Genomic DNA, 72,089 nt, shown 5'->3' with positions numbered 1-72,089 from the left:
CTAATTTAATGATTTATTTCTTCATCCCTTAATTTATGTGTTCATTATTTATTCTATTTTCTACATCCTTTTATTCACTTATCAATTATGCATTCAATGGTCTTTATGTAACTCATATTATAGTAGGCATGTGAGTATACAAACGATGAGTAACATTTACATCTCTTCCTCAGTGGTTGTTTTAAATACATATCAAAATGGTTAACACAGAGTTTGAAATAGAAGACCCTCCTCTGTCAATGGTCACGGTGTTTTATGGCTCTAAGGTAGTAGTGTGACATTGAACGGTGAGCTCTAAATATGGCTATGTCTCTGATTAGCATATACTTGTGACCTTAAACCAAAAGACATACTTCAGATGAGATGTTTAAACACAAGTCAAAGGGTTAAAAGACTCATAACATTTTTAAAACTGCACTATTGCATTACATGTGGTAAATATTGGTCTAGGAATACTGACTCCAAAAGTGCAATCAAACAAAGACCATGCAGGATTAAATAGAATCAAACCTACACATTTTCTGTAATTTGAATCAATTAGAATTATTTTATTTTTAAGCATTTTATTTTGTTCTTGATTTTGTATTATGTGGGGGGGGGGGGGTTCATGTGTATGAACACATGTGTGCAGGTGCTCAAGAATTTTAGAAAACAGTCCCCAGGTCTTTTGGAGCTGCAGTTACAGGCAATTGTGAGCTGCATGACACAGGTGCTTGCAACTGGACTCAGATCCTCTGCAAGAGCAGCAAGCACTCTTAACCACCGAGCCCTTTCTCTAGCTCACAAGATGATCCGAGATACTTTGAATCTAACTGGCCCATTTTCTGTACTTTGAATCGATCAGCATTATTTGAAAACATGTTTCCCATTATCTGCAGGTAGAAATTGCTGCTGTGTACGCAGGGAAATGGGAAATACTTCTGATACTGTATTCCAGTTCTGAAGGAAGAAATTGGGAAAAGGGCAAATGATGTGTGGGTAGAAGGGACTGTGAAGTGAGAAAAAACTGAAAGGACAAATGCAAATTCGTCTCTAAATTTGACAAGAAGAATGTGAGGAAAGGGGTAATTTGGTAGCAGGTAAATTGCCTGAGTCAAAAGTGCCAAAACCCTTTATGGCAAGAAATCATGTAGACTAATCTATTTTGTCAGCAGGAAGAGGAAATTGTAACTCAATGCATGTTAGAAAAAGAAATGTTTATTCTTGGTCATAAGGAGAGCACCACCAGTTTCTTAAACCTTAGTATACATATTTTTCCTGTTTGCTGTGATATTTTTTTTTTCTGGTTTAGTGCCTAAACATTTAAGATTTCTTTTAATTGTTTGCTTTCGGCAATGTGTTGATATTGAGTAACATAGGCAGAGATTGATTATTCTGAAAATTTAGAGAAGAAACGTTGATTCCATTTGCTTAGGTATTCTATTAGTGACTTTTCTGTTGTGGTGATAAAACATGACTAAAGGCAACTTAAGGAAGAGAGAGATTTTTTCTTGGCTTACCATTTCTGAGAGTCATTGTAGGGGCAGCCTGACAGCACTGTGTCAGCAGGTGGCTGGAGCAGGTAGCTGAGGGGTCACATTTTTAACTGCAAACTTGAAGCAAAGATAGAAAACTGGTAGTGGGATCAGGTTCTGAACTCTCAAAGCCCACCTGCTGTGACCATTTCCTTCAGTCAGGCTGCAGCACCTCTGCCAAGAATGCTACCAACTGCAAATCACATGTTTGAATGTCTAAGCCTATGGATGACATTTCTCATTCAAAGCACCACAGATATGTATTAAAACACAGCTACTCAAAGCATATCTAAAAGAATATATTAGATATCTATTGACATGCCTTAATAAGAATATATTGTTCCACTTGCAGGTATAATTTTATTTTATGCATACAGATACATTCAATGTAGGTGTCAAATTTCCTGCTCTATAATTACCGTTACCTACAGCTTACAGAACACTCAAATTTGATATGCATGTGATGATTACAGTGCACACAAAAGAAATGCAGTGCATCACAAAGAAAACACATACACTGCAGCTAAGTAATTTATACGTCATGCTCAGTGACTTGGCAGTTGAAATGTGAGTTTTTAAAAATTTGTTCATGGTAATTAAGGGCAAGTTGTGGACACTGACATAAGATATTCAAGTACTTCTTAATAATTTAGAGTTATTTTTAAATCAGGCCATGTCTTGGCCTGCAAAATGGTAATATTCTTGTTTATCATTCTGCCTGAGTAACCCTCCAGTACAGGGAATCAGTTTTTTCGTTCCAAAAGCTGCAGCTCAGTAAATCCTGTTTTTCTCAGCATTTAAAGAAACAGTTTGTTGAATAGGTAAACAAGGATTAGGTGGGTCTCCTAATTTCAAGTGTTTCATTTACATGGCTTGGAGAATCCAAGCTTGCTTTTTTTTTTTTTTTCCCATACAGCAAACACTAAGCGGGAAGCTCAAGGTATAAATTTGCCATGTAGTTTATGTTTTCATGTTTGCAGTCAAAAGCATCCTATCATTCAAAGCTAGTGTGGCATAAGTTTAACCAACATATTTTCAAGAAAATTTTACTTTTAGTACCAGCAAAACAGAAGTGACAATTATATTAGGGCTTAATATTGAGGATGTGTCTAATGAATAGCAAAAGACACACACACATAATATATATACATATATATAATATGTGTGATACATGTATCCAAAAGAATAGTTTGCTATTATTATATACAAATATTTATTATCATTATATAAGAATGTTTGTTACAGTTATATAAAAATAATCTTACCTGATTCTTCATATCTTACTTAATTCAAGCCATACAACAGAAAATTTCTAGTTGTAATAAGTTCCTTTTTCCTATTTTGCATATGGCAAAACAAAATGTCAACTGGAAGATTTGACTCCTTTGATATTAGGCACTAGTCTGATGTTATGCCTCCCTATTCATGCATATGCTAGCCATTTGCAGATACCTGTACCAACGCTAGCCCTGCAAATTTCTTTGTGTGTGTTTCACAGGTGATGTTGGCATTTACAAAATTAGTAATAAAATCTTAGCTACTTACTGGCATTATAGAGATAACATGAGATGAGAAATCTGAAAAGGCAATCATTATATAACTAGGAAGGATTGCTTATTATCATCTCCAAAACTTTCTGGCATTATAGTGATAATGCAATTCACAGTAGATGAGAATGTTTTCAAAAATGGTTATCTTATATTATTATTGCAAATAAATATTCCTAATTCTATTGCCTCAGTTATAACCTGCAGAATGCTTTGCCCTTAGATATTTAAAAATATTGTCTTGTCATTGTTTGAGGTCAAAGAAACATACTCTCATTAAATTTGAGATTTCCTAGTTCAAATTATTTTAAACAGATACAACTTTCTAGTTATTATCAGTAATACAGAGCTATCATGTGTCATAAGTAGCAGAGCAAGGGCCAGCAAAGATGATTCAGTTTTTAAAACCCTTGTCATGCATGCCTGCCAATCAGAGTTCAATCCCTGGGATTCACATAAAGGTAGAAGAGAAAAGCAACTTCAAAAAGTTGTCAAGTGCACCATTGCCTGTCAATGCACATGTAAGTAAAATTTTAAAAATAAAATAAATAAATATCACATTCATATCACAGGTTGTTGAGATATATTGGATATTGTTAATTCATTGGATAGGAAAACTAAAACATATTATACCTAATGTTGCTTTGTATATTATATGAGGTGAATTAAATTGACTTACAGTTCTTAGTTTCTGTTTTCTGAATACATACATATAAATATGTGTATATATATATATATATATATATATATATATATATATAATTTTTATATGAGACACTTGAATTTTCTTTAAAAGGTGTTTTTGTTAATCTAGTAAATCTACTATAATTATTTGTCATATGCCGTTGTCGTTTCTTAACTGTCAACTCATATCTGGAACCATTATCTTCCATGTCCAAAGTCTCTTTGACTCTTTGTCCAAAACATCTCTAAAGATTACAGCATTTGTTTCCATCTTTATCTCTATCCCTATCGTTCAAATCATCTTATGTCAGATAATACTATTTGGAACCAAGCCTCAAGCCTTTTGCTGCCTTTTCTTGGATTATATTGGAAGATTATGAGGCCCAGGAAACATACTTATGCTTGTGACAGACATCGATAGGAATCATGGTCAGCAAAACCAGCAAAGACTTCTCTGATTTGACCTTCATAGCTTCTTAATTACTATCTCTTACCTTCCTTTGCTTTCTTCATAATGTACATCTCAACTTGTGAACATTTATTTCAATACTTTTGGATTTTGTCTTTATAATATGCACCAAGTTTTGATTAATAAACATGTTTCTAGTGCAAAGAACTATAAAATATATCTTATTTATAAATTCTTACTTCTATATTAACTAATCTTTATTCTACGTGGTGCATTTAAAGCTAAATTTTGCTTTCAACTGTTTTAATAATATTATTCGTGCCTTGTTTTGGCAGTTTTCTAATATCATATTGCCTATTATTTGATTTTTCATCTTTCTATTGTTACTTTAATTTAAAAAATGTTTCTTGTTACAGATATATTAGGCTGTTAAACAAACACACAAACAAAACATTATAATCTACAATCTGCAGTCTTTAAATAGTACAAGTCATCTCCATAAGATGATTGACATACTTGACTTATTTAAAATTACCTTTATTTAAAATTTTCATTTTATGCTTCACTGTTTTTATTGATTTCAATTTTGCTATTTGAGAGAAAAAAATAAATATATATATGGGGGTTTTCAATAATTTTCTTTACTTAAAAAGCTACAGACAGATATGAGGTAGTAAGAATAGATCCATGAGTTATGAGATTGAAGAGCTAGCCTTTGAGTTTTTTGGTATTTAAAGCTCATAAAGATTACAAGGAACCAGTCAAGAAGTCCCACAAGATTAAGTAAACTATGTTATTATGTGAAAGTGATTAATTATGACAAATGCTTTAAATAGACCAAAGGAGATTAGTACTAAAAATTTGGTTTAATAGTATGGAAACAATTGTTGAGTTTGGCAAATTTTGATGGCATTGTGTAGTAAAATGTTAATTACAATTATTCAACTGAATGTGAAACTTTTAGCTTTATCTGCCTAGGAATGATGTGCTAGTTGTATTCGTTTTTGATAAAGCACATGACAAAGCAGCCACTGGGAGGAAGGAAGAAGTTATTGTGGCTCACAGTTCTAGAGTTCAGTCCATTCTGGCAAAGTATTCATGACACAATTTCAAATCACATCTGCAGCCTGGAAGCAGAGAGCAGTAATAATTCGTATGCATCTCCTTTCTCTACCTTTAATTCAGACAGCCCATAGAACTGCACCACCACATGTCTTGCGACTTTAATCGAATCTAGATGGTGTTTTGTAGCCAAATCCAAAGAGCAGCCTAATCTAGAGAATTCCCCACCTCACAGGCATGCCCAGAGAATTTTCTTCTGTATGATTCTAGATCCTATCAAGTTGGCAATCAATATCATCACACTAAGTTTAAACAAATGAAAGAAATTCATGTGTTTTCTCAGGAATACTTTTTTCTCCTTAGATTGCTGTTCCAGTAGTAGTAAGCAACACTATCCAGAAATCAAATGGGAAGATTCCAGAAATAACGCAGTGTGATAGGATGAAAGGTATAACTTTTCCACGTACCTTTGGTTTAATAGAAAATGGCAGGTCTATAAAAGGTTTTAGAAATCCCAGTCACAAATAAAATCCGAAGGAGACTTGAGCAAAGAATGGCAACATGGTGTCTGGGGACACCAGCACATTTGCAGAGCTTTATTGTCCTTTTTTCTTGTGCCAAACCTTAGGGTTAGAAACAGTACTGCTAATTTAGATGAATTCAATGTAATGGGTTTAACTGGGCCCCAAACTAGCAGGCACCAAGGGGCAGCACTGAATCACCAAAGACAAGGTGATCACAACTATGGTACTAGGCAGCACAGACAAAACAATGTCCACAGTGGCCTGACCTGTAATGGTCAGCACAGGCAAAGTATATTTTGTGGTGGCATGACTCATATGGACCTTTGGTATAGTCTAATCAATCATGGTCTTTCCAGACATGAAATAGATAAAAAGCCTATTGCATTGACATATATTAGTGGATTTTTTTTTTTCAAATAAATGAAAGAAATCCTTCATTGGATCATGGCAAAAGGCAATCTCTGCTATGAACCAATTTCCAGACTTGAGTCAGTTGTCAGACCCAGAACCCCTCATGTGAAGGGATTGTCAAATCCCCCTGAGAAAGGATCTTGCTAAAATACCTGAGAGTTTTAGTGTTAACTCTTCTCCACTCTTTCGCCAGAGGGACCTATGGCCTTTTTCAAAGGTTACTGTACACTTGGGAAAGGAAACAAACAGAATTTCTAGGATATACTGGATAATAGTTCTGAACTTATGCTGGTTCTGAGAGACTGCAAGTAATCTTGTGGCCCTGGTTAAAATAGGTACTTATGGAGGTCAAGTGATTAATGGAATTTTGGCTGAAGACTGGCTGATTTTTTTTTCCTCCAGATCCCTTAGGCATGTTTCTCTGGCAGTGTACTGACTAGACACATATCAGCTAAGTAATTTTTCACAAAACAGGATGCCCTGTTTTTTGATTATATATATTATTTTATTATATATATTATTATTTATTATATATATTATATATAATATATTATTATATATAATAATATAATATTATTGTCTGATTGCTTCAACCTTACTAATTTCTTTGGAGGCAGATGAAGAAAGGGAGGGGGTTGAAATTTTGAAACAATTATACGTTTGATGACATCATTCCAGAGAGAGGTGAACTAACTTGACAAGAAAATATGATAAAACTCCTGGGAAGCAGTGAGGACTCACTCAGGGTTGCTGCTCGTAATCGTAAGTAAAATTTGTTAACATGGCCTTGTCCTCATTTCTGTCTGTATTCAATTTTACAAATATAAGCAGAAAGTTGACTATAAGAATTATATAGGATTGCGGTGTTCCCCAGAGGTTGTTTCAAAGTAAGAAAGGGACAAAAGATTTGACTATATCAACTCCTCAATATATATACATAATACTTACACACACACACACACACACACACACACACACACACACACACACACATATATATATAACTTCCTAATGCTTTCAGGAGTGAATGACATCGCTTAACCAGTATTTGCTGAATAAGTAGAAACTCTTTAGACATTTTATCCTAGATAGATCTTTTTTAGTAAATTCTGGCTAGAAATTGGTGATTTCTTTCAGTCTGTGGGATTTGGCTATTTCCTCAGATCTGGGAATTTTTCCTCTACTATCTGTGTATTGGTTCTCTTCTTTCTGCTCTTGACATCTTTTAAAAACACATTATTTGCATATGCTTCTCCTGGGCGTGTCCTCTAAGGCTCTTATCCACATCCCTTCCTCCATGATTTATATCACTTCATATTTCTGCTTTTTTTAAAAGTAGGTACTCGCTCTTTTTTTACCATGTACTTTTCTCACTTTAGGTCTCAATAGATACTATCCTCTATTTAAATGTATCTATAAAGTAGTTCACCAGTGAAATTCCCCAATTTTTTCTTCAGATGGATGGGTATTTGTGATCGTTTGTATATGCTTGTTTCAGGAAGTGGCACTATTATGAGGTGTAGCAGTGTTAGAGAAGGTGTGTCATTGTGAGTGTGGGCTTTAAGACCCTCATTCCAGTTGTCTGGAAGTCAGTATTCTGCTAGTTGCCTTCTGATGAAGATGTAGAACTCTCACTTCTGCCTGTAGCATGTCTACCTGGATTCTGTCATGTTCCTGCCTTGATGATAATAGACTGAACTTCTAAACCTATAAGCCAGCCTCATGGTGTCTGTTCACAGCAGTAAAACCCTAACTAAGACAGGACTCTCCTCCTGTTCCTAATGTTCTTTTTTTTTCTTTTGTTGCTAGATGCTACACTCCTTATTTGCTTGTTTGTTATTAGAGTCAGCATTTCACTGTGTATTCAACACTGGCCTCAAGCTTGATATTTGCCTGCATCAGCCTCTTGAATTCTGGGATTGCACATGTTTTCTACTATACCTGAGCTCATTAGATGTTTTTGACTTATTGTTTTCCTTGTCATTCACTCACAGTTCATTAGAGACAAGGCACTTAACATGTATATATGCTACATGTGCAGATGGACATAAGTGTAATACAGACAGGATTTTATTATTATATATTGCTGGACTCAAGAGATTGGAAGAGTCAGCTACTAAGCTTCTTCCTGACCTATTGTGTACCAGAGGAAACTTTTGCATTCATACCAGGGGAAAACATTTTCCTTTTTTATCTGGAGTAACTAGGAGGCTCAGAAATCTTTCTAGGCCAAGCTCTATATAGAGTCGTGAAGTTGCTTGACCTTCTTATTTCTTATATTTTATGCTACCATATCTTAAGTATTATTTTACTCTCAGATCCATTTTACTGAGCTGTAGAAAAATCCTATATTTTAAAAGCTCATTGGAGTATCTTCTTCTGCTTTAGAATATGACATTATGTCTTCTGAGTATCTAGGCATCACCTTTTAAATTAATTCTTATATCTCACATGAAGTTTAACCACTTTGTGAAAACACATATAAATGTGACAGGTAAGTTGAGGAGTACTATTTTGCTTTGTCAAAATTCTCCACGCAGTATTGCTCTGGCATGGGAAAATGGAGTGGGTAAAATGCTTTGAGCACAATTGTGGGGACCTGGGGTTCAATCCCCATCATCTACATAAAAGCTGGCTACAGTGGTATGTGTGTGTATCGCCAGCACTGGGAATGTGGAGGCAAGCAGGTCCAAAGGGCTCACTGGTCAGCCAGGCAGCCTACTCAGAGCAGTGAGTTCCAGGTTCAATGAGATAATCTGATTCAAAAGCAAGGATAAAGAGTGATGGGGTAGGCACTCAATGCAGACCTCTGATTTTAATGTGTGTACACATGAGTGAGTGCATATACAAATATACATGCATGTTCTTATATGTACAGAAAGAGAGAGAGAGAGAGAGAGAGAGAAGAAAGAAAAAGAGGCAGACAGATAGAGAAACAGGAAGTGTGAGAGAAAAATGAGAGTTTAGCTTTAATCAAGTTACTGTCTCTTTGCTAAAAGTAATTTACTTTGAAAGAGTTTAATTTATGTATAAATTTTCAGGAACACATCATTTGTTGAACGTCAGGCATTTCAGAATAATTTTGCACCTGTTAATGCATTTTCTAATTACTCTTAAGCCAGAGAATTAAAACATGTTATATCTCTACACCATTAACTGTTAAGAGTAAAACCTGTACCAGTTGCTATTAATCCTATCTAACAATGCCTAGGACTAGGTTTCGTGCACTTAATATTTCAATAAATGGACCGTGGTTAAACCTAAATTGTACTAATTATCTGGACAACAGGATATCAAACATAATGCACATTATATCTTGTAGCATTGAAGTATAATGCTCACAAAAAGTCTCCCTTCTTTTAAGACATCTGCTGTGATTAAAAGTTTAATGCTGGAGGTAAGGAAAAGCTTAAAGATAATCTTGGAGACTTCTGGAACTATACTGCATTACTCACTGTTCTTACCTATTTCTTTTGTCTATATCTTTTTTCTTCAATGTTTATTTTCTCCATATATTTTCTTATGACTTTTGCCTGAAATTTTTCTGAAATGCAAGCAACCATATTCGTTTTCATTATCAAATGATAAAACAGATCATTTTTTTTTACAAAAACTGTGTATTCTTCAAACTGAAAGATTATTTGCAGTAAGTCCCTACAAGGAATATATACATCCTCTTTTATTCCACTGTGCTCTCTATTCTTTCTTTAACGGTTAAAAAAAAAAAAAAATCTGGCCACCACACGCTCGCAAGAAAAAGGAGGAGTTGTAGGGTAGTGGGCTGTGAGAAGCAGCTTGGGTGCCTGATCGAGAACGAGCTTGGAACCCCGGACCATTATTGGATGGTAGGAGTTTCCTCTACTCCCAAGCCCTGGTTCTTTTCACTTAGCTTCAGCCCTGCAACAACCCCTCCCACAGAGAGGTTGCTGACCATCAGTCACAAGACCAGTGCCTCAGGCTCTCCCACATGCAGATGAGGTATCTCTAAGCTCTCAGATGGAGCCAATATACGTTATCTGCTGCCAGACCCTAACCCACCCCAAAACTGTATATAAAGGCTCTATTTAGGGGAAGTAAAGAGCACTCAAGAATCAAAAAAAAAAAAAAAAAAAAAAAAAAAAAAAAAAAAAATCGGGCCAAATACACCCAAACCTCTTTAATTAGGGATGATATCTATTTTCACTTTATATAAGAAATGATCACATTTAATAACTTAGAGAAAAACATGTTGAATTTTATTGTTCCTGAATGGAAAATTGTCAGTCCCAAAGTAAAGTCATATGCAGAATCTAAATATTTTACGTGTACTGTGTTTTCGGGAGAGTAAGAGATTAATCTATATTAAGAAGAAAATATTATCATATGCTGAGATATAGGAGAACCTTGAGCATATTATGCTAATTGAAATAAGATGGTCATAGATGAACAGATGCTGCTGGATTCTACTTTAGATGAGCAATCTGAAGTAGTCATAGTCATAGAAACACATAGAAAAATGGGCATCATCAGGGGCAATAGGTTGCAGAAAAGCAGGAGATGTTCAGTAAGTGTAGAGGTTCAGTCATGCAAAATGCAGAGTTCTGAGCATCTGCTGAACAACATTATGCCTATAGTTAACCATAATTTACTGAACACATAAACATTGAAAATAGAAAATTTCATCTCTTTTAAACCAGAATTGTAAAAGCTGAAATTAATTTTAACCCCTTTCTCCTTTCATGACCTTTCATTTAAAAACCTAAATTTGGCATCAACAACATGTTCTAAGGCAGTTGGATAGTGCAAGAATTATACTTCCTCTGTTTAATTATAGCAATGGAAATAAAATTTGAAAGTAGCTGCTGAGTTTCCACATAATATTTGGAGATCAAAAGTTTATTGAAAGCAGTGTTTATAATTCCATGGCCTTTTACTGTTTCCAAGAGGTAGAAGCAAACCCCAAGCAGCCAATTTGTTTCTAATGGTATTTGCCTCATTACAGTCGGGTTTGGGGATGGTTTATTTTCCATATTCTTCCCAAGCATGTTTCATTGAGATTGGAATGGCTTTAAAAATGTGAAACAGCTGTTAGGTATCCCATTGTCCTTCATGATAAAAGATAATATTGCTGACATGGTTTCTTCCTGCATTGTGTATTACTGGGAAGAATATTATTATACAAAGTCTGTCTCTCCTCTCTTATTGATGTCTCCCTGTGTCCTTTGCTTAATGCATATAGTTGCATTAAGGACTTCACTGATCACAGTAAAAGTTATACTAAGGGCACTTGACCTTCTAGATGTAGTCTGAGGCTCACAGCCTCTGGTTTTTGTAGCCCTGTGTTTTCTTACTCTTTTGCCTGGTACATTAGAAGTTGATAACCCCTAATGCAGTACATCTCATAATGTGCTTTCTTGAGTCTCAGATATTGTATCAGGGTACAAGGAAATGATTAAATACTCCCTAACAGCGAGTGACCCACTCTTCAGTAAATGGAGCTAGTTCTCTTTCATTTTTTTCTATTCTTACTGTTGTTTGCTCAGATTCATTTTTTTCTCCTTTGGAAAATACAGCAAGGTCACAGAACTGGACAATTTTCTGTCCTTTCTTACATGTTGTATTTTGGTCAGAATGCTTTTATATTATTCATTAGCTGAGTTTGCATTTATATTCCCCAGGAGAACAATCAGTTTGTGGAGCTATGTGTATGTCAAGTTGCCCAGATGAAAGGGAATGTCATTGGCCCAGAAAGCTTACTGATTTTTTTTTGTCAGATAGCATCAGAAGCATGTTTATTTCCACAGACTTACCTTCCTGGACTAAATGTACTATCAAGAGCTTAATTCAACAGCCAAGACATATAAGTTCATGGAAATCTTTGAAATAAGACTTTTTTCTTTTCTCTGAAAGCAAAATACACATCTTATTGTCTTCTACTGAATACCAAATATTACTAAACATAGATGACTTTAACTCCAAAAAGCAAACAAAACATCTACAAAACCCACGTATCCCTTCCTCTGTGAGAAAGTGCTACAAAACCAGATATGTATTATAATCCTAGAATATGAATAAATACTGCTAAGGCCAAATAAATTATATTAAAAAGGACATAAAATTATGCCCATAAAATGATGATATAACAACTAGGTGAACATAGTGTAACAAACCATAAAGTACAAATACACAAACAATTGTGTTTAAGTACTTGAAACAGGCTTAACAGCACCCTTTGTATTTAGTCATCTTGTTAAAGAACTTGGGAGGAAAAAAAAGAACTTGGGAGTTACATCCTGTGCCCTCAATGTAGCTATAAGGGAAAGCTCAGTAAAACCACTGAAGTGGACTATTCCATAGATAGAAACAATTATTGTGGTAAAAAACTGCCACTCCTCTTAGAATAAGGGACAGCAACTTGCTAAGAAACGAAGTGGATTGTATATGATAGTCAGAAGGATAGGTGCTGATGACCTGATATAGGCTGTTCAGATTAACCCAGAACTAGATGCCTTTGCCATGTGAGTTGACCCTTGGGGCAGATAATGAAGGTAATAGGTTTCCTAGTAAATAGAAACTTGCTTGATGAGATTCTTGAGGAATGCTGAGTTTACAATTCTGTTTACACAATAACAACCCTTCTATTGACCTTGTCCTTTTGGTTAGGACATTGTCCCTGACATTTTAGGGGCCCTGCTTTGGACCTAACAGTGGTCAGAAGGGGAAGAGAGACAAAGAGATTCAACAATCCTTTGTCTCACCTAGTCAATCTTTAAGGAACCAAAGTTTTAAATAGCAGATCAAGGACATGCACATCTAAGCAATCACAAGCATGGTAGTGAGCTGCCCAACACTAGCGCCATCATTGTCTGGGCTTCACTCCCATCATGTAAAGTGATCTGTAAGTAGTTAAAGTTGTGTGGAATCTCTGGAAATAAGTTCCTACCCTGGTTCTTTTTCTGTCTCCCAAGATGAGATAACCGGGTAGCTTTCCATTTCTTTGGAGTTCATTGTTTCAATAGTATGTCATAGCAAGAAACACAAATGTCCTTTTAGAATATCTTCATTTCTACCCAGCTAGTTACAATCTCCTTTGCAAATTAAATATATTGGGATGCTTAGAAATCTGGAATGAATTCAGGTCTTTTTGATGATTACTTTGAATTATAAACTGTTTATATTTTTAGAAAAAACAAAAGATTAAATATGTGTAAGCCAAATTCCTTTATATTGTGTTTAAAGTTATTGTGCCCTTTTGTGAGCTTAACATATGTGTCACCTATAATGATAATCATAATTATTATTTTTAAAATAATTAATATTCACAATGGCTTTATGAGATTTATTATTATCATGACTTACAAAAGAAAGCTAATACCAAGTAGTGCTGATACCAGGAAACTAGTGAAGGGCGATGGATGTTAGCATCTGCAAGCCAGATTACCTGTAAGGCACCATGGTTAGGTACTTCCTTGGGTGCTTTTCCAGCTCCTTCTTTACCTCAACATAATCTTTCCTTTTAAAGTAAGGTAAGAAGTATTCAGATTCATATTAACTGTCTGTGTAGTAATGAATGCATTGCTATTCAAGCAGAGTGGAAGTGTCAGGCTTTTATTGCATTCTGGAGGCAAAATAAAGAAGGGGTATATATGTGAAGGGTAGGTGGTAAAGATGTGCTAATCAAGTTTCATGAGTGACCTAATTCAAGAATAGGCCACCTAGGTGAAACCAGGCTATCAGGTGATTGCCTCTATTGGTAATACTCACAGAGATGTGAAATCTCAGGGTGAACAAGTTATTTAGAGTCGAAAGAAAGAAAGAAAGAAAGAAAGAAAGAAAGAAAGAAAGAAAGAAAGAGAAGAGAAGAAAAGAAAGAAAGAAAGAAAGAAAGAAAGAAAGAAAGAAAGAGAAAAAGAAAAACACCTTTTCCCCAAGAAACAAAAATGAACAAAAAAAAAAGGTCATTAAACTGCAGCAGTTAATCCCTAGCAATAGATGGGGATTGAAATATAGAATCTTAGTAATAGCTATAGCAGTAAGAAGTTCTTGATGTGGGAACAACATTTTGCTTTACATCTGGAATTTTCCAAAACTTCCTGTTAAAGTAGACACCACTGACTCTAGCTAATCTAGAAATGCAAATGAAGAGATCTATCATTTTCTCCACAAGGGTGGAAAGTAAATTCAGTCCTTGAGATTTTCAGTTTTCTTGAAAGAATCTGATTTCAGAAGAAAATATTAGTCATTTTTACTTCAGTGTGAATAAGGTAAGTGATGTGTTACCTCTCCTGAGAGATTTTACAACTTCAGCCCTGGGGCTCCTGTAGAATGAAAAGCTTGATCCTGCATTTTTTCTCTTAGGCCACACAGCATGGAAGCAGAAGACCTTCACAAAATTCTTGTTATCAAACTACTTTGTATATTGCTTAGACTTTTCTTGCCAATAGTATTCTTTTAGCTTACTGAGAGTACCTAAAAGGCTTACATATGGTGGTGAGTCATTTAATTTCCAGTTGAGGATCTCTTTGGACTTCTTTCTTAATAGCCAGTACAGATATTTCAAAAATTAGACGATTAAAAACAGGGTGGACCTTCTAATTACTGCAGCTTTTGTATGGGCACAGCAGTTTTATTGGTACATTGCTTGTCCTGACTCATGTTCATGATTAAGATGGTTCAGAATTATAAGATAGCTGCTATTTTCTTATCAGTTGTAATTGTTAGAATTTAGTAAAAAAAATAAAAAAAATAAAAAACAAGGGAAAATCCAATTTTATGTATTTGTGGCTAAACCTTTCCCAGTTTGTAATTTATCTATCTCGGCAATTCTGTCTTCAGAGATAAAACAGAGATTGACCTCATTCAACTGCCTATTGTTTAGAAACTATGAGTATAGTTGCCCAGTTCTAGAGACAGGACATAGGCACACTAGCTTGAAGACAGCCTGAGATATACAATGAACTCCAGGCTAGTCTGGAATGATACCATGTTACAGGATATTTTGATCATGCAGAGAAGCCTGAAATTGTGCCATTTACTGAAACAAACAAACAAATAACAACACCAATAAGAAAAAACCCTTCGTTTTTAGTTGTGGTGAGGCTCAGTCCTTAGCACACACCTTTAATCCCCCAAAATGAAAGTAAGGTTAGTTTTTTTACAAGGGAGAACACATATTGAAATGTAATGTCTAATTGAATGATGGCAAAGTGACAAATCAGAGAAAGATTTGACAAAATAGATTATGCCAAACTCTCATGAGAAGAGACAGGAAAGAGAGGCTATTTAAGAGAGCACAGATTGAGAAGAAGAGAGGAGGCAGTTTTACCAATAGAGTTTTACAGAGACAGGTTGAAGATAGAGCAAGTAAAACATAGATAACAACAGAATGAGCCAGAGAATGAGAAGAAGCCAGGACATAAGAAGAGATTGCTAGAGTTAGTTTGAGGCCAAGCAGAACAATTCAGTCAGAGGCCAAGAGAGAAACGAGATTCAATCAGTCAACTTGGAGAGGAGTTTGGGCAAGAATACTTGAGTTGAACCAGAAAGCCAGAGCTAAGAGAGATCTAGAAAAGGCAAGCTTATTTAGTAGTAAGTCTCAGATGCTGAAACATTCTAGGCCTAGATTAGATTGTATGGTGGCTAGAAACTTCCAGGAGGAGGTCAAGGTTATCAGACAGAGGCAACTAAGCCTTGGAGACAATTAGTACAGGTGAATTAAAAATATATTTACAATACCCCGTGTCAAAAATAAAATAATGAGGGATAATAGAGTACTATAAAGATAGTCATATGATTAGATGGGAAATCCAGTTTTAGAATATTGGATAATGGACTGTATAGGTTTAAAGCTAGAAAAGGTTAAATGACTATAGGGGATAAGAAGATGATAGTATCTCTATGTTAATTTCTTACTATATTGGACTGATATGTTTACAGAAATCCATGTGCATTTAAATCTATACCTTAATAAAAATTCTTAGGCATTTTTATGTGAGTTACATAGGTTTTGTGGCTCTATCAAAAGTTCTCCTCTGTGAGACTAGTTTCTTTTTCTTTATTTTTACTGTGAAACATTTTTATTATTATTTTATTTATTTACATTCCAGTCACTGCCCACCCTCTCAGTCCGCCCTCCCACAGCTCCTTCTCCGCCCTCCCTCGTCTCCAAGAGGGTGCTCCCTACCCACCAGACCTCTCCTTTCACCAGGGCCTCAAGTCTCTCCAGGGTTAAGCATATCTTCTCTCAGTGAGGCCAGACCAGGCAGATCTCTGCATATTTGTGCCAGGGGCCTCTGACCCACCTGTTTATACTCCTGGTTGGCATCTCAGTCACTGGCAGCCCTCTGAGGTCTGGGTTACTTGACTCTGCTGGTCTTTCTATGGGGTTGCTCTCCCTTTCAGCTTCTTCAATCTTTCCCCTAATTCAACCATAGGGGGTCTCTGACATCAATTCAATGATTTGGTGTAAGTATCTGCCTCTGTCTCAGTCAGTCTCTGCTAGAGCCTCTCAGAGGACAGCCATGCCAGGATACTCTCTGTAAGCACATAATAGCATCAGTAATAGAGTCAGGCACCTTTTACCTCCCCCCCCCCATCCACCCATGAGATGGATCCCAAATTGGTCCAGTCATTGGACCTCCTTTCCTTAAATTTCTTCTTGATTTTTGTCCCTGAAGCTCTTTTAGGCAGAAACAGTTCTGGGTCAGAAATTTTGACTGTGCGTTATATATATGTGTGTGTGTGTATATATATATATATATATATATATATATATATATATATATATATATATATATATATTGTGGGGGGGGGTACATGTGGGACCATGAAAGGTAGCTTGGTTCCCAGTTGAGCTAAGACTCGAAACCCTGGAGACCCTGAAGGGATGGTATGCGTTTCACCAGGTCCCTGTCACTAGCTGCAGCAGCCCCTCCCCCCATAGATTTGTGGTCATCAGTCACATAAGGACAATGCCCCAAGCCCCTCCACATGTAGAGAATGGGACCTGTAGACAAGTAGGCTCAAGACAGATCTTCATTTTAATGAGGTACCTAGAGGCCTGGGGGGCTTAGCCAATAAGCTTCCCTTCCCAGACATTCCTCCCTGCAAAAGGTACTTAACCTCAGGCCCACCCTGAGAAGTGGGGAATAATTTTACTCATCCACTTTCTGCCATGACAATAAATGCCTTAAAACCATGGACTGTCTCTTTTCATTGAGATCCGCAGTGGGGAGCCATGGAGAAGGCCTTTGCCTATAGAGCTGCTGTCTAGTTTCCCGTTGAAGGCCTCTCTGTGTTCCCAGCCACAGCCACCAGCAAGTTCAAGCCTGCTGCCACCATCAAGCCAAGGACTTTCCTTATGGGACCAGCCAGAGCTCCCTGCTAAACCCCCTCCCTGACCCTGCATGTCCAAGGGTCTGAGAACCAGACGTCCCCTGCCTCATTAAGGCCCAGGGACCCCCAGCCAGCTCCGTGGTCAACTCCTGTGTCCTACCACTCCAAGCAGCTTTGCCCTGTGGCTGGATAGAGGCAGGACCCCATAACCCTACAGGTACATTGCCTGCATGTATTCCTGGTACCTGAAGAAGACAGAAGAGGACACCAGAACTCCTGGATCTGGAGTTACAAATTATTGTAAGCTGTTTGTGGGTGCCAGGAATTAAACCTGGTCCTCTGGAAGAGCACCCAGTGCTCTTAAACACTGAGCCATCTCTTCAGTCCTACAATTAAAAGTTTTAATTGACAATTTGAAACAACCTATATTGACCAGGGAAGAGAGTCTCAGTGAAGGATTGTCTAGAAGAAGTTGTCTTGTGCTTATGCCTTTGGAGAAATATCTTGATTGACTTAATTCATATGGGAAGACCCAGACTGAGAGTGCGTGGTACCATTTCCTGGTATAGGGTCCTAGACTGTATGCAGAGAAAGTATGCTGAATACTAAAGATGCCTGCGTTTCTGTGCTCTTGACTGTGGATATGATGTGACTATGCCCCTGAAATTGTCAAGCTCCCTCCCCATTCCAGTGTTATATAACCTGGAATTGTGAGCTTAAAATAATTGTTTTTTCTATACAATTGTGTGTGTGTGTGTGTGTGTGTGTGTGTGTGTGTGTGTGTGTGTGTGTAAAATCATAGCAATGGAAGGAAGGACAGTGACCCAATTATTCACCAAGTTTTCTGGCAAGTTTTGTTTTTTCAAATTGTGTCATGCAAAGGAAGAATGCATATCTTGGTCTTTTTCTGAATTGACGTGATAGAATTGAAACTTGTACACTGTGCAGGTAGTATGAATTTATAAGACACAATAACAAATGAAAAATATGCAGAGAAAAAGCTCTAAAATGTAGGAAATAGCTTTATGTCTTTAGTTGAATAATAAGTTTTATCTGTATAAGAGAAAAATAGCTATTGAGGTTCTATGAACATCGCAGAGATACAAGTCAACACTAGTAACCAGTCAAATTCTCACCAATTAGACAAAGACAAATCACTGAATACCACTGACATTCAAATTAGACTTAAGAAAGTCATATATGACTGCTTCAACTCTAGAATAAGCACTTTAGTTTTATAAAATGTAAAAATGAGTCTCAAATAAATCAAATGAATACACAGCAAAACTGATTCAATAAACTTTAAAATAATATACTAGCCTTCATAAATTTAGAAATATGTCATTTATAATGGAAAAATTGATACAGTATGTTGAAAATTTAATAACAAATAAAGTAGTTAATGAATGAAAGAGCATGCCATTTCTAATGTGCAACATGTATTTTTAAAAAACAAGTAGAAAAGCATATAAACAAAAATCAATAGCAAAACCAAAAACCCAGTCAATACAAAATGACTAAGAAATGAGGCACATGTTAGAACTAACAAAACATCCATTTAAAGGAAATATGACTTCAAGGATTTGAAGAAAAACTTGGACCTTGTGAGTGAGCAGCTGGGGAAATCTCAGCAAACAAAAGAAATGAGAAAAATCTGAGCAAATTTTTTGAAATAAAATGCAGAAAACGTTACGAGGATAAAAATCAATGTGTGTCTTTATTAGCATACTCAACAGTAACAAAACAACAGGCCAATAAACTTCAAAAAACACTGTACATTTAAGCTTAGAGAGAAATAATATTATCAACTGTAGTTGCAGTGGTCTGAGTGATAATATCAGTTAGTAAAATGTGCATAAAATGCTTTCTAGAATGACAAAAACAAAGATTTGGACAGAAATAACATTTTTGAAGAAATAGTACCCAAAATTTTCAAAATATTGTGAACAATATAAATACACATGTTCAAGAAATTCAAAAATATTAATCACAATAAAAACAAAGAAAACCACAATGAGGAAACCAAAACAAAAATTACTTGAAACTCTATATACAGGAAAAGGGATATATTACATACAAAAGAAAAACAAAAATATTGGTTTTCTTATCAGAAAAAAACACAAACTATAACACAGCCAACATTTTTACACATACAAAAAGGTATTAGTCTAGACTTTGATATCCAGAAAAATATGTCTCAAAAAGGACTATGTGCTTTAACAAAATCGACTTACAGAATATGGAAGTATAAGAAATGAAAGGTGCCAACTGTAAACTTAGAACTATAAAGTGTAGTAACAGGCTTCACTATAGATACAGGATTATGAAACAGAAGGAAAAGAGTATATAATGCAAACTCAATCACACACAAAAATGTATATTCCACAGAAAACAGATTTGATGGTTTGAATGAGAAATGCTACCAGAGATTCAAGTATTGGAACATGGTCCTCAGTTCGTGCCACCATCTGGGGATAAGGGTGGAGCCTGGAAGCAATGTGCTATTGAGGGGAAGTTTTGAGAGTTTGGATCCGTGCCCCACTTCTACTTTACTCTTTCTACTTTTGCACATCAAGATGGGATCTCTCATTTTGTTGCTCAGACCACCTGCTACTGTACCTCCCCCAACATTTTAGACAAATTAATTTAGACAAATTAAACCAATATCCAACAATATCACATAAATATTCTCTCGATGTGCACTTGGGTAAATCACTCCCTAAAATCATATCCTGGTTTTCAAAAAACCATTAATTTTAAATGATCAAAATAACTAAAACATGCTTTTATTTATTAATTAAATTAGGGTTTCTTTTGTAGCCCTGGATGTCCTGAAATTAACTCTAGGTCAGAATGGCCTTGAATTCACAAAGTTCTGCCTGCCTTTGCCTCCCTAGTGGTCGAATTAAAGACAAGTGCCATCACTACCCAGAAAAGAATCATTTTTATGGCTGAGGAGATGACTTAGTAAATTTCTTCCCTTGAAAGCATAAGGACATGAGTTCATGTCTCCAGCACCCATGTAGAAAGACAAGGTCCATTGCTATAATTCCAGTTCTGAGTAGGCAGAGGCAGCTAGATCCCTAGGGCTTTCTGGATAGCCAATCTAGATTTTTTTTTTTCATTTACTACAGGTTAAATGAGAGACTGTCTCACAAAATGTGGAGAGAGATGAGGAAGACACCTGATATAAGACAAAAACAACCATAAAGGAGGAAGGCTTTACAAACTCCTCAGATGATAATAAGGATTAAAAAAGTCCGATTTTATACAGGTAGATGACAATAAATTTGATGACTGATATAACAGGAAAATTGGTTAATTGACACAAATTATCAAAATCAAACTAGGGAAAATTGTACTAGCATCATACCTAACAGATACACTGATTTTGTAGTGCAAAATATTTTAAGATGTTTTTTACTGGTAAAAAAATCTTCTAGATATGTAAGTAAAAACTTATGGTACACAAATTGTGTCAGAAAACAAAAATCATTTCTCATTTTTTTGTCAAAAAGCCAGCATTATTCTGCTGCCAATCAGACAATAACAGTAGAAGAAAACAAAAATAATGAGTTTTCTCTACAAACTATCCTTCACAAGATATTTACAAACTGAGTTTAGCAAGAAGCAAAAATAATAAAATATTTTGACCAAATAGAATTACCTAGGTAATTCAAGGTTGAACAAACAGGAAAAAAATCAATTGATGGTACTCCACACACAATACATCAATAGATTAAAAGCAAAAACCCGGGTTTCTTACGATAAATACAGAAGAAGCATTAATTTTTGGAAAAAAAAAAAAAGACCTTAGGACCTCAAGATGCAATCACAGGAAAGACTCCTAGGCAACCTGAATTAGACAACATAAAATTTATAGCTAATATCTAACATGGATATATATAACTGGAGATGACTCCCAGGAACCTGCTTGCAATATTGTTCATATACATTTCACTGGTGCTCTAAGTTTGCAAAGTCAGCCACTGAACACATAAAACCAAAACTATTAAAGAAGAAAGAGTTGAACTTCCTTGACTTGCAGCTTATATAATTTGGCTCATAGAATTTCCCAGAAACGACTTCTAATACTAATAGTTAATTTAGCAAGCCCACATAATATAATACCATATATGGAAAGTAATTATATTCAAAAGCTTGCAAAATGTTAATTAAATTAAAAATTAATAATATTTACAGCTGGATCTAAGTAAGATAAAATACTTAGAAATAAACGTATTCAAATATGTCCAAGACCTTTACATTAAAAGTTATAAAACACTGTTGAAAGACACGAAAAGAGATCTAAATTACTAGAAGATACATGATGTTTTTGGATCAAAATACCCCAGTGTTAAGATGTTCTCCCATAATTGATCTGTACTTTTAATGTAATCTCAATTAAAGTTTCAGCAGGCATAAAAATAAATAAGCCAGTTGATATCACACACACACATAAACACACACACACACACACACACACACACACACAAAGGACCTAAAATACCCATAGCAATCTTGCCAAATGGTAAGAAAGACAAAATTGGAGGATTTACACTGTCTGATATCCAGGCTTACTATAAATCTACAGCTATCAAGACAGCATGCTAGTAGGTTAAACACAGGCAAATAGATCAATGCAAAAGAATAAAAGCCAGATTAGATCCATACTTGTACAGTCTATTGATATTTTACAAAGGTATGAAAGCAATTCTGAGGATAAAGAAAAGTCTTTTTAATAATTGGTACTCAAATAACTAGATATCCTTATGAAAACCACCCCTACTTCACACTACATACAAAAACTCATTTTAGTTATATTAGGCATCATCTCTGTATAAATGTATGAGAATCTTGTCACAATAATGTGGCACATAAAGATTTGACATTAAATTATCTAGAAAACTTCTAAGAAAAAGAATGCATTGGGCTTCAACAAAATCAGTCTTAGGCATGTGGACTCCAGGAAGAGCCCATCCTGCTGTTGGGGGGTGGGACTGGCAGGTGCAAGGACCAACTTGGCTGTCATCTGAGTTCAGATCCAGCACTTCCAGTTGGTCAGCCTCAACACCAACCCCATCTATGAGCAGCTAGATCAGAAGGAGGAGCTGACATTGCAGAACCAGATATGGAAGCATCTTATTGACACCAAAAATGAAAAACAGAAGCATGGCTGTGATAGAAGTCTCAGGGATGGTGTAGTATTTATGGTATATCAGAGACCAGAGAGAGGCCTTGAGTCATACCAATGGTTCATGGCAATGAATATTTGCATGTAGAGCAGTACATGTAGAGCATGTATTGCCTCACTACAGTTTCAAATGCCACTGCAAGGAACACATTTGCAGTGGAGGGGTGGGAAGGATGGAGGAACAGAGCATTGCATATGCCATGGAGAGAGGGTGAATTATGTAGATGCCCGAAGCTTGAGCTACTGCAGAAGACAATGTTGATGTGCTTGGCCTGTACCACTGCATGAAGCTATGTTGATGTCGGTATTCTATGCAGATGCTGTGGACCATGTCTGGGTCTATGACTCTACTGCAGTGTCCATAGCCTTTATTACCACCAAGGGCCATTGGGATGTCCATGATCTGTGTCTTAGGGTTTTACTGCTCTGAGCAGACACTATGACCAAGGCAACTTTTATAAGGACAACATTTAATTGGGGCTGGCTTACAGGTTCAGAGGTTCAGTCCATTATCATTAAGGCAGGAGCATGGCAGCCTCCAAGGAGGCATGGTGTAGGAAAGAAAAGCTAGAAATTCTACATCTTCATCTGAAGGCCACTAGGAGAAGATGTTCCCATGTGGTTAAGAGAAGGTTCTCATTGCCAGCCCCCACAGTGACATACTTTCTCCAACAAGGCCACACCTACTCTAACAAGGCCACACTTACTCCAACAAAGCCCTACCCCCTAATAGTGCCACGCCCTGGGCCAAGCATATTCAAACCACCACATTATACATTGCCACCTGAAGCAATGCTGATGTCTGTGGGCTGTGATGTCACTGATTTCCATATAAATGTCAGTGGAATGTGCATCCTCCTAGGATCATGTTGATGACTGTGATCCATGATGCCCCTTTGGGCCATGTCTGGTTCTGTGGTCATGCTGTAGCCAGTGCTATGTTGATGCTGGTAGCCTGTATTACCACTAAAAGCCATGGTGAGGTCCTTGTTCTATGCTGCAACCTGAACCCATGTTGATGTCTATGGACTGGGCTGACACCAGGTCTTTGGCATATTCTGAGGTCAGGTGGATGTCTATAATTCACCAGGTACTAGGTAGAAATCCATGATCCATGTGCCTACTGACTATAAAGAACATGGAGTCTTCTGCAGTGTTATGGATGACTGCAGACTCACAGTTGATTAAGAGACATATAGAAGGTTTCTGTGAAAACCTGCCTCCCCAAACAGTAACATCCTAGATAGCAAACCATAAAAGAGAACTCTTAAAAATTGTGATAAGTATGCTGATGTGTAGCTGTCCATAACTGATGGCTTCTGGTGGGCATGTGGAAGAGGCTAGACACTCAGACATTGGCCTTGCTCCAGTGACTATATGGACAGAAAAAAATTTACTTTTTTGGCTTCCTAATCTTTTTGATTTTAAGGAGGGAGGCCACAAGAGTGGGAGCATGCACCTTGGGGGACTGAAAAGTAAGAGGGATTATGATGCGTTATATGAAAGTTTCAAATGATCAATAAAGATATTATGCTAGCTGCACATGGCCAATTATGTGTGCAGCCCCAGCACTACAGAGACTGAGCAGGAGTATCTCTGTAAGTCCACAACACCATTTGCCTCATAGTAAGTTCCAGGCTACTCTGGGATAGAGAGTGAGACCTTGCTTCAAAATGTAAAAAAAAAAAATAAATAAAGTCAGTCTCTTCTCACAAAATGTCAGTAAAGGGATGAATGTTCAAAGCATATTCTTAGAAACCATTTCTTCAATTTTTTTTTTTTAAAATTATTGATTCTTTTTAAGTTTCACATCATGAACTCTAGTCCTACTCATCTCTTCATCAGCTCATATCCACTCTTTGCTCTTGCAACTCCTCCCCTCCAGTAAAAAACACACAAACAAATAATAACAGCAAAAACTAAGCACAGAAAGCATCTCATTGTGGAAGCTATAATATGTTACAATGTGTCCCACAGTACATTCCCCTCGTCTATACATCTTCACTTTTAAATGTTCACTGCAATGAGACATTGGTCTGTTATGAGATCTCTGGTTCCTGTGACCCTATCTGTATTGGATCCTCATCAGGACTGCTCCAGGTTATCCTGTTGTTGCCCCGAATCATGGGGATCCTGCAGCTTTGGAACAGCAGGACTGGCCCTTTCACACATCTCAACCATTTACAAATGACATATATTTCAGAGTGGGCCAACTCAGAAACCTGGATCTGTGTCTGGGTGGTAGCTGAGCTGCTCAGTGCACCAGTTTTCCCTTACCAGAACCCCCAGGGTGAGCTCTCCAGCACTGCTCTGGGTAGGCCACCCACTGGCACCATCAGCAGGAAGCAGGTCAACTCTCCTGCTCTCATGCCCTTGGGGATGGCTCACCCACAACCATGCCTCCAGAACCAGCTTCACTATGCTGTCCAGTCATTAGGATCCCATTTTGTAATGGGCTGGCTCACCCATGCCTTTGCTATCAGGGCCAACTCCACTCTGTTTCCCAGGGAAGGTGCAGAGCCCACTCTTGAGTGCCACAGCCAGTGAGGTGGCAGAGATAGCTCTCCTGTTCTCATGCCCTGGGGGCGAGCTCTCCTGACTACCCCAAGTGGGGCGCGGGTAGGTAGATGGCATCATACCCACACACACACCAACTCACAGCAAATCTCCTGGACAACAATTATTTTTAGATCAGTATCTCAATGCAGCACATGGGCAAAAACTTAAGACATTCACAAAGGATTGCATCCAAATGACCAACAAGTACATGCAAAAGTGTTTAACATCATTAGTCGTCAGCCAATCAATACAAATTAAAATGGTAAGATCATTATATGCTAGCCAAAATGGCTAATGCTTGAAACATGGTCAATAAATACGAAATGTCTTTCACTCTGTAAAAATTAGAGATCAGTTGTAACAGGATCTGGAATACAAAACAAGGAAAACCTGTTCTGTAGAGGAGTGAAGAGTATCTTTTTCAATACATATTAAAGAAATATTTCTTAGTCAGAACATCGAAGTAAGTTAAAAAAAAAAACTTTAAACCTTATTTTGTGCCAAAATTTTGTTTCAAATAATGTATCTGAAGGAGCAACATTTGCCCATAAATGAAGCATGCAAGAACTGCTGAAATATCCCAGAGTTGTTCAATTTGAGGTCTGGGAGATGTTTCAATGAAGAAAGTACTTGCCTTGCAGTCATAAGCACTAGTTTGAATTCTCAGAACCATTTAAAATTTTTGGTGATCATGGCAGCCCTCCTGTAACTCCACCATTCAGAAAACAGGCAAGGAATGTCTGGGACAAGATGGCTAGTATGACTGTCAGTAACAACAAGCTCTGGCTTCAACTGAGAAACCTGGCATAATGAATCAGGCAGAAAATCAATGGTAGAAGACCACCAGTATCACCTCTAGGCCTCCACATGCATTCACCCCCTGATGTGCATTTTCAGATACATACATACACACACATACATACACACACATACATACACACACATACATACACACACATACATACACACACATACATACACACACATACATACACACACATACATACACACATGCAGCAACACACACACACAAGTTGCTCAGTTTCCAATGAAGATATTATATTTTTAATGTTGTATGTCCTATTTAATGTAACCCAAATTGACTGGTAGGTTTTTCTATGTTTAACAATTCTATAGGAAGAAGAAATGAGGATTGCATTACAAACTCAGAATATATCATGTTTTTGTTACACTTTAAAAGATCGCAATATAAATGAATGCACACTCCTCCACTAGAAATAAATTAATCATAAATTTTGAACTCTGAGATTATTTACAAAACTATTTTCACATCAAAGTAAAGAGGATATATAGAATGTTAGAACTAGAGGGTAGGAAAAAAGTTTTATTCAGTGCTGTCTTCTGGCTATGACACAGTTGTTGTACTTGTGGACTGACAGCAGTCATAAGCTACCTTCACAAGACCTCAAGAGAATTGGGTCCATCAGTAATCTACCATGGAGGAGAAGCTCAAAGAGTGTACCCATCCCAAAGAAGCCGTAAATACTTAAAGGTTTTAGAAGGATTAAAATTATATTCCTCAGTGATATAGCTTCTGCTGCATAACCCTAGTTCAAGTAATGCATAACCCTAGTTCAAGTAAATTGTCCCCACCCACGCTCATGCAAGAAACCCTAATTATATATGTGTAAATTTGTAAGTATGATAACATACTTTGAAACATTGTAATATCCTAGATAATTATATCCAAAATCATTGTACCAGCTGATTTAACACAAATTAGTTCTAATTTTTATATAATGGGTCCAACCATTCTTCTCATTAGCATACATAGTATACGTCTATGAAATATACAATCTCTTCAAAAAGTAAAGGATGTTATTGGAACTCTTTAAAAACAATCATTTTTTACATATTTTGTACAGTATTAACCAGCTGTCAATCACCACTATCAGCAAATATTATGGTCTCCTAAAACCATGGAGCGTTCATCGAATGCTAGAGAGAGAGAAAATGAAGTGTCTCTGTGTGTATTTCTTTTTATAGAACCTGCTTTAAAAATTTGAAGAAGGGGAAGAGTGAGCTTAAAGTGGTAAAAGCTATGCATTCTTCATAGCCACGACCCACCTAATTTGAGATTTCTGTGTTTTCTTCAAGAGCTTACTCAAATTCCATTGTTTTGACTTTTCAGTTTCAATTAGCATCCTCTACAAAGTGTGAACTCAAAGAGCTTACTTTGGAAGTTTCAGACTTTACAAAGAACTTTCAGCGTGTATCTTTTGAAATAATTGAAATGAAAGTGCTGTAGGTATCAGGGTTCGTTCAAAGAAACGAACACAAAATGGTGCCTACATTTAGGGCTAGTGCAGTAGGGCAGCTGAATTTAATTTGAGTAAGAGACTCTCCTATTTCTGCTATTTACAAATATGCTTTTGTGTTTTGATTCTAGGGCATATTGAATGCCATGCTCTAAAATAAATAGCCTTGCTTTATCTAAAATACCACTAGGAAGATAATTTTACATGTAAATTCGTGGACTTATTCCAGTCTGATGTTTCTTCCTAGCTTACTTTACACTATATATGTAAACACAACAAAACACTACTTTTGTTGTTGTTTCTTGTGACTGTGTTTGTTTCACTGTATAGTAAAGAGGCCCTGGAACTTGCTATGAACATTAGGCAAACTTCCAACTCACAATCATCTGCCTAGCTCTGCCTTTTCAATACTGAAGACACTACACTTCTGCAAATAGAATATTACAAGTAAATATGGGCTTTTCTTTTCCCATTTTACTACATGTTTGTAATTTATAGATAAAAAATATATTTGGTAAAATTATGTGTTATAAATTATAAGTTAGCAGAATCACAAAATCCTTCAAAGGTCAGAGGTTTTATTTTTACAAAAAAAATAGACAGATATTTTCAATTACATTTTTGTGGCTTGAGAATTATCAGGTGGCTTTCAATCTTAATATGTAATTCTGACTTTTATCCATTTTAATTATAGCATAAGAATTCACTTTCTCTGTAGTTTGTAGTTTGATGCAAACCTTCTGATGATTTAGTGTTAGAATGGCTGAAGTTGAGCTAAAAGGGAAGTTCCCATTATTCTTTACATGATAGGCAAAGATCACAAGTAAACCAAGTCTGAACAGCATAAAAGGAAAGTAGACATTAATTCTCTACTAAACACTTTTCACCAGACATTTCTCACTTTTGTATGCCAATATTTTAAAAGTTGCAAGGTGGCTTTTAGTTTTCTTAAAATCATCACAGTTATGCAATCTCAGAATCTAGACAATTCTTACTTATATTGTGACCCCATTTAAGAAAGTATGATCTCCCTGGAGCTGTATAAGGGTATACTGACATTATCAGAATCCAGAAACTGAGGAAAAATTCTAAGGAATAGTCTGTCAGCAAAGTTGGAAGCAATCATAGTGTGTGAGACTTGCCGTTTCCTCTGGGATGAATACATTGAGGACTGATACCTTCTACCATAGAAAGACTTAAAAGCTACAAGACTAATATAAAAAGAAAATAACCCATTTATGGGCAAAAATATAATTAGTAGATGCCAGTTTGCAAACTGTGGAAAAATAACACATATACCAATTTCTTTACATCCTGCAATTTTACAGTCTTATACTCAGCACTTCTGAAAACCCCAGGGATAGCTTTCAACATTGTACTATCAAGATTCAAGAATAAAAATAATGTTTTGGCTCAAAGACATAACACTTCACATTAAGAATTCCCTCAGAAAAAAGAAACAAAGGGAATGATTTCATCAGTTGATATCAGTAACCACCATTCACACAACTCCCTACTCTCTCTCCCTCTGTCTCTCTGTCACTCTCTCTTTCTCTCTGAGTGGGGGTGTGTGTGTGTGAGAGAGAGACAGAGATAGAAGAGAGAGGTGTGTGTGAGAGAGAGACAGAGAGAGAGAGAGAGAGAGAGAGAGAGAGAGAGAGAACCCTAAAGGAAGGAAGAAACAAAGAGGGAAGATATGGTGGAGAAAAACCATACCAGTCTTACAAATTTCACTCTTATATAAATGAAGTTGCTTTGGAAATGACAAGAAGAGATTGTGCAATATGAATCCCTGTCAGAGATCTGTGGCAATAATATTCTGGGTCAAGCCAGCACACTCAATATGCCTCTTATCAAAATGGCATAGTCATTTATATGGCACCCAATAAAACTGAAAAGCCGACATTGCAGGTGCATAATTGTGCATTACTGATTAATAAACAACCCCCCTTGTCCTTTGTTTTTCCCACATAAAAGTGAGGTAGATCTCACAGAGATGAGAAAAAGCCCACACCCACCAACAGGATAGGAAAAAATGGAAGAAGAGAGACAGAATCAAAAGCTAAGCCAGAAAGATTTCACCAGAATTCTGTGTGAGGACAAGCAGAAACCTATGGTATGCTTCTAGTCTTGTCATCAGCAACAACAGTAATCCCCACAGCCCCCGAGTTTGTGTTAAAGCTCCAAAGCAGGATGTTAAATCCTTCCCACAGTTTTCTTAAAGCTCTGTCTGAGACAACAAAGCAGAGTGCATTTTTATAGTTTGAGTAAGGAAGTTTAGTGATCTTCTATCTATTAAGAACTTTGAAAGAATCCATAAGACTGTGGTTTTGAAAAGCACATTCAGTGGATACAAAAAAAAGAGGCTGTTGGGTGGAGAGTATCTCTTTGTCTTGAAAAACTGGTGCCAAATTTGAATGGAAGCCCCCACCCATGGGAGCAAATAATATGAAAATCACTTTCCCCACAGACTCTGTTATGAAGACTGGTGATTCTAATCCTCCAACACATCAGAAGCATAGTCATGTAAGGCTCAAAGGAAGACACAATTTTTAATCTGAGACTGCCCACTTTCCTTACACCTTTGGCTGCAATCCATCCCACAGTGGGGAAAATGGTAAAACTGTATAAAGAAAAGATACCTGGAGTTTGTCCTTCAATTTTTACAGCTAATCTTTTTTCAGCTGTGATGTTCAGAATGTGTGCTCAAGGGATATCAAATCATCAGAATTACCTTTCTGCATGTTCCCTGCACGCTGGAGTCAGCATTGCCTAAGGAACTCTCTTCGGTGTCAACATAACACTTTTGATGTATGCAGTAGCTTTTCCCAACTTTGGACCAAGAATACCATGTTTTCTACCTGTACTTTTTGCACTGCTGTGAATATTTTGAAATACTCTTCTATGTAAGTTCCTTTGCACATTACCCTGTTTGGATGGCAATCATGTTGATTCCTACAATTTTATTTTCCCAATTTTTTCTTAAACTATGATTTATTTATTTTTGAGACAATACCACTGTTTGTTAAGTTAGCTAAGGGCAATCAGGGGATTTATTTCTGAAAAGTCTCAAAATAAGATGTATTTATTCATTCATTCAACTTTGATTTGATTTTTATGTTTTACCCTCTACTAGACACTAGAGATAGAAACACGGAAGGCCTGCCTAATGAATCTCTTGTGCTGTTTTAACTGTAATGGGAAATGATGCCTGCTATATAGTATGAGAGATCTAATATTGCTCGGGGGCAGGGGAATTAAGTAAAGACCCTGCAAAGAGGCTACACAAACTAAGTCTTGTAAGAATAGTGTTCTCTCCCAAAACAAATATAGCAAGAGGGAGCAAGACAGTCACAATGACAAGCATGAATAACCGAGCAGCAGCCCTAGTTTGGTGTTTGGTAGGGTACACTAAGCAGTGTTTTAATGGGTATACCCAAGCTGTATGCTACTAAGATTCTGTTGTATTGAAATAGAATGAATACAGGTCATTTTTCAAAGTTTTCTAGTTATTCTAATCTGCAGTCAAAGTGCAAAGCAACAAACACTAACACTGGGTTTTAAATGAAAATTTGAGGAAACAAAATTATTTTGTTTATACTAATAAAGTGGAAGATTAAAGGCTGAAATATCAGTAGAACAAATAACATCAGGCTGTCCTTCAGATGTCACTAATTCAAAATGAAGTTTGTAGTTGTATTAAAACCAAGGAAATAAGTTTCTTGCTATTTTATATTCTTATACCATTCTCTTTCTGTGTTAATTCAAAATAATTGTGACTATTGATGCTACTTATCATGTCATTCTTTTATGCAGATGAATTGAGAAAACAACATGCTGACTAAAAGAATCTATATACACAGAAATAGATATTCTATATGATCTTCCTATGCTATGCATGAGAATGGAACAAATTGACAGATGTCTCATTGGTTAAGAGCACTTGTTCTCACAGAAGAGCTGGGTTTAGTTCCCTTTCAGTGCCATTTCACTTGATAAAATGGCATTTTTGTTTTTCATAATCAGAAAGGTTTATAGCTCTTCTTTGCTATTTCATCTGTTATTAACTTCATAGTTGAACTATTAAAGAATTCTGTGAGATATGTAAAATGTGAAAGTATTAAATATACATTAAAGTTTTACATTTGTGTATATGTATGAAATCAGTATACACATTATGCAGTTTGTCTGGCATTCCCTAAGGTTTTTTCTTACAACATTTTTGTTCAGTTTCCAGCCCTCTACCATTAGCAACTGCTGTTAATTTATAGAATACAATTAGTTTGCCCTACTCTTTTAAAAGATTTTTTATTTAATCATTTTAGTTTATGTGGTTGAGTGTTTTTCCAACACTTGGTGCCCATGTATGTGAGAAGAGGGAAAGTTTCAGATCCCTTGGATCTGTAGTTATATGGATGTTTGTGAGCTGTCATATGGGTGCTGGAAACTGAACCTGGCTCTTCTGTAAGAGCAACAAGTGCTCTTAACCAATGAGAAATCTGCCAGTTTTTTCAGTTCTCATGCATATAACATAGGTAGAATCATATAGCGTATCCATTGTGTGTATATAGCTTCTTTTAGTCTACATACTGTTTTCTTAGCTCATTTGCACTGCATGAATTAATTTCAATAGATTGGCTCTTTATGTATCATTGCAATCTATCATTTGACTATAACTTTTATGTTCCTACTGATTGACATTTAGGTGATTTCTAGTTTAAGTTATTATGACTTGGGAAAATATGGCTATTTATTTTATGAGTCTTGGGTGACAAGTGTGCTTATTTCTTTTGGTTATAGATAAGGTAGAGTTTCTTTGTTACAGGCAAAAATATCTATGTTGTTTATTGTAATATATTTGGCATATATATACATATATGTGTATATATGTGTGTGTATACATATGTGTGTGTGTGTGTATTATCTGAATAGTATCAATAAAACTAGCTGAGAAACTATACAAAATTAGACTTGCATGTCCAGTGCTGCTGTAATATTACATGCTAGCCAATATTTGGTAATATTTAGATTTATAACTACTTTGGAAGTACCTGGTAATATTTGGTGAAGGGGGTTTTCAGTCACTTAAATTACTGCTTTTCAATGCCTGCTTGATCTGTTTTAACTCTTCCGTAGATAAATGTAATTTTATAGTTTTATATATAACCATCATTATATATTCAAATACTATAACATTTTTCTTTTTAAAAGTACAATTCAACATTTTTGAATATTCAAAGTTGTACAGCTAACAACATTAGAGAATCCCAGAACATTTTTATTACTTCCAAGAGACACCTTATGATCATTAATTTAAGTAATTTCTCAATCTCACTTCTTCTTGTCCCTGGTAACCATTTATTTCCTCCTTTTCCCTTTTTATGGATTCAACTCTTCTGGACACCACACAAAAATAGAATCATACAATATTTTGCCCACTGTATTGAGACAATGATTCTTTTGTTACTATTACTTTATTCATTATTTGTGTGTGTGTACATATGTGTAGGTGCACAACAGCACCTTCAAGGTTCATCTGAACAGTTTTATCTTGTGTCACATCTTTAATTCCTATGGCTAAATAATATTGCACTTTATAAAGGAGAAGGGGCATTTTTTTTGGTTTTAACCATTAAGAAATATGAGAGGAAAATATATTTATTATGATTTATACAGTATGTGCACACATGAACTATTTCATGTATTTATGAAAAACAACTTAAAGCTAGGCACAGTGATTCATGCCTTTAATTCAAGTTCAAGGCCATCCTGGTCTACACAGAAAGTTCCAGGCTACCCAGAACGGTACAGTTAGACCTTGTCTTCGAAAGAAAAAAAGAGAAATGAAAGAAGGAAGGAAAGAAAAAACAAAAGAAGGAAGGAAGGAAGGAAGAAGAAAGGAAGGAAGGAAGGAAGGGAGAAAGAAAGAAAGAAAGAAAGAAAGAAAGAAAGTAAGAAAGAAAGAAAGCACACAGACAGAACCTTAAAAACCATAATGTGTGGATATACTCCATCATTTGAATACATCCATGTACTAATAGACATTTGTGTGGCTTCATTAGGATATCTGCTATGAATAATACTGTAGTATGTGCATTCAGAGGAGGTTGTGTATGAGCACATTTTTATCCTGTGAATATACTTATGAGTAGAAATACTGTTTAACTCAGTTCATATTTTCAACAAGAGCTTATAAAGAAGGCAATTTTTCCACAAATTTGCCCACTTTTTATATTTGTATAGCTATCCTACTAGATATAGAAAATGTATCCTATTGTGGATTTGCTTTTAATTTCCTTAATGACAAATGTATCATGAGAAGTAGACAGTTGGACTTTAGAAGGTGAGACCCTGTAGCCACTACTGGAAAGGAAATTTAGAAGAACAGCAGTGTCAGCTTGGCTAATCTCTAGGGAGGGGCTACAGAGAAGCACATCATCTACATAAAGTACAACCTTAGATCTAGGGAGAGATAAACAGAGCAAGTCAGAAGCCAGAGCCTGGCCAAATAGGTGTGGGCTGTCCCAGAATCCCTGGGGTAGAACAGTCCAGGTAAGTTGGGTAGAAAGGTGGGTGTCAGGATCTGTCCAGGTAAAGGCAAAAATGTCCTGTGATCGGGCATCTAGAGGGATAGAGAAGAATGCATCCTTGAGATCTAGGACTGAGAAATGAGAGGTCCCTGAGGGTATAGTAGAAAGAAGTGTGTAAGGGTTAGCCACAACAGGATGGAGGGGAACCACTGCAGAATTAATTCGTCTGAGGTCTTGGACCTGGCGAAAGGTACCATTAGGTTTCTTAACTGCTAATATAGGGGTATTAAAGGGAGAAGAGGTAGTGCGAAGGAGTTTTTTCCTTAAGAGGTCAGAAGAGGGTATTGAGCTTGGGTGATGTACCTGGTAGAGTCCAGTAACTGGATGACAACAGGAGAATGGTGTTTAGCAACAGAGGGGTTCTGGACGTCCCAAACTCGGGGGTCTACCTGAGAAGCTGGTAAGGGAAATAACATGTTAGTGTTAGTAGGTTGACTGGCTAGAAGAAGGAGCAGAGGAACTGCTGGTGAGCTTGGGTTTAGGCGAATTGGGGGAGCAAAGGAAATAGAGGCTCCCAACTTAGCTAAAATATCTCTTCCCAATAAGGGGACAGGACATGTAGGCACTACCAAAAATGAATGGGTGAGAGGTACACCCCTAAAAATGCAACTAAGTGGGGGAGTCTGGTGAGGAAGGTAAGGTTGTCCTCCTACCCCGACAATAGGAAAACGTGAAGGTGAGGTGGGTCCCCAAAACTCTGTCAGGACCGAGTAAGTGGCCCCAGTGTCCAAGAGAAAGGAGATGGGTCTTCCACATACCATAATATCTACCCAGGGCTCCCTGCTAGTGATAGGCATGGTGGGATCGAGAGAGCTCGGGCCCCGTCAGTCCTCCATAGCCAATCCTAGAAGGTCAGCTGAAGGGTTTTCTGGGAGTGATGTCACTCTGTTCTGAGCAACATGAGGGCAATCAACAGCCCAATGTCCCTTCTGATGGCACCTGGGGCACGGTCCCCTTGGTTTGCTGGGGTTGGGGCAAGCCCTCGCCCAATGACCTTGTTGACCACATTTATGGCAGGGGCCAGGTGGTCCCTGAGTCTTCAGGGACCAGGAGTCTGGGGTAGTGGCTGAGGCTGGTCGAATAGCCTTTGCCAGCATATGGTATTTTTGTTTTCGGGCTTTCTCATCCCTCTCATGGTATACCTTGAAGGCCAACGCCAAGACTTCTGCCTGTGGAGTTATGGGCCCCCTCTCCAATCGCCTAAGTTTAGCTTTTATGTCGGGGTAGCTCTGGGAAAAAAAGTAGGTCATCAGAAGTTGCATACCTTCCGGATTTTCAGGGTCCAGATTGGTATACTGCAATAAAGCCTTTGTAAGGCGCTCCAGAAACTGGGACGGGTTTTCCTGTTTGTCCTGGACAACCTCTTGGAGTTTTTCAAAGTTTACTGGCTTTAAGGCTGCCTTTCTTAGGCCTGCCAAAAGACATGTTATAAATCTATCTCTAGCTAAGATACCACCTGCAGAATTGTAATCCCATCGAGGATCCTGGTCAGGAACCGCCTCAGATCTGACTGGATATGTTCCGTCTGGCTGATGACTCTGATCTGCATGCGTTTTTGCCTCTTCCCAAACTCGCCTGCGTTCATCAGGAAGTAAATTGTTAGTGAGAATCATATGAACATCATGAAAAGTCAAGCTATAAGACTGAGTGATGTACTGGAACTCTTTAATAAAGGCGGAGGAGTTAGAGGTATAGGAGCCCAATCTGGTCTCTATTTGAGAGAGTTCGCTTAGTGAGAAAGGAACATGTACTCTGACAGGGCCTCCCTCCAGTCAGACAATGGTCCTGAATTTACTTCCCAGATTTCTCAAATTATATCTAAGGCCTTAGACATCCCCTGGCATTTTCATATTCCCTACCACCCTCAATCTTCAGGTAAGGTAGAAAAGAACTAACCACTCTTTAAAAACCACTCTTGTTAAGCTGTCACAGGAACTTCACCTTGACTGGGTAAAACTTTTACCTCTGGCCCTTTTCAGGCTACGAGCTCTCCCCAAGTGGCCTCTCCTCATCTCACTCTTTGAATTCATGTATGGACATCCAGTCCTAACTCCTGGTCTTTCACCTAAGTGCTCTCCCCTCCCAGACCATCTACTCACCCCATTACTTTGCCACCTCCGTTCTCTCTTGTGGAACTTTGCTGACAGCCATCTACCTCGACCACACACTGCCCTCTGTCCACCGCCTGTCAGCATTGGAGACCAAGTCCTTCTCTCCCCTCCAGATCACCGGCCCTCACCCCTCTCTCCCAAATGGTAGGGCCCTTTTAAGGTAATTCTTGTGACCCCTACAGCTGCTAAACTTGAGGGACTCCCTCATTGGGTCCACTTGTCTCACCTCAAGCCTTTCATCCCCCCACCTAAAATTGACTCTTCATACACGTTGACTCTAACAGGACCATGCTCTATTAAGCTCCAGAGGACTTCGAAATCACCCACCTTGCCCTCAATCCCAGAACATGAGACTCTACTCCGGCAGCCGAGTTCGACCTCACTGGACTAGACTTGGGTTTCTCATCCTCCCCTGCTGCTTGTCTCTATCCAGGTCAGGCCTTACATCCGAAGGTTCGAGGGTCAAGAGACCCCCACAGTTAAAAAACATCTCTTTCCAAACAGGGTCAGGAAACTGCTCCATAGCCGGGGGCCAAAAACCAGTCCAAGCTGATATCATCTCTATATCCATTACTCATTTAAATGTCATGCTCTCTACACTTGTTTTCTCCTTGACCAGGTAAAAGATTATTGTAAAAACTGACCAGATGATTATGGGGGCTGCCCATATTGGTCTTGTCAGATACATATGCTAGGTCACAGACCAACCACTTCCACCAACGCCACAAGACCTGCGAGATTCCAGCTGTGTTGCTTCAGAACCGACGAGGACCGGATGTCCTGAAATGGTCTCCGCTGGTTTGTCCAGGAAGAATGCTGTTTTTAAGGAACGTGAGATCTCCAGTTCTAAGATTTTTTGAAAAAACCCCATATAAAAAAAACAAGATACTCTCTTTCTTGCCATCCTCCTGGTGTTATTATTTCTAACCAAATTATTAATCAGTTCCTGTTACAGGATTACCAGCCGCTGTCCACAGAGGAACCTGATACACATATCTACCGAGTGGACCCCGACAGTGAAAGCCAGCTACTCCCACAATGGACTAAGCCCCTACACAGCAGGAAGTAGCTTAAGAGACACTGTGCCCCAACTCCCGTTTCACCATCGACTTCCCCTCCACTTTTCTTCTCTTGTTTATAATAAGAAAAAGGGAGATATGTTGGTATCAGGCTCCGAACCCAGTGACATCACTTCTAGGTGACTCCCACATCATTGCCGAGGGAACAACCCCACGCTCCCAGAATCCACCTGGCTACCTCACCTTTACCTGGGAGATACTACGTCACCGCCCATATAAAACAGGCAGAACCCCCGACTCGCCCTCTGTTTAACTTCTTATCTCTCCCACTGTCTCCCCACTTTTGTCCTTTCCCCTAAATAAACCTCCTCCCCCTCTTGGAATCGCGTGGTCTGGAGTGGTCTATTCTGCACGGCAGCCGGATTTTCTTTCATCTTTCTTTCAATATGTGTGTTACAATCTTTTTCTCATTTTAAAACAGGATTATCTCCAAATATTTTACTATATTTCACATTTAATTCTCAATAAACACGATCTTAATTGATAAAGTTAGTGCTTTTTTATTTATCCAACCTTGGGTGTTCTAATTTTGTTATCCTTTTTCTATTCATATGATATTTTCAAGTGATCACTCCATAGTCATAAGATATTGAACCTATGTTTTCTTCTATAATAAAATTTTGCCAAATTATAAATACATGTGTTTTTACAAATCATAGAATCTCAGTCATAACAAATCAACTGTGAAGTGTGGTGTGTTGAAGTTAAGCCCTGGTTCATCTTCCCTGCTCCATGTTCTCCAAAATAAGACTCAGACTAAAAATGAATTTGCAAATACCTCGGCTCTACTCTGACTAGATCATAACTAAAATAACCCAATTATTTTAGTATACATTTTGCCATGTGGTTGGTTACCTGTGCTTAGGTACCATGCATCTGGCTCCTCATATAATCCTAGGTGGCTCTCCTGTTTCTGGCTCTATCCCAGAATTCGTTCTCCTCCCAGATATCCTACCTCTATTTTCTGTCTAAGCCACAGGCCATAGGCTTTTTAATTGACAGGTGATGCATCCATACAACACACAAGATATTCTCTCTACAGTGGTATAGAAGCAATCCTAAAAAATGCATAAATGTGTGGTCTGATTGCCATCCATTAACATATCATTCACAAGGAAAGTTAGCAGCCCCCTGGATTTTGCACTATGGACCGAAGTTAGTCAACCTTCGTCTCCTTGTTCAAGTGCTCTAGTTTTTATATTTAGTTTGATGGTTTAACTCAATTATACTTTGTGTATTCCTTGACATAGGTATCAATGTCCATTTTCTCTCCTAAGAAAATGAAATTACTGTTACATCATTTTTTAAAAGACTATTTTCTCTGAACTTAATTACAGTGGAATCAGGTACAATTCAAGTAACTCTGTAGGCTCTTTCTGTACTCCCTTTCCTGTACCATTGGCCTGTTTGTCAATTCTTTTATCAATACCACACTGCCTTAATCATTATAGGTTTATAGGTAGTCTTGGAAAATCCTAGTGTAATTTCTCCAATGTTGTTTTTCCTCCTTCAAGATGCCATTGACTATTCACAGTTTTTGCATTTCAATACAAATTTTATAACCAGCTAAGCAATTTACACATGCAAACATACTCTGCAGGGATTTGATTGGGATTACATTTACTCTGCAGATCAATTTTAAAAGAATTGACATTGTAACAGTATTCTGCCTTCCAAACATCTATAAACATGGTTGCCCCCCCATTCATTTAAATCTTTTGCAGTGTCTTTGAGAAATCTATTGTTTCAGGTGTAATCTTGGTTGTCACAATTTTTGTTAGATGTATTCCTAAACCCGTCATGCTTTTAAAGTAGTTTTTTCCTATTTATTTGCAAAATTTTATCTGATTCCAAAATATAAATTTCTTACACTTTGATTTTTTTCCAGGTGAGATTGATAAATCTACTAACTAAATGTAATATTTAAAATGATGGGTTTTTTGTCCCTAAAGTTAGAAAGTCTTAAAAATGCCAAGGATTCTAGTGAAATGCATGCAACACAAGTAATAAAACAAGAAGCTAAAATTACAAGTTTGAAAGATATACAAAATAGCTAAAAGACAGATCTGATGGAAATATACCAATGTTAAAAAAGAACCAAATGAAATTCTCAGTTGAAAACCAAGGGAGTGATATCACAACATCAACTGAAGTTTTGTAAGTGCTAGATGACCTTCAGCAAAGGCACGTGCTATAAAATGCTCACATGACTGAAATTGAAATGGCTGATTTAGAAGTCATTAATTGCTTTTCCAAAGACACATCAGCAGCACATTGTAAATGGAAGTCAGATTGAAGCAAAGTAAATAGCAGGTGAGCAAATCAAAGACAGCCACATGAAGTGTATACCTCTTGTGGCTACTGCTAAAACTTACTACAGTATATGCTCTTGCAGCCATCTCCTCAGACTCTTTATGTCTTCCCATTATAATTATGAATATTAACAACTATCCCTCTTAAATTTTCTCTTTAAGCCAACCTTACTCCTTTTTTATACCCTTATCTCTTCTTCATGTGCCAGACTTTCTGAATAAAAAAGCATGAATGAGATCAGTGGAAAGAAAACTACTTAACTGTTAGGCAGAAGAAGTTGCATATATGTTAATAAATGTTAGTTTTATCTTCCCCATCCTTGTTTCCTATATTCTAATATTTGCTTAATATCAATGAATTATTTCTAAGTTGTCTTCAAGTAGATGGAAAAATTTTTTCCTACAATATACAAATTTGCTTTGTTTTATTAGTGTACATAGGGCCATGTATATTTCATAAGTTTTTAGGACAGATTTATTTAATGCTAACTTAATTCATATGTAGAATCACCAAGCTATGGACTTAAAGATGTGATAGTCTATGTGGTACTTACTATGTCCCTTGCTTTATAACCTCCTAAATTAAAAATGCCAAACTGAAACTGGTTACTAATAAAGCAGTATACAGTGAATATTGATTATACGGAAAGCAAAATATTTGAGAAGGCAGTTCCAATTGTTTGCATTTAATACAACTGAATATCAACAAAGAAATAGATTTTAGTAGAATATGAAAAGAAAGTGAACAGTACGAATGAAGATGATGAAAAGATATTTGTGATTTCTATTAATCAAAGGAAAATTTGAAGGCAATAAATCAAGACTGTCTGTTTTGAATAACTATAATAGAAAATGAGTGGCTAGGCAATTTTAAGGTAAGGTGTAATTTAATATAGGTGTAATATTAAGGCTGCATTATAAAGTTCAGGTTTTTCTATGGATAAGCCAGTGAATGGTTAGATGATTCTTTTTGCATTTACTACAATAAGCAAAATACATAAAGTAATGAGTGGGAAGTTAGTAAAATAAGATAAGACTCTGAGTTACTAAATTAATTCAATAGTCTCATTGTCATGGAATACATTTTGCTTCAGCACACTCCCATAATTCATATTAGCAGGAATTGGAGGAAGTTATACTTGCAATTGCAATATGCAATAGTTTAAGAACTCTTTGCAAAGGCCTTATTTCACTGCTTATTGCAAAAGTGACATTTGCATGGCACCAAACAGAAATAGTCATTCAAGTTTTTCTTCAACATGGCATGTTTCACAGTTTAGGTAAGCTTTAAAAGCATTTATTGGGCTCTGTTCATAAAAAAGGTAACTAAAACTTGTTATAAGTCAAGCACTATGCTAAGATGCTTGGGATGGTAACTATTGCCACAAAAGGGGGCTGTGAAATCATTAAAATATCAGCTCTGAAAACTAGAGTCGTTACTACCACGAGTATGCTGTTGAGTGAAGGAAGCATTGGTTGAAGAATATTAAAACATAGCTGGGCCCTTTCCTCTTAAAAGGAGCTAGTAATTCTCCAGGATCTAAACAGGGATTGCAAGCTATCTGAACTAAGCTCAGCCCAGACAATGATGGTTTGCTCCATTCCATATTGTCTAGCCTTTTCTAGAGATTAACGTGGTAACACAGGCTTTTCATATTCATGGTAAAGAAAAGAGCAAGGAAGCAAGCAAGCAGAATGGTAGGAAAGATTTACATATTTCAGTTACATTATATCCTACCAAAGCAAACTACCTGGCTAAATTCAAAGTTGAGGACTGGGGAACCAGCCCAAGCTCGCACAGTAATCCTCTTACTATGGAAATTGAATCATATTGAGATTTAGTGGATTTCCCAATAGGTACTAGATTGCAGGATAATGCCAAAGTTTATGGTTCTCATTCTTGTTCTAATACAATAGTTTTTGGATAGCTTTTAAAAGATTGTATATAAAATGAAACCTGCCATGGCCTGGTATTATGACACATGCCTTAATCCTAGCAGTTGAGAAGTAAAGGCAAGTGTATCTCTCTGAGTTTGAAGCAAATCTGGTCTTCAAGGTGACTTTCAGTTCATTCAAGTTTTGTAGGAAGATTCTGTCTCAGGAAAAAAAGCATGCAAAAAGAATAAAATGAAGCATGGCTACTGATATAGAAATAATATTGGCATATTAATAATTGAATTAATGAACAATATCTAATATTGTTTAAACTCTTACACACACACACACACACACACACACACACACACACACTCATATAAAATCTACTTGTGTTTTAAGCACTTCCCAGCTATTACTCTCTGATTCAACACAATTCTCTTGTTTGGTTTTCAACTGACAAACACAAAACCTCCTCTCTGTTCTCATCACATAAATCCTCTCATATATTTATGATCATAATTTCATGGCTTTGTGTTTGTTATGTTAAGCTTAAGTACTACAATCTCTTTCACCTTTACTTAACAAACCTGTTTTCTATTCCTTTGAAATTCCTTATGATATTCTTCAATACCCCCCATATCTCAATATTATTTTTACAGTATAAAAATGTTCATGTTCAGAATACTCAAAAGATGTTTTGACTAATGTTGAATGCAATGAAAATGCATTCTTACCTTGAGAACTAATCCCCTACTAGGTTCTATTATTCAGCTTGTGGGGTAAGAATAGAACTTTCCTGTTATAAGGAGTTCTAACCTGGTCTATTCTGAAAGATGTTAACATTAAATTGATATCATTCAAATAACATTTTCATGACCTCACTCAAAGTGGCTGGCTTTGTGCATAGAAAATTATTAATCTGTGCTATACAGTGTATGAAGAAATTGAAATGGAATAATGTGGAGGTGGATCCAAGTAAGTCAGCAGCAAGAGTTGCCAGGAGGATGTACTGAAGACCATGTTATAGGCAAACAATAAAATTCCTGAAGAATAGTAGATACAGGAATTAATTTAAAAGGATGTCGTGTCTTATTAATGAATAAAAGATAATCAGCCACAGGCAATTGTGGAATAATTAGCTATGTAAACTAGTAATGTTTAATAAAACAGCTGTGGACATAGATTTGAATTCTCAATCTTTTCACATTAAATTTCTCTGAAAGTGTCACCTTTAACCTACTGTCCCAAAGAAGAATCTGAAAACTCAGAGTTTCCATTCATACATTATTTTTCCTCAATAGGGCTTCTGAGAGCTTCAGGAGATGTATTTATGCTAGAAGCAGCCATGCTCTATAGCTCTACTGTTTACAGATTGACAATAGAAAAACTGTAAGGACCCAGAACATTCCAATCCTCCAGACTTCCCCAAAGCTGTCAGGATGTTTCAAAAGCACTAATAAGAAATGGACTGCAGACATTAAGCAGATATTGACTTGTTTTGAAGGCAGTCACACATTTATTGAATTGTGGGGTAAATATTGATTGAAGACAAAACCAATATTAACCTCAAGGAACAATGCATATCTTTTTAAATTTTATTCTCAAAATTAATTGTGACAAGAATTTTGATCTACTTTTTTTTTTTTTTTTTGAAGACGGAATGCCTTTTAAACAACTCCAGTTACCAGGTCACACTTTCTGTTCTTAAACTCAAGTCTATTTACTCCATATATATCAATATAAAGAAAGAAGCAAAGAATGTAATATTAACTCCTGTTTAATCACCTGTGTTCTCTGTGCCTGTAAAAGTCTGCATCTGAGTGTAACTGAAAATAGGGACAAGAGAAGAAAAAACATTGAGAAGAAAAAGAGTCGTTTATGTTTTAACCTCACTGTACAGTAAATATTTAGCCTTGAGACAGGTTGTAATCACTCTGAAACATATATATACAAACTATGCAGAATGCAGTCAAGTTGTTGATAGACCTTCCTGTCTCTCACTGTGTTTACATCCATTTGTGTGCAAGAAGTTCTCTAAACAGACATCATCCTATCTTTCTGCTCACATGTCAAGCCAGAACAATTTCTCTTCCATTTCTACCACTAAACTAAACGTGTTCATTTATCATCTATTTCTTCATGAGTAAGTCTGACAGATTCTAAGTGCTCCCAACTCTACTTCTTGATGGTTCAATCATGCCCAACCCCACCCCCAGAGAAAGATTTCTATTCTTTGGCTCCAAAGTCTATCTGTCTGGATTCTCAATTATATCTATAGTTACTCTCTCCCAGCATTCATCCCAAGTTCATTTTTTTGTACTTAGTCCTTCAAGGTTGTAGTTTCCTTACATGGAACCATTACTCTTCTTTAACAAGGATGAATACATTTTCCATGCTAATTCTTGCAGTACTGTGAATGATCATTACCACCTATGTTCTTTCGACTAAAAAAAAAAATCCACAGCTCATTTATTTATTTGAAAAAGAGACAAAACCAGCTGTGGCGGCACACACATTTAATCACAGTACTTGATGCAGAGACAGGCAGGCAGGTCTCTGTGAGTTTGAGGTCAGCCTGTAGCTCACTGTCAACATGAGTATGAGTAAAAAATTAAAACAAAAATGAATCACTATCAGTTTTTGATAAAATTAATGTTTTTGAATGTTAATCTTAAATAATATTTTCCACAGTAATATACTTTAACATAAATACACACACAACACACACATGCTTATGTGTTGCCCAAGATACAAAAAATGGAAATTATGAACTAAAAGCAAAATATGCTACCTATACTATTTATTCTATTCTTCAACTTGTGTCTGGCATGGAAAAACTAAGTGGGGAAATTAACAAACCTTTAAAAAATATCTTTACACCATGAACATCAAATCTATAGCCATGTATATATTCATTTTCATTTCATACGTGGCCTTATTAATTCCACTAAATAGTGTAAGTTTTGTACCTAGGTGATGTTTCAGTGTCATACATCAAATGTGAATGATAGTCTACAATGGAGTTTGTCATTTATTAATCAAACATGGCCTTGCCTCCTTATTTATACAAACACCCCTTGTAGGAGAAACCTTCCTTTACTATCTTGTATAAATTAGCATTTTTCTTCATAAGCACTGTGGATTTCTCCATATTCTACTTTATAGTATCTATAGAACACATCAAGTGAATTGATTACTTTGCATTTACTTTACTTCTTCCCCAAAAGATTGTTTTTTTCTAGAAGAACAGATATTGTGTGTCAAATTTACTAATACAATTTCCATGTCTAGAAAAGTGTACAAATCATCATAATCAATAAATACTAAATGAATGCATAAAATGCCTGAAGGGTAGTAAGTTCACAACAAATCACAGTATTATAATGATTACTTGTGAGTCATTAAAGCATTTTGGAAAACATAAAACACCATACACAAGTTGCTTAACTAATTGATTAGAAGTAAATCTAGATGTGAAAAATCTATGGTACCCTCCAAAAGTCCATTACATACCAGTATATATACATCTGAAGATGATTTGATGTAAGTATTGAATCAACTTGGTCTCAAACTTCTGGCAGCTGGAAAGCACTATTGATGTGAAAGGCAGCTATGGTTCTGTTACAATGTGTGAAGAGCTACTTAATCAAATATCAAATGGAGGCAACCAGAAATAATATGAGAGAGAGAGAGAGAGAGAGAGAGAGAGAGAGAGAGAGAGAGAGAATTTTTTCATTTCCTATATCCTACTAGGCGTATTCTCTGTCTGAGTTCTTGGTCCAAAGCCTTTCACAATAACTACCACTGAGGCTGTGCCAGCCTCTGACACTGTCTCAGACAGTAACTGTTGCAAATTGGCATTTTTTTAGGTAGCTTCTTAAGAAGGGGGACCCAAAATACATTAATTACAAGCAAACTTAATTGAGCTCCAAAAGTTAGTAATATGCTGTAAGAATAATATTTAATAAACATTAAAGTAGTACACGTCATAAGAAAGTCTAGCCTTGAGTTAAGTACTGTAGTCGGCTGAGCCACCTTCTCAGCTCCATGAAATCATTTTAACTCTTCTGTTGTTATTCCAGATAAATGACCCATCATCGTCATCAAAAAGGAGAATGTGTGAAGTGGCCACCAGTGACCAACAGAGAGACCAAGAAGTTAATTTCAAAGAGTCAAGAAGAACAAAAGAAAAAATGACTCCTGAGCTTCTGAGTGGACACATCCCTCCTGGCCACATTCCTAAGCCCATTGTGATGCCTGACTACGTGGCAAAATATCCTGTGATTCAGACAGATGACGATCATGATGATCAAGAACACTATTAGGCTGCGTTCCAAGACCAGTTCTCAGAGTACAAAGAGCTGTCTGCGGAAGTGCAGGCCATCCTGAAGAAGTTTGATGATCTGGACGCGATGATGATCATTCTGAAAACTGCCAGGAACATGAGAGAATTTTAAGAATTCATGAGGAATTTAGGAAAAAAAAAAAAAAGAATGACCCTTCATTTCTGGAAAAAAAAAAAAAAAAAAAAAAAAAAAAAGGAGCGTTGTGATTACCCCAAGAACAAACTTTGTCACATAAAGCAAAGAATTCAAGAATATGATAAAGTGATGAATTGGGATACGCAAGACACCGTTTAGTCGCTGCCTTTGTGTGTTGGTCTCCTGAGTGAGAAGCAGGCATGTCCAGGTCATCTTCTGCTTGGTTTAAACACATCCTAGGCAAAACAGTGTGATTTTACTCAAACATTTCAAGACAGTTTCAAACCCACAAGGGCCTTTACTAGGATGGGAGAGACAGTGTATTCAGACGTGTACACAGTTTAATGGCTTTCTTATTAACAAGGACTTGAAGCCAAGATCAGTTGTCACACTCTGTGATCTTGGGCAAGCTGATCAGTCCTCTGTGCCTGTTTCTTCTGTAAAATGATACCTACCTCATAGGGCAGTTATGAGACTACGTGTGCTCATCTTTATTTCTCAAGCATCAGGAACAGAGCCTGCCGCTACAGAAGCACCACATTCGTGTGGGGAGTACTGTGGGTGTGTTGGTGGAATGACTGAGCTACACTGGATGAGTCTCAAGAAGTAGTCCTTAGTGAGCAAGCGTCAACAGCTAACCAAAGGCACATGTCCCATAATGCCCTTGTGCTTTTCACCTTTAGCACATGTAGCCTCAAGTGGTTGTTTCACTGTTGCCTGCGACCTGCTATGGCCCCTCATAGCCTCCATGTCTGTAGTCAGGGTCACTGTGCACAGACCCCATGGCCCAAGGCCCATGTCCTGTGCACGCGAGAGTGTCGCCTTTCAGTTTACTTGGATTCCCTCCTAGATTCATTAGCACACTTCATCTTACCAAGAATCATCTTGGCTAAAATTTTATCCATGAGAAATGGTTTTGCTAATTTTTTAAACAAACAAAAAAAATTTGTAAGAAATATTTTTTAAAGGGTTGGTGGCCCCAAGAGGAGAGCAACAGTGCCAGCCAACCAGAGCTCCCCAGGGTTTATTTAAATCACCAGCCTAGGAGCACAAAGAGAAGCACCCATGACTTCAGCTGTATACTTAGGGGAGAATGGCCTTGTGAGGCATGAGTGGGAGAGGAGATCCTTGGTCCCATGCAGGATGAACACCTAGTGGGGAGGAATTCGAGAATGGGGAGGGGGAAGTGGGGGGTAGGTGGGGGCATACCCTTGTGGAGGCAGGAGGGGGGATGGAATAGGGGGTTCCTGGGTGGTGGGAGGAATGGGGTAAGGGGATAAAATCTGAAATGTATGCATAACATCCAATAAAAAATATGGAAAAAAATTTAAAAAATAAATGACTAATGACAAAAAAAGAAAGTCTAGCCTTCTGATAGACATTCATATGATTTTATAGTGGAAGCAATCTCAAAGAAAATAACTGAGTTATTGGAAATGGCTCAATCAGCTTAGCATTGTATAACAGTTGTGTCCCCAAAGACTCAAGATTATTGGTGACATTAATAAGGGAAAAAGGCATGCCATTACTAGAAGTAGTAGATCTATTTCACACTTTGGATCCGAGACTCAGCTTTGAGTGGTGCATTATACACCAGAGCTGAGAACGAGTCATGGGAAAAGTGATTCTAGTTGTATTTAACCACTACGAAATTAGAGTAGTATGTATTCTTTGGAACTTTCTAAAAAGTGCACACAAGATGCTACGTAATTGTTCTTCCAGCAAAATTTTAAAAATTAGAATCAGGGGTTACAATTTAAATTCCGGGTCCTAAAATTTGTCCTGGAGCAAAATGTCAAAGGAGTACATTTATCAGCCAATCCAAAATATACATGAAAGTGAAAAAAAATAGGAGGTGTAAAAGATGGAAGTAGGTATCTTCCTTGTATGAAAGCAAACATGTGTTTGTGATAGAAAAACCTCAAATTTCATCACTTGAAATTATATTTAGTATTGGTTTTCTTAAATAAAATGTCTTTATTTAAAAGGAAGTCATATTGTAATTGGAAGATCAGTCTATTTTTCTTAATTATACAGTAAACACAATATAAATTAATCAATATTATTTAGTTCCAGTCAGTTACTAATATTGGCTTAACTCAAAAACTACCTTTTCTTTTAAAGAGACTTAAGTAACACTGAGACTGCTATTAATGGTGAAATGGTCCCAGGCTAAGACTTTCCCATTAATATAATTCAGAATGAATGCATAAGTACTGTAAAAAAGTTCTCTTTCTTGTTATAAAGTATATACATTATGTTTATATATCCTACAAGAAGTAAATATTCCACACTTTCTGTTTATAAAGTTAAATAAAAATCTGTTTAGAAGCCTGTAGATTTCTAAGAGGAAATAAATGTAAGAGGGAAGACCAAAACTAGAATTAAAATGTAGAATGAGCAGTCAAGGGCCGGAATATTACAGCAAATCTAGAGAGAAAGCAAAAATCAGCCAACTTGTTTGAAGTCAGACCAAGGTTAAAAATTAGTGAATCAGGAAAACTGCCATCTGCTAGGGCAGACCCACACCCAATAGTTTTTGGATAGCACAAATTTTATTTGATTGGTTAAAGGCAACGAGAATAAGAAGGAGGATGGACAGGAAGCTCAGGTGGATCTGGAAGGAGGTGTAGGAGGGAACTGAGTATGATAAAATACATTTTCAAAAAATTAATAAAATATTATTCAAAGTTTCATTCATTCATGGTTGCCAGCTTAACCCTACCCAAAACTTTTTTTCTGCCCTCATGGTTTCATCTGTGCTATGAGTCACCTCTGGCAAAGCAAGCTGAGCCTTTCTTCCTGAGATTCCACTAAAGGTGCTTCTTCTACTCTGGTCTTGTAAAACTTCAGCTCAAATTCAGAATTTCATTCACATTTTGTTCACTTAAAAACACTCCTTGGTGAGATTGTAAGCTGGTACAACCATTTTAAAAATCAGTCTGGTGGCTTCTCAGAAAATTGGAATTAGCATTACCTGAGGACCCAGCTATACTACTTCTGGTCATATACCCAGAAGATGCTCCAACATATAACAAGGACACATGTTCCACTATGTTCATAGCAGCCTTGTTTATAATAGCCACAAGCTGGAAAGAACCCAGATGTCCTTCAACAGAGGAATGGATACAGAAAATGTGGTACATTTACACAATGGAGTATTACTCAGCTATTAAAAACATTGAATTCATGAAATTCTCAGGCAAATAGATGGAACTATAAAATATCATCCTGAGTGAGGTAACCCAATCACAAAAGAACACACATGATATGCACTCACTGATAAATGGGTATTAGCCCAAAAGCTTACAATACAGAAGATACAACTCATAGACCACACGAAGCTCATGAAGAAGGAAGACCAACGTGTGGGTGCTTCAGTCCTTCTTAGAAGGAGTAACAAAATACTCATTGGAGCAAATATGGAAACAAAGTGTGTGACAGAAACTGAAGGAGGGGCCATCCGGAGACTGTTCCACCTGGGTATCCATCCCATGTGCAGTCACCAAAGGCAGAGACTGATGTGGATGCCAGGAAGTGCAGGCTGACAGGAGCCTGATATAGCTGTCTCCTTAGAGGTCTTCCAGAGCCTGACATATACAAAGGTGGATGTTCACAGCTAACCATTGAACTGATCAAAGGGTTCCCAATGGAGGAGTTAGAGAGAAGACTGAAAGAACTGAAAGGGTTTGTAGCCCCATGGGGAGAGCAACAATACCCACCAACCAGAGCTCCCAGGGTCTAAACTACCAGCCTGGGAGCACATAGGGAGGGAACCATGGCCCCAGCTGTATATGTAGGGGAGGATGACAGTGTCAGGCATAAGTGGGTGAGGAAGTCCTTGGTCCAGTGAAGGCTGAACGCCCCAGTGTGGGGGAAATTGTCGGTGAGGAGGTGGGAGTGGGAGGATGGGTGGCGGAATATTCTCATAAAAGTAGGAGGAGGGGGGATGGGATAGGAGGTTTCTGGGTGGGGGAAATGAGGAAAGGGGATAATATCTGAAATGTAAATAAAATATCCAATAAAAAATGTCACACAGACCATATGAAACCCGAGAAGAAAGAAGATCACACCAAAGTGTAGATGCTATAGCCCTACTCTGAAGGGAGAGGAAAATAATCTCCAGGAAATAGATTGAGAGAGGAGGGGAAGGATAAAAAAGGGGACTGGTTTAGATATGAGAGGAGATGGAGGAGAAGTACAGAAGGTCAGGAATCTGAAAGTAGGTGTGTAGTAGTAGGGGAGGGGGAGCTGGTGGTAGCCACTAGAAAGTACCAGATGCCAGGGACCCAAGAAGTTCCCAGGACCCAATCATTAGCCTAAATACCCAACAGAGGGGTGATAGAACCTGTAGAGACCATATCCTGTGGATAGGCATGGCTCTGGTAAAGGGATGGATGGGGTCACTCACCCATCTCAAAAATATTAATCTAGAATTCTTCCTGTCAAAAGGAAATGCAGGGACAAAGAGTAGAGGAGAGACTGAAGGAAAGGCCATCCAGAGACTGCCCCACCTGGGGATCCATCCCATATGCAGACACCAAACCCAGACACTGTTGCTAATGCCAAGAAGTGCTTACTGACAGGAGCCTGGTATAGATGTCCCCTGAGAGGCTCTGCCAGAGCCTGACCAATACAGGTGCAGATGTATGCAGTCAAACATCGGATTGAGCATGGGTACTCCAACAGAGAAGTTAGGGCAAGGACTGTAGGAGCTGAAGGGTTTTGCAACCCCATAGGAAGAACAACATTATCAACCAACCAGAACCTCCTCCACCAGTGCTTCCAGGGACTAAATCAGCAACAAAAGAGTTACACATTGGAGGACCCATGACTCCAGCTGGATATATAGCAGAGGATTGCCTTATCTGGCATCACTTCAAGGGGAGCCCCTTGGTCCTGTGGAGGCTCTATGACCCAGGGTAGGGGAATGCTAGGGCGTTGAGTCGGTGGGTGGGTTGGTGGTGCAGCACCCTCATAGAGGCAGGGGAGGGGATAGAGAGCGTGTGGAGGGGAAACTGGGAAATGTAAATAAAATAACCAATAAAAATTGAAAAAAGGTCACATGGCCAAGCTCCAAATCAACGAGAAAGGGAATAAATTACAAGTAATCACTCTATGTCATATAGACATGATTGAGATCACCCACTATACATATTTCAAAGTCTCAACTTTGACTGAAAATGTTTATGAAATATTCTGTGTTTATTTTTGAAAGCTATGCATAAGGTACATAATTAAATTTAACCAGAGAGTTTGTCTATTTCCTTGAACTGATGGAAATTCGATGAATAATAAAAAATTTTTAAAACCTTTTGTAAAAATTTTTGTTTTTTGTTTTGGCTTCCAGGAAGCTAAGAGAGAGATACCTTTGAGTCAATTGCAGAGCCTCTGTTTATTCTTGTAACTAGTATACATACACAAATTTCCATTAGCATTAGTTTGTATTTCCTATGTTTACTTTACTCTCCTACTACATTAAGCTCATTATGTAAGTCCTCAAAAAGCTGTTCTAGACAAATGTGAATTACTAATTAGTATGATAGCTAGCAATCTCATCAGTTTTTACAGCCTTTGTATCTTGTTTCTATTGATATAAGCTTCTTGAGTGGGAAATGAATGACAGCTAGGTCTTTGTACTGTTGAAAGTATATTCTAGTAGCAGATAGACTGGATGTAGGTTTGTAGAACAGCTCACCAGATGGCTAGCTAAATCCAACTTTATATGTCTCTTTGAGTAAAGGGATATCATTTTATTTCCATGTTGATCCTTTGGGAAACCTATAATATAGAAAAATCAACCTATTGAGTAGTCAGTGTAGGAATTCACTAAATGTTGAAATGTCTAACTTAAAAATTAGTCTTCTTTTCCAGTTGCTGGCAAACTCTTAGTGATTTTTAAAGATAATAGTAGCATTTCTACCATACAGCAAACAATGAGAGAATGTCACACTTGCATTTAGAGTAAAAGTAATATTTCTTTGCCAGATAAAATTATTGTCTCAGAGGCTTACTGCTGGATAACTTCACCCTTTCTAGTTCTTCCTGAACTCTGGCTGGCTGTTTCAACTCAACTGTTCTTGTTCAAATCTCTTCTACAAGCTGGCTGATTTAAACTGATTTTGCTTGGCTTCTCACTGAATTGCTCTGCTCAGCCCCAAACTACCTCTGTCAATCTGTTCTAATTTTCTGGTTCTTTCTCATTCTCTGGATCATCCTATTTTTGCCTGCAACCTGTCTCGCATTCTCTCTCTCTCTCTCTCTCTCTCTCTCTCTCTCTCTCTCTCTCTTTCTCTCTCTCTCTCTCTTCCTGTGCTCTTTTCTTAAGTCATCTTTCTTTCCTGTATTTTCTTCTGTGAATTGGAAGTATCACATCTCTGACCCATTCCATCAAATCTTTCTCTGATTTTTCACATTGTCTACCCCTCAATTAGATGTCACTTTCAAATATGGCTGCTTCATTTTATAAACCAACTTTATCTCCATTGTTATGAATTAAAGTCATGTACTAAGGGTGTGTCTTATTCCAGCCTGATCATACTGTAATCTGTGGTGTGTCTACATTCTGGATGGATCATATAGGCCTAGAAGGTCATTGGATGTGATCCTTTGCCAGAGCAGTCATGTTGCTGGATTAAAATTCCTCTACACTTAGAAGTGTTGCAAACCTAAATGTAATGTTACCAGGTTTCATTTTGATTAATTTATCTTACACAATATGGGTTAAAACTGGGTCAGCTTTATTTATCAGATTTCATTCAATAATCTTAGGTGATTTTCATTATTACTAGTTACTCCATAGTTTTATTCATATCCTCATTATAATAGAATAATGTTTTGGGGGCAAAGTGTTTTGAGAACAATTTCGAAGTGTCAACTTTTTTGTTGTTTTTGTTTTAACTTTCAGCTACTAAATGATGAATCTTGCAATTACATGTACTAATTATTAAGGAGACTCAGGAAGTCTCTAAGACTCTAAATCAAATGATACTTCTGACTACTATACTGGATCATCTCCATACACCCTCCAAGCCCATTCAGTCTGAGTAGCTATTAGTATCATGAATGGTTTGACTAAGTATAAGTGCAGCACTATGTTATGAGATAAACTACCTCATAACATAATACAGATCAAAACTATGTATTGACAATAAAGGGAACTGTCACAGACTGCTGATGGAAATGTAAAGCAATCCATAGACATTTTTCAAAAAAACAATAGAAAATAGAGTTAACATGTTAAAATATGACCCAACTATATTACTCAAGAAAATATTTGAAGGATTCTTATGTCAACAAACCACAGTGATATTTGTATATCTCATTTATTTTAGCAGTAGATTAAATAGATAAATGGAATAAGTCTTGTGCATTAGTAGATGAATGGATAAAGATATAATATATTCATATACTTTTTCTGCCACAATAAATTATGTTTTTGCAAGGGAATTGATGTAAGTAGAGGTCATCATGTGACGCAAAATAAGCCAAAGTTAGAAAAACAAATGCCATATTTCCTAGATTTTTACATATAAATAAAAAAAGGGGGGAAAGGAGAGAGAGAGAGAGAGAGAGAGAGAGAGAGAGAGAGAGAGGGAGGGAGAGAGATGGGAGGAAAGGGATAAGAATGAATACAAAGAAATTACATGATGTGTCAGTACTATGTATAGTGAATGTGTACACATGTCATAAAAATGGCAAAAGATAGATTTCTGTACAAAAAACTCGGCTTATTTGCAGCTTTTAAGTGGTTTTCATCACAAAACACCACTTGGAGCAACCTATTTGGTTACTACTGAAGAAATTCTAACAAGCACATGTTCTTTTTGTCTTGTATCATGACAAAAAGACGAAAGATCTATTGCAAAAAGCATCCTTCAAGAAACAAACAAAAAGGCGGGGGTAGCTGGAGACAGTACAAACACACTATGACATGTACTAGGAAGTAACTGTAGATTGAAAAGATATGGTCTAGACAGCTGGGCTACCCGGGGAGACCCAGCTTAAGACAAACAACCAGCTACTGAGGCAAAGGGTATATGTCCCAGTTCAGAAAAAGCAGTATGTTTATAAATCTGTGATCTGACTTATCTCACTTGTGAATCAAGGGTATTTTGAGGAACTCTTGTTACTTTGAGCTATATATGTTTTTATAGCAAATGCAGTGCACTGAGTATATAAAAAAAAAATCTCTAGGTGAATTAATTGCTCCCAGATGTGACTATCTTTTCATGCCAGAGGCCAGAGAAGAACTAAGGAGCAGTGGAAAAGATCAAACTAACACATTGCTGCTTGAAAGATTCAATATCATTTACCGACAGAAATACTAAGACTTGCCAGCAGTCAAGCTTCATATTTGGCCTTTTGAAATGTACTGAAATGGAAGCCAACATGTTGCTGTGCAGCTTATAGAACCATCTGACTCTGAAGCTGTTCTGAAATAACCTTTTCCTTCAGTGCCCAGGCAGAGAGATGGCCCTGATAATGCTCTGGAGTCAGTTAGTGGGGCTATTTCACTACTGGATTAAATCTTTCAATTTTTCAAATTCATTACACATCTTGTAGGCAAATGAAGTATCACGTTTTGAAAATGATATCCTTGTATAAATGTATTGACTTCTAACTGCATTGTGATTTGCAGGTGCTCAGGAGAAGTCCCTGTCATTGTCTCAAGACAGCCCATATCAATACGATTTAATGGTCCTAAAGATTTTTTTCTGACTCTAAGGACTCAGGGATTCATTGAAGCAGACTCCTGTAGGGATTTTTCTTAGTTGGAGAGCAGAAGATCTGTGCCCATGGGTCCTTTCATTATACCTATTTAACACTTCTTAGCATACCACTTATTTCTGCTGCTTTTTCTCATAATATGGAGAAATGATTTTTTTAAAAAAAAAATTGAGTGTCTCAGCTTTGAGATTACAATCCACAAAACCATGAACATATTATCATATTATAAGATTTGCAACAACATTAGGAACCCAATGGACATTTGGTAACTATTCATATGATGATGGTAATAGTAGTTTAGTTTTGAGATAAAGTGAATTTTGTTTCCTTAAACACATAACATAGGTTGAAAAGATATTCAGTTTGAAAAATACATACATAAATATGATAAAAACTCACTCAGAAACTTTTTACCAGCGTTCTTTTCCTCCCTCGTGGTGATATGCATATAGGCCAGGGCCTCATGAACCCCAGGAAAAGCACATTACCACACCTTATCCCAGTAAACATGCTTTGAGAATCTGTAGTAGATGAAATTCCCTATATGATTGATGGTCATTTGCTCACCTCTAAAATGCACTGGAGAATACATGTTTTTGCATTATAGCTATTCTCTAGATGAGACAAATATTTTATGAAACTAACGAAGTAAACCTCTATCCATTTTTCTTCTTTTCTGTATCCCATTTGTTTTTCAGCTTTGTTTCAAAATTGCTTTTAAAAAAGGTTAGATAATATCTGACAATTCAAATATACATCACCATCTTTAAAGGTGAAATGGCTAAGTCTAAAACTACCTGGTGGTACTTTTAGGTGATATTTGAGAAAAGCTTCAAAATTGAAATGTAGAGGTATAGATATTGTCATAAGTTTTTCTCATTGTTAAAGAATGTTCACAGGATTATTATATTACTCTGGGTGAATACATGTTTCACTCAGCACTTTAGAAACTATGTTTGTGTAAAATAGCATGCCAATCACCACAAGGAATATCCTCAGCTTTCTCATAGAACATTTAGAAATAGATAAGGAAATTGATGTCATCATGATAATTATGAAACCCTATTGACATTTATTGTACATGGAGCAGGTATTCTACACATGCTGAAATATACAAGACAATTATGAATTGAGCTTGCTATGCCTGTTCTGCGAACCCATAATACTATAGTTTTTTGCTGTAGTAGTTTAAATGAAAGTGGTTCCTTTTTTTGAAGCAAACAGTATCTATTATAATTACATATATTCACAATGACACATACATCAAATACTTTCTGGGGACTTAAAAATACCTACAATCAATTTTCAAAACATTAAACATTATAACTTATGTGGTAGGAACATCATATATAATCTTTATAGTATTTGAGATGTTGAGAATCTATATAAATTTGAGCCAGTCTATAAGAAACATAAAATTTGAAAAAATTTATATAGATTCTCAACGTCTCAAATACTATAGTTTTAGTTTTCAAACAACTAACCAAGAGTGAAATATTAAAGTACTTACCTAAAACTTAAATATCTTGGTCAAATGTTGTTTCTTTCCTAAGGAGACCCAAGTGTTACCAGAATCCTTATCAACCAAAGTAAAACTTCTACCAATGATACTTTTGATATACATCAACAATACAACACATATCAACATACAACAATGTTTTATCCTCCTTGCCATTTGTTTTACTTTGCATGTCTGAAGGTCTTTCAAAATAAGTTGCCCAGCCCTGAGGTGAGTACTAGCGGTAAGCAGGCCTATGGCAGAGCTGTCACCCAGGCCATCAAATATAAGGAGTGTACCAGGCACTGGGCCTCCAGAGTGCTGCTGTTAAGACAAGAATTGGAATATGTCTTGCTTTCTGAGGAACTTACAATGACTCCTGATACTAAGTCAGTTTCAAAAAGTACTGAATGGCTTTGTAATGTGAAGATTGTTTAAAGCAAATGTCTCCCTGTATTAACAGTTTGTTTACCCAGAGGCAAAGTCTCACTAGACTGTTCAAAACTTTCCTTCCCATTCTCCCCAAATGCCACCACCCGATGGCTTTCCTTTCCTGAATTCCTTAAAATACTTGCTGGTTATCTGCTTATCTTCTATGTTGCTGCATTGTGCTGTTTTGCATGGCAGTATTTTTCTTACTGGTTTGTTTATTGCTCAACCTAAGATTCTAACCTTTCCCCTATTTATGCATGCTATTACTAGATTATTGGTACCTAAAGATGCCCTCCTCTATGAAATCTTCAGTGCCCAGATCTCAGGAGCTATTTTCTTTTGCTGTCTGTAATATAAACAACTTACACTTACACGACTAATTCCATCTTAAGGGTTTTCTTCCTAACTGTAATCACAATGTCCTTTTGGGTGAGTTATGTACATTTCCCTAAAGGTGTCTTAACAAAGCTAATGTGCAATCAACATCTATAGAGTGGCTGCTAGACTGTCAGGAAAACTGTTCATAATCTTATGTCAAAATAGTAGTCTGGCCAATTTATTGAAAAGATGGAAATTATTTTGTTAAAGTGAAAAAAATTAGGCTTGGTTCAACTATCCTCAGTACTTTGAAACCATCTTAGATGCTACCTGAACAGGACAGCTCCCACCTCACCAACACCCCTGCTATTTTCTGGCATCTATCATCTACAACATGGACTCAGGCTTTCCTCAGAGATGCTCACCATGTTTCTCTGTACCCTCTACAAACAAACAAAACTTATTCCTTCCCCTTTTCTGAAAAAATGGTCCATTGACCTTATTAAAACCAAAACTAATGTTTATAGCTTTGGGGGAAAATACACACACACACACACACAAAAACAGTCAAATCAATTCAGGCCTTCTCATCTTAACTCAATCAGAATCCTCCCAGAAAGGCAGTTCCTTCCTTTAGACTTTGCCTGATACTACAAACTGTAAACTGTTGAGTGGCTTTCAGGGTTCAAGTACCACCTTGAGGCATGATCTTTTTTCAGTTGTCTGGATGATTTATTTGACCCTCCTTCTTCCCATCCCCATGCCAACAGATCCTTGAACAGTACTGTGAAATAGACTGGTAGGAATCATCTTTATACCCAAGTCTTTTGAACAAATTGACTTGAGTAGAGCTACCTTACTACAGTTTCCCATACCACTGTAGCTACTGTGTAACACAAGTTGTTCTACAATTTTTAACTAATTGCTTCAGTCATTATTTTCCTAATGCCACTGACTGAGCATTGTCTTTTAAAGCTAACTTTCCCATCCCCATCATACATGCTCTGCCAATAGTTCTTTAAGTGTTTCAGTTCCAATCATCCCTTAGCACTGTGTATGTTTTTAACTTGTGGACAAAGACAGAGACATGGAAAAAGTAAGTTCTTTTTACAATCCAGAGCTCATTCTTCAGTATGAGTCTTGATTATATATAAAGGAATATGATCCTCTAGTCCCAAAACATTGTCCATTAGAAAACCAGGAACCATTCGTTTTCTCACCTTTTAAATTCTGCACAAGGCATCAATTTTATGCTACTGAGCATGTGTGTGTGTGTGTGTGTGTGTGTGTGTGTGTGTGTGTTACGGTATATATGTATTTTCTTTTTTAAATTAAAAAAAAAGAAAAAATTTCATTCCCCTATGTCCAATATAGGCATCTAGGTATATAGTTACAAATTAAAGGCCACAAATATTTCCCAAGAAAAAGCATTTAAAAAAAGAAAGAAAAGAAAAGAAAAGAAAAGAAAATCAGCTCCTCCTTTCACATAGCACAGCTAGCCTTCAAAGCACACCAGCTAAGAAAAAGGCATCATCCATGGAGACAGGTGTTGGGGGCCGACTTTTAGCAGAAAGCGGCTATCAGCTTTGCAGCCATCTTGAGCCATATACCCTGACATGTGACTTGAATTACAATAGCCTACAACAGCTGAGAACACTCCGATAATCTTGGTTTAGATACCTTGAGATTAAAGGTGTGTGAGATTAAAGGTGTGTGAGATTAAAGGTGTGTGACTTAGAAGTATAGAGATCAGAGTTAGAGACAAGACCTAAGGGCATTTAAAGGTGTAACTTAGAGGCGTGGCTTAGAATCAGAATATAGAAGACAGAACCAGACATCAGACCAGAGAGAGAGATTCATACACATCAGACATTAGGTAGAATCTGCCCTCACCCTCGCTCTTGCTGAAACCCGACCTGCAGACCGGAGCAGCAGCTTGGGCCGGGATACAGTGGCCGCCCAAATGTGGGTCGGCCTGGGCCTCAACATTTTGCCTGGGCTGCAACATTTATTTTGGCCGCCCCAACTTGGGGCTAGTGCGGTCCCCAACAGACAGGAAGACTGAGCTTTTCCTCTTTGAATGATAGCTGAATTTTTATTGGCAGTTCTAGTAAAATATATAACTTCTCGTTTATTCTAAGCAAGGCTCTCCCCTCCCCCCAGCTTCCAGCTTTTCTTCAAATAATTCCTTTACTCTTCCATGAGAATTGAAGTCTTGGAGATTTTGAATAGCAGGGTTTTGGGTGATAAGCAGTCACTTTAAATCATGCGTTGGCTACGTGGAGAAGAAAGAATATGGGAGGGTGTCAGAGACCGTGAGTGAGAGAGATGTAGTTAATTGGACACACTGGAAGACAGCAAGCATTTCAAAGCTGCTTTCGGTATCTCACGAAGGCCCAAAGGAACACAGCACATCCTACATTACCAAAGAGGTCTACAGCATCTTGGTGCAGCAGGTTCTTCAGGTCTTGACCATTTACGGAGAGGATCTTATCACCCTCCTGAAGCTGCCCATCCTGGGCCGCAGCCCCATCCTCTTTGATGAGGCTGATGTAGATGCCACTGTCGTTGGAGACATACTGTTGATCTGTCCCACCAACGATGTTGAAGTCCAGCCCCGAGGGTCCTCTCATCAGGTTGATCTCTTCCTCTGTGACTAAATAATCCACCCTTCCGTTCATATCTCACTGCTCTCCAAGCGGAGACCTGGGGTCAGCGGGTGCCCAGCACAGGTGAAGGTGAATCAAGCTCCGTGTCTCCTCCCCAACATAACATTTACAGTTTCCTCAGCTGTCAGAAAGGAAAAGGAGGAAAGTGGTTCTTATACTCTCATATGTTTGACTGTTTGGTTTCTAGTTGGTGAAAGTGTTTGGGAAGGATTAGGAAGTGTGGCCTTGCTGGTGGAATTATGACCTTGGGGGAAGGCTGTGAGGTTTCAGATGACTCAGCCATTCCTAGTTAGCTTTTTCTAACTAGTGCTCATGCATCAACATATGAGCTCTTACCTACTGCTCCAACTCCATCCCTGCCTGCCTTTGCCATTCTCCCTGCCATGGAACTGAATGAATGACTCCAACAAATTCTTTTCTTCAAAAGTTGCTTTGGCCACAGCAATATAATCATAACTAAGACTTTTTCCCTTTTCTCTAAATGGCAAATTTCACAATCTGGAAAGTTTTTCTGGGTAAAACTTTGAAACCATATTTGTCCATCCCTCTTTTTCTTATAATGTGTATCAAATTCATCAGAAAATCCTGTTGGTGCACTAAATCTCATCCTAGACTGATGAGATAATTCTGCAGATAAGGGCACTTGTTACCAAGCCTGATGATCTGAGCTTCATCCCAATACTCCCACATGGTGAAATAAGAGAACTAAGTTGTCCTTTGACCTTCACACCTAGGTCATGGTACATGTACACTCAGACACACATACATACACACACAAATTAATTAAATGTAAACAAACAAACTATTCAGAATCCCATTAATTTTACTATCCCCCATGCTTAAAACCTGTTCTAACTACTACATTTTTTTTTTTTTTGCCCAGATCACTACACTAACTTTAGAGCTGGACTAACTCAATCTTTGTCCTCTCCCTTAACTGTATACCCCAATTACTCTAAACTCAATACCTAATTAAATGACAAGATATAGTAGATATCTTGCAACTCATAATCATGTGATGGTTTCCATCTCATTGCCAGTTCAAAGTACTTCAAAGGGTATCAAGGCCCTTCTGCCATTACTTCTTGGGCTTGAGTTTCTGTACCTTTTCAATGTATACATTTTGCTAGCCTGGCCTCTTTGCAGCATCTTCCTTGTAAATTTTATGCAAACATCTCCTTCTCAGTAAAGACTTTTGCAACCACATTTATTTTCTTTTTTTTTTTCTTTTTGGTTTTTCAAGACAGGGTTTCTCTGTGTAGCCCTGGCTGTCCTAGAACTCACTTTGTAGACCAGGCTGGCCTCGAACTCAGAAATCCGCCTGCCTCTGCCTCCCAAGTGCTTGGATTAAAGGCGTGTGCCACCACCACCCTGCCAACATTTATTTTCAAATTGCAACCATCTACACTTTCATGACAATCCTAATATGCTACCCTACCCTGCTTTTCCTGAAACACTATCATACTAACATGGTTTTCTTTTAATTTTCTGTAACCAGGTTTATTGTCTATCTTTTTTCCCCATCTCCAACTAGGTTATATGGCTCCATGAGGGCAACGATGTTTGTTCGCTTTGCTATCCTCAAATGTCTGGAACAGTAGCTGACACTTGGTGAATATTTTGTAAAGATCTGTTGACATGTGTTCATGTATTTGAAAAACTTTTATATTTATTTGATGAACTATAGTAATTTTCACCCCCACATTTTCCTCTCTCATGCTCTTCCTTCTCCTTCTGAAACCTTTATTCCCAACAAGTTCCCCTCAAAATTTCATGTATTCTTTTTGTGTATGAAACTGTCAAACAATAAAAGGAATTTAACTATATAAATAGAATAATTTTAAAATAAAAAGGGATTGTATACATTATAATTTGAGAAAATACAATTTCTTTATTTTAAAAGTTGAATAAACATATTTTTAACCATTAAAAAAGTCATGTCATAAATAGCAATAATAGACATGATATTTGGATATTTTGCTTTTAGGTACCTGTGAAGGTACCCTTAGTAGCTGTCATAGCATAGCAATTTTGTCTATAATTTTAAGCATCAGCCTACTTTATTATGTGTTCAAGGTAGGTTTTTCCTGATCCTGTTCATACCAAAGTACATATTATTTTATTACAAATTACATTCCTTTCATTTACCTTTTATATTACTGTTAGAACATGTTGTTTCTTTGTTCTTTAATAATGTGCACTAGTAACTTATATTATCTACCAATTTCAATGCAAATTTTAAAGTTGGCTTCTTCAAAAAGCACATACTACAGCAACAATGGAATCATTGATATTTCCAGACTACACATTTCATGTTGCATCTGTGATTTTTTTTCCAAAGATAGCTATCTAAGCACTTTGAGAATATTGGGCAGATCATAGAGTTAAAATTCACCAGTATTTGATACAAAAAATCTAATCCATGGAAAGTACTTACCAATTCTACAAACTTTCTGGATAAGACTGGGAAACATAATCTGCATGTCTGCTATGAAAAATAACCCTAATTTCTCTGTCATCCTCTAACTACAAGCCTGGAGAGCTGTTAGAGATGGGCTCTTCTGTGCATCTCTGTTTCTCAGTATGAACCTCTTGTGTCATATCTTTCCAAAGTAAATGAAATAGAGACCCAGATGTTTATTTGCTTGCTCATTTCTCATAGAAAAGATGTCCCTTGCTGTATCTTTTGGATCTGCTTCCTATCTAGTCCTACCTAGTCATCACTGTATTCCTCCAGGATATACTTTTGGTACTTGCTTCCTGACTTTTAACTCTGGACCATATCAGCATCATCCTTCCCCTTCTAAGAGGAAGCCCTTGAACTATTGTACATGTCTCTCTACCTGTCAGATTTTTTCTGTTCCCAGCTAGTTGTATCATACTGATATGTCAGTAAGACTGACTACACACTAAATTATGACCCTTTGAAAGCAAAATAAACTTGTCCTTTTTTTCTTTTTTTTTTTCTCCTAAATTTTTCATGCCCCTTTAATCTTGAACTTTATTTGAAGTGGGCACTTCCATGACATTTTAATAGTTACTACCACTGTTTATCAGGGTCATGTCATATGAATTTAAGATTTAGAGAGGAACCAGTCAGCCCTTTTACTTTCTTGTATTGTGTAATAGGACTTTTACTATTTTGACTAAGAAGTCTGATGCATGGTACATTCATACCATATAAACAAGGTTTTTTGTTTGTTTGTTTGTCTGTTTAAGGACCAAACACCAATCTGAATTTCCTAGGATTTAATGGAATTTAGGTTCTCTCACATAAACAGAATGAATAAACTTTGGGTGAATGACAGACTTTTGTTTTGTTTTGTTTCATTTTGAGAAAAGATCTCACTTGGTAGTTTTAGAACTATCCTGGAACTTGAAATATATAGACCAAGCTGGCCTTGAAATTACAAGCATAAAACTGCCTTCCAAGTGCTGAGATTAAAAATGTGTGCCACCACACCTGGCCAAGTTTATTTATCCTTAAGGAAGTCAAGGTTCTAAGATATCATCACCACTCAAGTCAAGATAATGACCTGTGTGCATTGTCCCACAAACAGTGTTAGGCCACTTGAATACCCTCTGATATTCATAGTGTAGCTTCTAGTTGCTATAATCTAAAGTTGGTACAGGTTTCACTATTAGCTTCTGTTCAATCTCTGCCTCCCTTTTTCCTTTGTCTTCTGATCAATCAAGCTCTAGCTAGACTCTAAGCCAGTGGTTCTCAACCTGTGGGTCATGACCCCTTTTGAGGTAGAACTACCTTTCGCAGGGGTCCCATATTAGTTATCCTGCATATTAGATATTCATATGGATACATTCATAACAGTAGCAAAATTACAGTTATGAAGTAACAAAGGAAGTAATTTTAGGGTTGGGTGTCACTAGAGCATGAGGAACTGTCTTAAAGGGTTGCAGCATTAGAAAGGGTGAGAAGCACTGCAAGCCACCACAAAGTGTTTCCTACACCTCCAAAAAAGGATGAGCTGCCACCAACAAAAGGAAAGAACAGGAATGTGTGGGATGGTTGGGGGCATGGAATGGAATACTACCAAGAACAAGCAGAGGAATAAACCCAGGACTCTGATCTTCTTCACATCTATTGCCACTGACTCCCAACCTTTAAGGCTAATTCTAGCTGCCAGCCAAGAGGCCAGGTTTCACTTGAGTGAAAGCAGATGCCCCTACCTTCACCTTGGAGATGATTTGACATAATAAGTATCATTACCTCTACTCAAACTAGATGTTTCTGAACTGGGGTGCTGTAGCTTGTCAGGTTTTAATGCTGGAACTCTCCCAGAACACCAGAAAACTCAGAGACAGGGGTATAAAACTCATGTACACATCTAGACCTCTCTGACATATAAGAACTCAAACATCTAGTCACAATATCCACAAAACAAACTGCCATTTTGTACTTCTGTTTGACAGAAAAGTTAAGAACAATTTTGTAAGCTTTGAATACAGTAAGCTGCCAGCTTAACTCTTCCTCCCTCTCATTGCTCACATTGTCTTTAGAGAGAACCCAGTGAACCAATGGTCAGAACTCATTCTTTACTTGATACCCAATGTCAAAAGTTCTGACAGCTCAAAGAACATCAAAGAGTCAGATTCAGAAGCAATTTGTCACATCTGCCAGTGCATTTATATGGGGCAGTTACTGGGAAGTCCAACGGGATTTTGACTGCCATACTCCTGGAGAAGAGGAAAGAAGATCCTGCCAGTGATGTGAAGTTAGTAGCAACTGAAGCACTCTGGAACTACTGGAGTTCACTGCTGCAAATTTTAACAAAGAGTCTGAGAGGCAATTTATTGTCTGAGTAGTGTGTGGTGCAACCTATTATCAAGATAATAAGGTATGAGGGGCTACATTACAGAATCTGATGAAGAAAATGGCCCTGTATTATCAGTCCATGGAGACACATATGACTCCTGCTCTTTTCGTGGCCACAATTGAAGTAATGAACAGTGACTTTGATGAAGTGACCCTATAAGGTATAAAATTCTGGCCCAATGTCTGTGATGAAAAAATAGATTTGGCTATTAAAGTCTCTAAGAGGCAGGAGAACAAAGAAAGCCCCCACAGCACACAGCAAATTCAGTGCCAAGGGAGTCGTGTAGTCAAAGTTCCAATTCACACACATAGATAGTGGCAAAGAATGATGAAAATGACAATGTTCTTGGACACCTGATGTGAAGATGACACTATGCTACATATTCTTCTCCTGTCAAAGAATGTATTGAGAGCCCTGATTAGTCAGTCATACCGGGATACCACTGTGCTGGCTTTTGTCTGCATCATGGAAAAACAGAAACCTTGTAGTCATTCAAGTATTGCTCATCTTAATGGAAAATAATAATAATAGTAATAATAATTCCATTAGAGCAATAAAGATACTGGGGACAGATTTTGAAAGCTTCTCCATGAGGCAGCCATCAATAATGTGCCCTTGGCTGTCCTGCTACAGCCTCTTATAGCAAGCCTAAGCATTGAACCCAAAATGGCTTCAAACGCTTGTTGGGCTTTTTACAGTCTAGCTAGCGCTGCTTATAAAACTGGATAAGTGAAGATCAGAAAAAAATAGGTACTTAGTGCTTCTCATATTGCTGAAGTGCATGGAGACCACAGGCAGGTCTTCTGGACACAAAAAACAAACTGCAAAGTGTTCTCTATGGACTTTTGATGGAAACTGAAAAACAGTGTTAGGCACTATTATCTTCTAGTTCAAAAGTTGACTGGCAGCTCTGCTCTGCCTGTAAAAAAAAAAAGTATCAGATGGAGTCACAAATAAAAGCACTTTTGATAAGATCCACTTCAACAACTTTCAGTCTTTACCCTGCATAACTCTTCAAAATGTTCTTTCAAAAGTACAGCTTCAAGATGAGATCATCTCACTGTGAAGGTGGGGTTTTTTTCCCTACAAAACAAGCTGGGTCCAGAAGAATGCAAGAAGATGGCTTGAGGAGTTATCACAGTGGAGGAAATATGTGTTTGTGAGTTCTTAAAGCCCACAGTGGCTTCTATACTCTTCCCAAGCATGAACATGCTATTGAAAACTTATTTTGAGTACCCAGTTTCATGAGAGACTATAAGTTTTGGGGAAGATGTATGTCACATCATAAAACACAGTGTCTCTATCTCCATCTAATAGACAACATGAGGACTGTGAATGTCTATGAATTTAGGAAGCCACAGAGTTTGTGCTATTAGAAGAAAGTTGAATAACATTAAAGGACATGCTTGGTAAACTCCAGCAAGCCTCCTCATCTATGACAAATAAGTCAGATTTCAACAGGATGAGCTGTCTGCCTGACCCTAAAAAGGACTGCTGAGGTCTATACTATAAGATCAAAGGGGGACAAGAGGAACACATGCCCAGATGCACTGCTGTTGCAATCACGACAAGGAGAATCTGCTCTGTCTTTTTGTTGATCATTTTGCTAGATGTGAGGATCAAACAAAAAACCCAAATAGTGGGACTGCTGAACTGGTGAGAACTGAGATGCAGCATTTGCAAAGGACATACAAAAACTCATAAGATCTAGACCAGTGGATTATTGAAAGTGGACTCTGATTCAAAACTAGGAAAATGCAAAGTCTTCCCCACTGGTAGCAACACAATAGAAAATTAAAGGACAAGGGTTAGTTTTTATTGATTAGAAAAATATATGACAAACATAACTTAAAATTTCTAGCTTTCAAGAAGATCTAGAAGGGATGAATGAACAGAAATGCTGGGAGCGCAGTGCACTGAAAAGCATGCCACAGAAGAACTGATCTTGGTGATGAGCATAGTTGTTAAGGTGTGTGAACACTGACTTCAGAGATAGGCATCCTATTGATCACCTTGGCAAGAGAAAATGAAGTGATTCACTTAATATTGAAATAAGATGAGGAGGATTAAGGGAGAAGAAAGAAGAGACAGGAACAGAAAGAAAGGGAAGAGAGGCAAGAAGAATAAATCAACTGACTCTTTCCCCAAGGAGTGTTGTGACTTAATTTTTCATGCATCAGCTGATAGTAATGGGATCACTGCCTTTTTCAGACAGACTGGATATGACAGCTGTGTTTTATTATAAAAAGCAAACTTACTGTGTCATGGAGGGTACTAGCGTAGCCTAGGTTGGTGTACCTACACATTAGGGCATGCTTGTGAGATGAGAGGAGAATGAAGCATATTTTACAATCTGAATGTGAGGCAGCACAGCTGTAGTAACACTCTTATCTTCCAATCACTGCAGTCCTTCTTCTTCTTTAAAAGAAGAAAGGGTCCAGTACTTTCCAGTGTCATAAAACTGATTGACATTCTGCACTGATGGGGAACACAAGATAGAAAAATAAAGGTGAGCAGAAAGACACAAGCCTTTTTGAGGGGTGGAGTCTGTATGACTTTCATTGTTGTTATTATTTTTGAAAAATACTAATAGTGCCAATGAAACATCAGGCTTTCTAGACAAGAAAACAAGACAATAAAAAAAAAAAATCCCTGATCTGCTCCCCTCTGGAAATTGAATCCCGAGGCACCCTAGGGAAAGCACAAACCACATAGCAGCAGGTAGGAGAACCCTCACACCGCCCTAGGCCTTAGAAGCACAACTAGCAGTAGGGAGCCCCCAGAGCTCACCTGGCATCCAGACCCTGCCACTGCAGAGAACTACTCCCCTTCCGTCCCTGGCCCATACCAGTGGCTGGAGCAGTCTCCCAGCCAATCTGTTCCCCTCCAGAAACTGAGTCTGAAGGCACCCTAGGGAGGTCACTGACCACAGAGGTACCCAAGAGACGTCAAGGACCACAGAGCTGCAGGCATCCTAGAGAGGACATTGTCCACAGAGCTGCAGAGCAGGGGACACCATATCCTGAAGCATCCTAGAAGAGCAACTACATTCAGAGCAGCAAACACCTAGCTGGTCTACTACCATGGAGTCACCATATCCTGAAATATCCTAGAGGAGCCACTGTAGCCAGAGCAGCTAGAGCTCAGGATCATAGAGTCATCCGGACCCCGAGGAGTTCTGACACAACCAAGATAACTGGAAATGCAGACTCCACTCAGAACCAGTGAGTGCTAGTAGCACTACAGCTAACCAAATAGCAAAAGGCAAGCATAAGAATGTAAACAACAGCCAGGCCTTGGGGGCGAACACCTTTAATCCCAGCACTTGGGAGGCAGAGACAGGCAGATTTCTGAGTTCAAGGCCAGCATGGTCTACAGAGTGAGTTCCAGGACAGCCAGGGCTACACAGAGAAATCCTGTCTAAAAAAAAAAAAAAAAAGAAAGAATGTAAACAACAGAAACCAAAGTTACTTGGCATCACCAAAACCCAGTTCCCCCACCATAGCAAGGCCTGAATACCACATCACACCAGAAAAGCAGGACTCATAATTAAAATCACTTCTCATGATGATGATGGAGGACTTTAAAAAGGACATAAACTCTCAAAGAATTTGAGAACCCAGGTAAACAGGTAGAAGCCCTTAAAGAAATGTAAGAAAACACAACTAAAGAGGTGAAGGAATTACACAAAACCGTCCATGATCTAAAAATTGAAGTAGAAACAATAAAGAAATCTCAAAGGGAGACTAACCTAGAGATAGAAAACCTAGGAAAAAGATCAGGAGTCATAGACGCAAGCATCACCAACAGAATACAAGAGATAGAAGAGAGAATCTCAGGTGCAGAAGATACCATGAAAAACATAGACACAACTGTCAAAGAAAATGTGAAATGTAAAAAGCTCCTAACACAAAACATCCAGGAAATCCAGGACACAATGAGAAGACCAAACCTAAGGATAATATGTATAGATGAAGGTGAAGACTACCAACTTAAAGGGCCAGTAAATATCTTCAACAAAATTATAGAGGAAAATTTCCCTAACCTAAAGAAAGAGATGTCCTTAAATATACAAGAAGCCTACAGAACCCCAAATAGACTAGACCAAAAAGAAACACCTCCCGCCATATAATAATCAAAACATCAAATATACAAAACAAAGAGAAGAAACTAAAAGCAGTAAGGGAAAAAGGTAAAGTGACATATAAAGGCAGACCTATAAGAATTACACCAGACTTCTCACCAGAGACCATAAAAGCCAGAAGATCCTGGAATGATATCATACAGGCCCTAAGAGAACACAAATGCCACCCAGACTACTATACCCAGCAAAACTCTCAATCAATATTGATGAAGAAACCAAAATATTCCATGACAAATCCAAATTTACACAATATCTTACCACAAATCCAGCACTACAAAGGATAATTGGTGGAAAACTCCAACACAAGGAGGGAAACTACAACCTAGAAAAAGCAAGAAAGTAATCTTCCAACAACCCTAAAAGAAGGTAGCTATACAAACATAAACTCCACTGCCAATAACAAAGATAAGAGGAAACAACATTCATTTTTCCTTAATATCTCTTAATATCAATAGGAAACAACACTCATTTTTCCTTAATATCTCTAAATATCAATGGACTCAATTCTCCAATAGGAAGACATAGACTATCAGATTGGATACATAAACAGAACCCAACATTTTGCTGCATACATGAAACGCACCTCTGTGAAAAAGACAGACACCACCTCAGAGTAAAAGGTTGGAAAACAATCTTCCAAGCAAATGGCTTCAAGAAACAAGCTGGAGTAGCGATTCTAATATCAAGTAAAATAATTTTTCAACCAAAAGTAATAAAAAAAGATAAAGAAGGACACTTCATATTCATCAAAGGAAAATGTACTAAGAGGAACTTGCAATTCTGAACATCTATGCTCCAAATGCAAGGGCACCCACATACATAAAAGAAACTTTACTAAAGCTTAAAGCATACATTGCACCCTACAAAATAATAGTGGGAAATTTCAACACCCCACTTTCAGCTATGGACAGATAGTAGAAACAGAAACTAAACTGAGACACAATGAAACTAACAGAAGTTATGAACCAATTGGACTTAACTGACATCTATAGAACATTTCATCCTAAAACAAAAGAATATACCTTCTTCTCAGCACCTCATGGTACCTTCTCCAAAATAGACCACATAATTGGTCACAAAACAGGCCTCAACAGATACAAAAAGATTGAAATAATCCCTTGTACCTTATCAGACCACCATGGACTAAGACTCGTCTTTGACATGGACAAAAACAATGGAAAGCCCACATACATGTGGAAACTGAACAATGCTCTACTCAATGATAACTTGGTCAAGGAAGAAAGAAAGAAAGAAATTAAAGACTTTTTAGAATTGAATGAAAATGAGGACACATCATATCAAAACTTGTGGGAGTCATTGAAAGCAGTATTAAGAGGAAAAATCATAGCTCTAAGTGCCCACAAAAAAGAAAATGGAAAGAGCATACATTAATAACTTGACAGCAAACCTGAAAGCGTTAGAACAAAAAGAAGCTAATATACCCAAGAGGAGTAGACAGCAGGAAATAATCAAACTCAGGGCTGAAATCAACCAAGTTGAAACAAAAAGAACTATACAAAATATCAACAAAACCAGGAGCTGGTTCTTTGAGAAGATCAACAAGATAGACAAACCCTTAGCCAGACTAACCAAAGGGCACAGAGACAGTATTCAAATTAATAAAATCAGAACTGAAAAGGGAGACATAACAACAGAAACAGAGGAAATTTAAAAAATCATCAGATCCTACTACAAAGGCCTATACTCAACAAAATTGGAAAATCTGGATGAAATGGACAGTTTTCTAGATAGATACCAGGTACCAAAGATAAACGCGGAGCAGATAAACCACCTAAACAGTCCCATAATGCCTAAAGAAATAGACACAGTCATTAAAAATCTTTCCATCAAAAAATGTCCGGGGCCAGATGGTTTCAGTGCAGAATTCTATCACACCTTCCAGGAAGACCTAATACCAATTCTCTTCAAACAATTCCACAGAATAAAAACAGAAGGAACACTACCCAATTCGTTCTATGAAGCTACAATTATGCTCATACCTAAGCCACACAAAGACCCAACAAAGAAAGAGAAGTACAGACCAATCTCTCTTATGAATATTGATGCAAAAATACTCAATAAAATTCTTGCAAACCGAATCCAACAACACATCAAAACTATCATCTATCTTGATGAAGTAGGCTTTAGCCCAGGAATGCATGGATGGTTCAATATTTGGAAATCCATCAATGTAATCCACTACATAAATAAACTCAAAGAAAAAAAACACATGGTCATATCACTAGATGCTGAGAAATCATTTGACAAAATTCAACATCCTTTCATGTTAAAAGTCTTGGAAAGATCAGGAATTCAAGGCCCATACCTAAACATAGTAAAAGCAATATACAGCAAGCCAGTAGCCAACATCAAACTAAATGGAGAGAAACTTGAAGCAATCCCACTAAGGTCAGGGACTAGACAAGGTTGCCCACTCTCACCCTACCTATTCAATATAGTACTGAAAGTCCTAGCTAGAGCGATTAGACAACAAAAGGAAGTCAAAGGTATACAAATAGGAAAGGAAGAAGTCAAAATTTCACTATTTGCAGATGATATGATATGATAGTATACTTAAGTGACCCTAAAACTTCCACCAGAGAACTCCTAAACCTGATAAACAACTTCAGTAAAGTCGCTGCATATAAAATCAAGTCAAACAAATCAGTAGCCTTCCTATACTCAAAAGATAAACAGCCTGAGAAAGAAATTAGGGAAATGACAATAGTTAAAATAATATAAAATATTATAAATAATATAAAATAGTTCACAATAGTTACAAATAATATAAAATATCTTGGAGTGAATCTAACCAAGCAAGTGAACGATTTGTATGACAAGAGCTTCAAGTCTCTGAAGAAAGAAATAGAAGAAGATCTCAGAAGATGGAAAGATCTCCCATGCTCCTGGATTGGCAGGATTAATTTAGTAAAAATGGCCATCTTGCCAAAAGCAATCTATAGATTCAATGCAATCCCCATCAAAATTCCATTATCAATTCTTCATAGAGATAGAAAGAGCAATTTACAAATTCATTTGGAATAACAAAAAAACCAGGATAGCGAGAACTATTCTCAACAACAAAAGAACTTCTATGGGAATCACCGTCCCTGACCTCAAACTATACTACAGGGCAATAGTAATAAAAACTGCATGGTATTGGTACAGAGACAGGCAGGAAGATCAATGGAATAGAATTGAAGATCCAGAAATGAACCCACACACCTATGATCACTTGATCTTTGACAAAGGTGCTAAAACCATCCAGCGGAAAAAGGACAGCATTTTCAACAAATGGTGCTGGTTCAACTGGAGGTCAGCATGTAGAAGAATGCAAATTAATCCATTCTTATGCCCTTGTACAAAGCTCAAATCCAAGTGGATAAAAGACCTTCACTTAAAACCAGATACACTGAAACTAATAGAAGAGAAGGTGGGAAAGACACTAGAATACATATGGCACAGGGGAAAAGCTCCTGAACAGAACACCAATGGCTTATGCTATAAGATCAAGAA

At 37.4% G+C, this 72,089-nt stretch overlaps 3 pseudogenes; 2 read left to right on the top strand and 1 right to left on the bottom strand.

Annotated features, from left to right (window-relative positions):
• The first annotated feature begins 44,347 nt into the window (after nt 1-44,347).
• LOC117695033 (MARVEL domain-containing protein 2-like) lies at nt 44,348-46,132 on the top strand (annotated as a pseudogene).
• Nucleotides 46,133-57,970: 11,838 nt separating this feature from the next.
• On the top strand, nt 57,971-58,088 carry LOC117695652 (small nucleolar RNA SNORA40; annotated as a pseudogene).
• A 1,203-nt stretch (nt 58,089-59,291) lies between these two features.
• Nucleotides 59,292-59,606, bottom strand: LOC117695368 (synaptojanin-2-binding protein pseudogene; annotated as a pseudogene).
• Between the last annotated feature and the right edge of the window lie 12,483 nt (nt 59,607-72,089).

Source organism: Arvicanthis niloticus, chromosome X (assembly GCF_011762505.2).
Source record: "Arvicanthis niloticus isolate mArvNil1 chromosome X, mArvNil1.pat.X, whole genome shotgun sequence".
Taxonomy (NCBI): domain Eukaryota; kingdom Metazoa; phylum Chordata; class Mammalia; order Rodentia; family Muridae; genus Arvicanthis; species Arvicanthis niloticus.
Note: the sequence above shows the minus strand (reverse complement) of the source record. Positions and strands in the feature narration are given on the sequence as shown.